The sequence below is a fragment of the Anastrepha obliqua genome, chromosome 6 (genome assembly GCF_027943255.1).
Source record: "Anastrepha obliqua isolate idAnaObli1 chromosome 6, idAnaObli1_1.0, whole genome shotgun sequence".
NCBI classification, from domain to species: Eukaryota; Metazoa; Arthropoda; class Insecta; order Diptera; family Tephritidae; genus Anastrepha; species Anastrepha obliqua.
The window spans coordinates 14,794,945-14,867,033 of NC_072897.1; the positions used below are offsets into that span (position 1 = coordinate 14,794,945).

General features: G+C 38.6%; 2 protein-coding genes across 2 annotated transcripts; one reads left to right on the forward strand and one right to left on the reverse strand.

Moving 5' to 3' along the window:
* Positions 1–9,120: 9,120 nt before the first annotated feature.
* LOC129250149 (uncharacterized) lies at positions 9,121–9,657 on the reverse strand. Its single transcript, XM_054889792.1, has one exon. It carries the CDS (start codon positions 9,655–9,657, stop codon positions 9,121–9,123), a length of 537 nt encoding a protein of 178 aa, XP_054745767.1.
* Positions 9,658–14,210: 4,553 nt separating this feature from the next.
* LOC129250150 (43 kDa receptor-associated protein of the synapse homolog) lies at positions 14,211–59,805 on the forward strand. Its single transcript, XM_054889794.1, has 8 exons — positions 14,211–14,314; positions 57,667–57,749; positions 57,802–57,965; positions 58,027–58,689; positions 58,759–58,857; positions 58,945–59,136; positions 59,227–59,426; positions 59,706–59,805. The coding sequence occupies exons 1-8, from the start codon at positions 14,307–14,309 to the stop codon at positions 59,803–59,805; spliced, it is 1,509 nt and encodes a 502-aa protein (XP_054745769.1). The 5' UTR covers positions 14,211–14,306.
* The last annotated feature ends 12,284 nt before the right edge of the window (positions 59,806–72,089 follow it).

The window sequence follows — 72,089 nt, forward strand, 5'->3', positions numbered from 1 at the left end:
AATCGGTTCACTAGTCTTCGCGAAATCGTTGCCACCGTGTCAAAAAAAGTCGTTTCGAGAAAAACGCGTTTGACATAAAGTATCGTATCGTAAGCGCTACGGGGCCGAACCGACGGGCACTCACTAAGGTGCACATAGAATCGGGAATAAAGCGAATTTCGCTTTAAAATTTTTATCACCTTTTCTTGAGTAGTTATACTAACAATGTATGCAAAAATAAATCGATTTTTTTGAATTTTCACAGTGGCGTTCCCCTTTAATATATTTCTTTTTCAGCTCTAGGCGTTACCACTTCGAGAATGTAATAATAAGTATCAACGCCTATACGCAAAAAGTATTTGTAATTTCAAAAATCCGAAGATTCAAAAAGATTTATTGGTTTTACATGGTATCTTTCTTCTAAAGCGTTTTCCAGTAAGAGCGCTTCAACTTTTTTTTTGAATAAAACACAAACGGTTTGACTTTTTTAACTAATTTTTTTTTTTATTATCGAGTTTGAACATATACATTTAAGTAATATATAAAATTCGATTTCTTTTGCATGACCACCGCGTGCACGTTTTACGAAGTCCAATCGTTTAAATCGGCCGAAATTCCAGCAATTTCGCGTTCAATATTGGCTCTGAGCTCACAAATCGTCGCCGGCTTGTTACTGTAGACCAATGACTTCACATAACCTCAAAGAAAATAGTCTAGAGGCGTCAAATCACACGAGCGCGGCGGCCATTCGAGCGGCCCATTTCTGGAAATAATGCGCTCATCGAACTTACTCTTCAACAAATCAATTGTAGCGTGTGCTGTGTGGCTTGTGGCCCCGTCCTGTTGAAACCACATGTCGTCTAAGTCCATACCATGCAATTGCGGCCAAAAATAATCGTTTATCATGTCGCGGTATCGATTTCCATTCACAGTAACGTGGCGATCGTTCTCGTCAACGAAAAAATATGGGCCAATTACGCCGCCGGCATGTAAACCGCACTAAACAGTGATTTTTTCGGGATGCAACGGTGCCTCATGAATCACGTGTGGATTGCTTTCTGCCCAGTAACGCATATTTTGCTTGTTGACAAAGCCATTGAGCCAAAAGTGAGCTTCATCACTGAAGATGATTTTTTGGAAAATTTATAAATTTTCATAAAAAATTTGCACGATTTGCAATCGTTGCTCAAGTGTGTAGCGTTCCATGATAAAATGTATACTAATGAAGTTTACAAATGACAAGCGAAAAATAAAAAATATTGCGTCGTTCGCCCTCCCTATCAGAAAAAAGTTGAAGCGCACCTATTGAAAAACGCTATACTTCTATTAGCTAGTAATTTACCCATACTTTTCTGCGTTTTGCTTCTTTTTTTGCTATCTTTGCTGTTTTCTTTTTAAACAGGCATAAATAACAAATATTGTAATTGCTTCATCCACATCGGCGGTGTGTTTTTCTCCACAGAGTGCGCATTTAATATTATTACACTCTTCATTAATTAAACAGTTCACAGTTTTGTGTGGACCTGCACATTTTACGCAGATTGAAAGTCTGTGGAAGGGACCTTGTTTGACATGGAGGCTCAAATTTACTTTGGTTGGTTGGTTAAAGTTGTGATTCTTCCAGAATCCAACTAGCGCTTCCGCACCATTTTGTTGCCAGATCCTCGTTGCCAACTTGCTTAGTGGTTATTTACAGCATGACTATATTCAGTCTGTGCAGCTTAAGAACCTTATTAGGTTGTTGACGTCTAGACCAGACAGAGATTCTCGAACAGCGGTTGGCTCAGGGTTAACATTCTGTCCTTCCATAGGGCAGGGCATTCACAGAGGAAATGGAAAATTGTTTCCTTTTTCTCCGGTTGTTTACAACTATGACAGTATGTATTGTGAGGGATGCCCATTTTGGCGGCTTGTTCTCCGATAGACCAGAAGCCAGTTATGACTGCCGTTTGTCTCCAGGCGTCCCGTCGTTCCATGTTCATCAATGTCGGCGATTGCTTGAGGTTGTATATTAGGTGGGCCATAACTTCTTGCTAATTTTGCATTTCGTCTGGTCTTTCCATGTGCAATCCGCGATTCGGAGGTATTTTTGGGAAATTATATTCTTGACTGTACCTAATGGTGTGAACACTGATTCTGCAAGATCAATATTCATAGCAGATCCCCCTCTTGCCAGTTCATCTGTTTTTTCGTTACCTACAATGTTCCGATGTCCCGGGACCCAGATTAAGGTAACATTATTCTTTACACTCAAGGTGGTGAGGCTATTCACCACTTTAGAGGTTGTTGTAGCCGAACCCAGTGCCTGGATTGCAGCTTGGCTATCCGAAAGAATAGCGATATTGGCCTTAAAAGAGAAATCTGCGATTAGTAGCCTACAAGCTTCCCCAATTGCCAGTACATCCACCTAAAAGACCCTACTGGTATTGGGGAGACGCACAGATTTCTCAATTTTAAGTCTGCGAGAATATATACCAGCTCCAACACCACAATTAATTTTACTGCCGTCTGTATAGAATGTAGTGTCGAAGTTGTTTAGAAAGAATCCCTTATTCCATTCTTCCTTAGATTTGGTATTATACTCTCTCCCTAGAGCCTTCCACCAAACTAGCGAACCATACGATAAAATAGGTACAACCATAATGTAGGTTGCAGACCCCATCTTCTTCCAAGCATACGTTTACAGGTATATAAAAAAATGTTGTCTCCTTACCCGTTCGTCAACATTTTATTTCCAGCTAAGTTTGGAGTCCAGAATTACTCCTAAGTACTTTCCGCTGGGTAAAAGTGAGGAGTTTGTCCGTAAATATTTGGAAGGGTGAAAGTTGGAACCTTATATCTGGTGGTAAAGAGCATGAGTTCTGTTTTATGCTGGCTTAAACTTAGGCCACATCCTGTGCCCTTTGGAGGATCCCACTGATCGTATTAGGGCATAGTCCTGAGACCATTAGCACCACATCATCAGCATTCGCCACCGCTTTTACCCCACTTCTATTAACATTGTTAACATGTTTTGTTAACATTTTGCTAATAACACATAGCCAAAGAAGTGGAAATAGTACTCCCCGCGTGAAGCTATGTATGTACATATTATGTTTGTATTATCCATATCAGCTTTGATGATCCTGGTTTCCAGCATAGAGATGACCCAATTACTGATGAAATTGTCCACCTCTAAGTCTATCAACGCCCGTTGATGGCATCTGTACTATCATTGTTAAAGGCGCTTTCTATAGCGAAGAATGCCGCTATGGTATAATGTTTGTTCTCTAGAGAACCCTCTATTGTTCGGATTATCTCGTGAAGCGTTGTCTCCGTAGATTTGCCTTTAAGGTAGGTTTGTTGTGCAGTTGATATACCAGAGCCCTCCAAAGAGCTTCTGAGATATATGTCCAAAAGTCATTCAAAGGTTTTCAACAGGAAAGACGAAAGACTGATTGGCCTACAGTCCTTCGCTGATTCATGTCCCTTTCTGCCTATTTTTGGAACGAAGACTACCTTGACTAGTTTCCAACTATCTGAAATATGACCTAAATTTAAACACGTTTTAAAAATTTCCTCCAGCCATGGTAGGATACTGTCCAAGGTTTCCTGTAACAACTTTGGAATGATCCCATCTGGCCCCGGGGATTTATTTCTTTTGCAAGATGTTGTGGACTATGTTGGCTAAGCCTGATATTTCCCCTCCCAATATCGTGGACGCTGCAACCCGCAAAATGCGTGTTCAGCAGAAGTTCTAACTATTCTTCTGTCGTGGCAGTCCACGTGCCATCGGGATTCGTGACCCAAGAAGCCATTGAATGTTCTTTGGATAGGACACGGCTGAGCCTAGCAGAATTCCTGGTGGATTCGATTGACGGACAAAATTCACTCCAGCTTTCTTTCTTGGCGGCCCTAATTGCCTTCTTTTACTGTCTCCGACTCTCTCTGTACAATTCCTAATTTCCTGTCGAGTAGCTGAGGTTAAACGTTGGTCTAGATTTTTCCCTAAGTTTTGAGAGCTCACTGCTCCACCAAGGTGAGTGGGATTTTTCGCCCTACTAAATGCCTTCTCTAGTGTTGTGACCTTACTCTCAAGGTTCTCGGTGAGAGTGATTTGGCGGATGGGGATCTCTCCTATCCTTTTATTTACTATGTTTCTGAACCTCTCGCAGTTGGTTCTTAGTGGATTTCTATACAGTAAGGGCGGATCAACATTAAGGTGCAGGTCGTAGAAGATCCCGCTGTGTTCCGAAAAAGACCTTTTATTAGAGACTCTCCAATTATCTAACCTACTGAGCTGTTTTCAGACAATATAGTAGCATCGATCACTTCCTCCCATCCCCTGAAGTACTCCGTACTTGGAAGAGTGAAAGTGGGAGTGTACCCCTGATACATACCGACAAGTTAGGGTTAATTATGAAATCATAAACTCACCTCGGTCATTTATTTTGGAGCTTCCGTTGCCTCGGATGCCTTGCATTGGCCTCGCAACCGAGAACCACGGTTTTGTTCGGGTTTTCCTGCACTAGTTTACGGGACTCCTCAGGCGGTGCTGGTCTATCATGTGCCATGTATATAGAGACAAGTGTCATTCTGACTCCGTCAGTGGCTTCCACCTCGACAGCGTCACATCCTGTGAACTATGCAATGAAATTAAAAATGTGTTTAAGTGTTTTTTAGCTACAATACATGTTCTGGGATTACCTTCGATTCGTTTGTAGTAGATATTGTAGCTTTTCCAGAGAACCCCTTCACCTCGGTGATCCACACCCAGGGTTCCTGAATTAATGCGATGTCCACGTCCTCCTCCGCCAGGAGAACGGTTAACTTGTTCGTTGCAGTCTGTGAGTGCAGCAGTTTAATATGGACAACCTTTAAACCCATGTTTATTGGTTTCCTTTTTTGGACTCGGTGTCATCTAGCTGCATGCCAGGCAGCAGTTCGTTGGCACCATCGACCTCACCCTGCTCTTCTTCCGGGTTCGCAGAACGGAATATCTTCAGCTGGGCCTTCCGAATGCTGAACTGAAGTTTGTTTCCCACTTGCTCCAGTGGTCCCAGACTCTTTTCTGTAATTAGAAGAAGGAAAGATATGCCGTGCTTTTGCGGAGCCTCCGCTTTGATGATCGACCAATCGGTCATCGGCACCGAGCGATTATGAGTGTGAGAGTAGGGGATTGGTTTTTTTTTTTATTATTTCCCTTTTTAAATTACAATCTGTTAAATTTTAACAATAAGTAATTATTTTTAAAGTAGTATTGGACTTCTTTGTTCTCTAACCAATGCTAGATAAACATTCAATTTTGCTTCAGATTATGCTACATTATATTATATTATTTTCTGTGTTATAATTATTATTATTATTAATTATTATTATTATTATTTATTATTATTATTTATTTTTTTTTTTCTTTATTGTTTTGTTAAATTGTGAGTTCTGTTGGAGTTAATCGTTTTAATCTTCGTTTTCCCGCTTTCTCCGATTGTGGTAGTTTGCGCATTTGTTCATTTTGATGATTTGTTAGTCGTTTTATATGCTTGATGTTGTATTTTCTAATTGTGTCATCTATTGTGTCGATATTGAGGTCGCTGTGGATCACGTCGTTTGGTATATACCAGCCTGCTTTTGTTATTGTTCGAAGTATTTTAGATTGCGTCCTTTGAATTATTTTGATATTAGTTTTTTTTTGCTGTGCCCAGATTTCAATGCCATATTTCCAAATGAATGATAGATTTATATATCACTACTTTGTTGTTAAAGCTTAGTTTTGAATTTTTAGCCAACTGCCAATATAATTGTCTGAACTTGTTTTTGATTTCATTTCGTTTGTTTTGTTTATGTCGTTTCCAATTTAGTTTTTCATCTATAGTTATACCAAGGTACTTTGCACTAGGAGGGATTTTTATTTCATTGTTTTTTATTGTTAATTTATGTTTCTTAAGCTTTCTGCTTGTATATATTACTTGTACCGTTTTATCTTTGTTGACTTCTATTCCCCAATTATCGAACCATGATACGGTGTTATTTATTGTTTGTTGAAGAATGTCAGTCGCGTTTTTTTCTATTTTATCCGATGCCATTAAAACCGTGTCATCCGCGAATGTGGCTATCATGCAATTTTTTGTGGTTGGGATCGGTATATCTGCTGAAAATATCAGGTACAATAGAGGCCCTCGGACACTACCTTGGGGTACACCTGCTGTCATTTGCATCATGCTTGAGCATTCGTCTTCGAACTTTATAAAAAAAATGTCGGTTTTCCAGATAACTTTTGAGAATGGTGAAGTCATTCCGTGGTAATATTTGGCTGAGCTTATGTAGAAGTCCTTTATGCCAAACCCTGTCAAAAGCTTTTGCAATATCCAGGTAGACAGCTATGCATAACCTTTTATTTTCCATATCATTTAATATTTTGTTTATAACTCTGTGGACTTGTTGCACAGTTGAATGCTGTCGTCTAAATCCAAATTGATGGCTTGGTATCATATTTTTTTCTATCAGAATTTTGTCCAATCTGGCAAAGAGTATTTTTTCAAACACTTTTGAAAGAATGGGCAAGAGACTGATAGGGCAATATGATGTCATTTCTGATGCACTTTTACCTGGTTTGGGGATTGCCGTTATTTGTGCAACTTTCCAGAGGCGTGGGAAGCATTGTGTCCTTAATATGCTGTTGAATATTTGTCGTATAGATGTAATTGCTACATCAGGTAGTTCTTTTAGTATTTTACCATTTATTAGATCGAAGCCCGGTGCTTTTTTACTGTTCAGATTTTTCAAATGGTATCTGATTTCTGCTGAGGTTGTCATTTTCATTCTCTTTTCTGGGTTACTCGTATTTACATTTTGTTCAATGTGCTGGTTGTCTTTTTCGTTGGAGAATATTATTTTAAAGTGTTCAGCTAGTGTGTTTGCCTTCTCTTTATTGGTCTTTGCCCAAGTTCCGTGATGTGTTTTGCTGTAGAGAATAATTGTTAACTGCCGTGGCCCCCAAGTTATGTATGTAATTCTCAAGCTTTTTATCCTGGTGTTGTTTTAATAATGTTTTTAATTCAGTTGTTGATTTGTTAAGTTTTGCCTTATCTTCGGGATGTTTAGTAGTTTGCCACTTTTTACGGAGTTTTCTTTTTTGTTGAATTTTTTGTTTGATATGTATTGGAATAGACTCTTTTTGTTGAATTTTTATATTTGGTGTCGAAAGGGTGAGGGCTTTGATGATGGAATCGTTGAAAAAAGCTATTGCTGAGTCAATCTCGTTTTCCGTTTTTAATGAAATATTTATAGTCAATTGTGGTTCCACACTTTGTCGGAAGTAATTCCAGTCTGTTTTATTATTATATAGTCCTCTAAAAGTTTGTTGGTACAGAGATCCAAGAATTATCATTAGAAGTGGTAGATAGCTCCAAACATGACTTAATGGTGATATGGGATTGTGGAATATTTTTAACAATACATAAATCAATTAAATCTGGTTGTTTTCTGATATCTGTAGGCCAGTACGTCGGCTCTCCGGTGCTTATGAAGTGTCCATTATTTTCTCTTATAGCGTCTAGTAATTTTCGGCCTTTCGAAGTTGTTATCCTTGATCCCCAAATAGAATTTTTTGCATTGTAGTCACCTCCAGCGATATATCGACTTCCTAGTCCGTTTAAATATTCCAGGTGTTGATCTTTTGTGTTATTGAATTTTGGCGGACAGTATACTGCTGATATTGTTATTGGTCCATTTGAAGCTATTTATTGAAACTGTCGTTGCTTGTATGTTATTTTTTCTATAACCATCAAGTTCGTGGTATTTAATTGTTTTTTTGATGATTATTGCAGTTCCTTCGTGAGCCTTGTTATCTGGGTGATTTATGTTGTAATTGGGTATATTTACAAAAGTTTTATGAGTTGCATGAGTCTCGAATATTAGCATAATATCAATTGCTTTGTTTAGAATAAAAGTCTTGAGTTCTAGTTCGTGGCGCGTAAGTCCGTTTGCGTTCCAAATTGCTATTTTTATTTTACTTAGTGCGACCATCTAGCTTCGATACCAGTATGGTTACAATGTTCATCATGGTGGCCATTTGTGTTATCAATTGTTTCATCATAGTTTTAAGTTCAGTTAAATCATCTATACTTGATGTGGTACTATTAGGGTTGTTAAATTCGTTTGTTAATGTTTTCGCCTGGTATAAGGGTTTGATTTGTATTAGTGCCGAGATTTTCCTGGTGATGTTCATTATTACCTTGTTCTTGTGCGGCGTGAATTTCTTTTTTGCGTAGTGTCGGATATCTTTGTACTTGGAGTTTTTTGTAGATTTCGCAGCCTCTATAATTAGCTGTATGGTTTTCGCCACAATAAGCACATTTAATTTGGTCTGTTTCCGCTTTGTTCTTAATTTTACACATATTTGTCTTGTGTTTACCAGCACATTTAACGCAGACTGGATCTACCATACAGTAGTTTTTTGTATGTCCGTATCTCTGACAGTTTGTACATTGAGGAATTGTTCTTTTTTGACGTGGTGGCTCAAAACTAGTTTTACAGTGGAGTAGATGAGTTATAATGTATATGTCTTTATTGTTTTCATTTAATTTTAGTTGAATGGAAAATAGTGGCAGAGGTTGTTTTATTCCCGAAGCGTTTTTAATTTGTACGTTGTGAATATTTGTTGTTTCATGACCTAGTTCAAAAAGTTCATTTTTTATGTCTTCGATAGGAGTCGAGTGATGCATCTGTCGTAAAAATACTCTAAGCAACAAGCTCTTGTGGTGTAAATGTATAAAATTTTTTTTTTTTTTTTGTTTTAGTAAGTCTATTATTTTTGTGTAATGTGTTGTTTCTTTCGGTTGGATTTTAATTTAGTTTCGGCTAAGAACTTTTATTTCAAATTTAGTATTTGGCAGGGAATTCAATGCATTTGTTAGGGTACATACATTTTGTACATATATTAGTGGCGGTTTTTGCGCACGCTGCGTACCTGAATCTTATTCTACTGGGTTACTTTCTGGCTCATTGATATTTGGCTCTTTATCTACCTCCAAGAGATCGAACCTATTTGGTAAAGCTGGGTTGCCTAACCAATACTCTTGTAGAGTTGTTTGTGTAGAGCTTTGCATACTGTTCTTTTGTTTTTTGTTATTATTTGAGAGTTCGAGTTTGTTTGGTGATTGCTTATCTCAGTTTCTCTTTAACTGTGATTGCACAAAGTCTTTTTTTTTCGTTTTGCATTTGCATTCTGGTATTGTGCGTTGGTGTTGATGACGATGCGATCAGTGTAGTTGGTGCGTTACATTCAGCACTGCGTGTTGCAGTTTGAAAGAGAGTTGAAGATACATGGATTGGTTTAGCAGAAGTGGATGAAGTTGTTGTTGAGCTTAGAGCTGTTGCAGATGTAGTGATAATGGAGTAGTGAGTACCTGTTGCTGTCGTGCATGATGTAATTGCTCTCTCTTGCGGATAGTTGTAGGGCGCCAAAGTAGTCTTTATTACCGGATTCTCCACGTGATGGTGATTAGCCGTTAACGCTATTGGTGTTTTACATTGATCACTCCACGATAGCGGAATTGTTGATTCTCTTATTTTAACCATCGTTTCTCTTGTTTCTATTTCTGTTTTATCAGAGTAAGTTGAACACTGATTTGTATTTGTTGTGTGCGCGGTAGATAGCGGTATACTCCGTTCACGGGGTGGAGTGCGCCCTACTGGCATTCTAATTTTGTTTATATCGTTGTTTTTATACTCTTTTATATTATATTGTTTATTTCACTTATGTTGCTGTATTTTTGTTTTTAATAACAATACTAAGTTGTGTTTAGCACGTTGAAGCGTCTATTTCGCGAACTAAAGATTTTTTAAATTAAAGATTTACCCCTTTAAGGAGGTTGCACTCGAGAGCGAGGTGTTAACACGTCCGAACATGATAAACATTTATAAGATTAGTTAATTGGCTTCAAACTCCATGTTGAGCACCCAGGTGCGAGCCCTCGGCCTTCATGGAATCTCGCTAGTCGGAATTAGCGTGAGTTTCAAGCCTTCCCAGCTGTTCTGGATTTTACCAATCACATTTGTCAGAAAATGCAGTGAGAATTGGTCGTCGCATTTAATGATACGGTAACCGCGAACTACCCCTACCAAGTCGAAACCTGGTGTTTGACCCTCCGGGTTCGCCATGACATGGTCGACGACTATACGAGACAACCGTGCCTCTATCTCTGACCACTTGTCAAGCACTGGTTTTCCGCGGTTAGATGTTTCATCTACCAATGCCATTTGAAGATGGTCCCGTGCCCCTCACTAAATCGCTTGGTTTCGTTTTTTGGCATCTTTCTTATTGGCAGCTTGGAGTGCCAAATATTCGTCAACCACCTTTTGACATCTTGCTTTTTCGGTCTCATCTTTGGGATGACTTTTACCTTCAGTCTCGTTTTTTCGAATCCTGCCAAGGATAGCGAGAGACCTCTGGTAGAGTTTATACCTCGAGGGACCTTTATTACCACGCCATGGCTTTAGCGGATGTTGTTGGTTGATTTATAGTTGTTGGCGTGCTGTGGCCCACAGCTTTTCCCTCAACTGTTTCTTGGCTGGAGGCCAAGAGCTTATCCTCTGAGGATGACCCAGTCATCCTCAGTTCGTCATTGCTCGTACGTCTTGCCCATTTGTCCGACTGTTTGTTAAGTGCGTCTGTCCCTTTTTCCCGTCTATCTGTTTCCTTGTCCTGTGATTTTGTCCGCGTGTTCATTTGTATATCAGTCCGAGCTGCCAATGCCTCCGTATGTTTTCCAGTCGTGTTGTCCGTTTGTTTCATGGTTTTTTTCTGTCATCCGAATTTTGATTTTTTGATTTAAGCATTACATCTGGTTCGTACGGTCACCTGCCCCGCCAAGGGATCTGCGCATGTCGCCGTACGTGGTGACCAAAGAGGATAAAGGGGAAATATCCGGTCGACCATAGCAGCGCCCCATACCATGGCAGGGCCACCGTTACAACCTAAGGCGGCCTGATATCAGGAGGGCTCCGTTAGAAGACAGCCTTGTTTAGTCCCTCGGCTGCCAAATCCACCTAATAGGCGCGGGTCACATCCCACCTTGGATTCAGCGAGTTCATATCTCATATAATTTACATCTGTAGAATGATACATATTGCGCAAAATTACTTTAAACCCTTTTTTTCTTTGGCCTGAAAGCTACGAAATGGTGCGCGAATGCTGCTGCATAGTTAGACAGTTGTGAAAAGTTGTAAGTTTTACATAAATTGAATTTAGCAATATTGCAATTTGAATTAAAAAAACAATTTGTAGCTTCGCACGTTTGTATTCACCACATTCGTAAACAAACCAATGGTATGAGCATTGGCTGTGATGATTTTTATCCTATATCATTACAACAAGCTAAATTTTGTAAAACACAGGCCAAATGACGTCGGCATATCTGTCAAACTGGCTCAGAGCCTCAGAGCACAGAAAAATCTTTTCACCATGACTTCATTAGCACTCATATTCACGCACGAAAGCCCACACTTGATCGGACCACAAGCGGTTGATTACACAGTCCTGCGAGGTACAGTTTCTAAAACGGCTATGGGTGTTTCTTGAAGGCTTTTTTGTGCTGAAAACGAATATGACCTTGAAAATGCTCCAGCACGTCAGGATCTTTGACAATTTGAGGTTAAATAGTCAAAAAATGCAGATTTTGGCCATTTTTAAAATTTTTTTTTCAGCAAGGTAAAGTTTTTTTTTTTAAGTTTTTTTTTTAATTTTCCACAACGGCATCGCAAAGTAGTACTCCTTAGCTTAAAGGTCCATTTTTTAAAATATTTTTGCGATTAATATAAAAAAAGTTATACTGTTTTACCTTGCTCATTTTTTGACTATTTAACCTCAAATTGCCCAAAATCCCGACGTGCTGGAGCATTTTCAAGGTCATATTCGTTTTCAGCAAAAAAAAACCTTCAGGAAACACCCATAGCGGTTTTAGAAACTCTAAAAAAACGAGATTATGCAGGCCTGTGTTATTTATTAAAATCTAAGTTACACCGAGTGTATTTCTGCCATGAAAGATCCTCATATTGTAAAAAAATAGCTGCCGTTCGGAATCGGCTTAAAACTGTAGGTCTCTCCATTTGTGGGACAACAACAAGACACACGCAACAAATAGGAGGAGGAGCTCGGCCAAACACCCAAAAAAGGATGTACCTACCAATTAAATAAAAAAATAATAAGTTACGCTGTTAGAGCGCCATATAATGAGACATATGCAAATATGTATGCACTCGATTTTTTATAATAGGATCGCCCATACGTCGAAATTTCGACGTTATTCGACGTTATATAAATACGGAGAGCAAAATTTAGTCATACCTTTTTTTAGTATTTATAGTCACAGAAAAAAGTTGAAACATATATAAATGGATAGCTTATGTTGAAACCTGGAAAGATGTAGTAAAATTAAATGTGAAAAATATTCCATTTTACCTGTATTAAGCGATCCTATATTTGTGTATTTCAAATATCATAATTTTTTTTTATTCATTAATTGGAAACATTTAATTTCATGTATTACGGGAAAAAAAATTAATTTTTTTTTGAGCAACCATAAAAAAACAATCATTAATTTATCCATGACCATCATAATTTCTGAATCAAATTTTATTCTTTTATTACGAAAAAATATTTATTTTGTTTGAAAAAGCATAATAAAAAATAATCATTAATTAATCCATGGCCATCAAAATTTCTGAACCAAACTTATAATAGATTGATTCTTAATATATAAGTTTCCAGTGGTTTCATCAACTTTTATATCATGATACATATTATAGCATGATATATCATAATACAGGTAAAATGGTGTGATTAATTTTATCTGCACCTATTCACTTATGTATATATAATATATTAATACATTGTGCAAACCGTATCCACATATGCTATCCATTGGTATACATATGTTTCAACTTTTTCCTCTGACTATAAATACCAAACAAAGGTACGACAAAATTTTGCTCTCCGTATTAATATAGGGTTTTTCAGTAAGAGCGCTTCAACTTTTGAACTTTTTTGAATAAAACACAAACGGTTTGACTTTTTCAACTAATTTTTTTTTATTATCGAGCTTGAACATATACATTTAAGTATGAAATTCGATTTCTTTTGCATGACCACCGCGTGCACGTTTTACAAAGTCCAATCGTTGAACTTAAAACAAAACTGCATCATTACATTTCTTTTAGATGCTTTAGATCGGGAGAAATTAAGAAAAAAAGGTCATACGGAGAGTTTTGTCCGCAACTGTATATTACAAACTTTTGTTTTCAAAAGTGCAGGATATTTCACCGAGTTTGGGTAGCTACTTTGCAGAGGGATCTATAAACACGTCCGCTAACTGTACAATTGTACAAGAAAAAGAGGTTAAAAAATAATATACCCTTCATTCATTATTTACTCAATCAAATTTACTACCACCCCACAGTCGATATTCCAAATAGTGTACTTATTAAAACAATTAGCGCAGAAGAATGCGCTCAGCATTCTTAAATGTTCTTTAGTGGAAAGAAACCATTTCATTCGTAAATTCAAGCGCATATTTCTGAAAGCAAGGCTCGTTCATTTATAAAACGAGCTCACCACATCTTCCCTCACGTGCCTGAACCCTCAATTTTTGTCGCGACAAGTGCCCGTATCTTCGGAAATGCATACACATATATGTCATAATGTATGTGAATATGTTTTATAAGTGTCCGACAGAATGGCGACAGTCGTAGCTAATGGTGATTGTTATAGCTGCTCTGTATAAGTGCGCGCAGAATCAGATACTAATGATGTTAACAAAAGCTGCCATTAGCTGAAAATAAGGTTATGTCTTCGACATTTCGTACTATACAAATTTCAGTTCATTCCTTGTTGTTCTCTCATTGTAGATAAATACTTGATTAAAGTATGTAAGTATTACTGAAAAGTATTGTTGAAATGCTTCATTTTAGACTAAATTTTATCGAATATATAAAACCTATGAAAACCCCAAAAAAAAAAACCCAAATATCAAGGTTTCAGCTAACTAAGGAAAAAAATGTTTAGCAAAATTCATATTTGCCCATTTTTCCCACTGTTCATATGGACTACTGTTTATGGTGTATACGAGCAAAGCCATCATTATTTTCTGCTGTGAAATAGAGTTCTATTTGATTTTGGTTTATTGTTATGGTTTTCGCTTACCCATAATTTAAAGGTGCTGAACCTTTTTCCATTTTCAGGGATTTAAGCAGGTAGGCGAGTGATAATACAACACCGCAGGGTTAAAACTTTTGAAGACGCAGGCTAGTGACACACAGAAAAATCTTAAAGAAGTACTCGGTTTTTACGAATGATGAGGTAATTGTGTAAACATTATATATGAAAATTGTTTGGGTTTTATGTTGTCGCAGCAGTAAATAATGAGCTACATACTGAAGATGACATGAACATGATGACTGAAAAAGTTGTTTAATATTTTTAAGTATTTCGATCCTCTTGATGACATCTACATATGTACATATGTACGTGCTTTCAATACCCCGTCTATTAACTACTTTGTGATCATCCGACGGCATCATTCCCAGTAGACTCTTGAACAATTTCAATTGATCGCAATCATGTAAAAGTTTTTGCAGTTGTCTAATGACCTCACATTTTTATAACGCTACATCAACGCTGACTGGCGGCAAAATTGGGATAGTGAATTTGTCCTTGAGTCTGTGAAATTAAAAAAATATGTTTATTATTCTATGCATGTTTCTCCTAGCTACGCACAATTTTATAACTTTCATTTGGTGGTAAAATGATGACGAGTGTTGGATTCGAAGAAAAATTTACGTTGAAAGTTAGATTACAACCTCTTGATTCTGTAGGGTGTTGTTTAAAGAGCTGGAGAACTTAGAATGATAACACAAACAGAAATATTGTTGGAATTATTTTTCCTGTTCGCTTTTTCATTATAGTTATCTAATATCATCAGCGGTTGGGATTGCACAAATTGCAGCCGTTAGTATATGCACACTCGCACATACATAACTCCATAATCAACAACATACTAGTTGCATTGGCTGCGCTCTTGCTGATAATATACCACTACAATCAGCGACGCTTTTCTTACCACCTTATAATATTCTTTTCGCTTTTCATTCTTTCATTGTTATTATTGCAATGGGTACCAGAAATGTTCTTAGTGATAAGCGAAAATTATTTTTTCTCAACTGTATTAGATGTGTATTGGATGTATTAGATGTGTATCTGGAGGATGGTTCTATGTGTAGAAGTCCACGCAAGTGGGGAAAGTTACTGATCGCCATCCACTTGGAGTGGCCAGGACGATTCTTCTGCATATGGTTCAAGCAGCTCATAACGTCCGGGATTAGCCCACGTATCCTCTGGGTAGCTCCCGAATACCCGTACGGGAGTGAGTTAACGTGAGAAGGCGAAGCATTCCAGCATAGCTGGTTGTGCGCTGGGTTTGGGAACCGCCACTTAAAAATTCCCCCCAATGAAAAGAATTACAAAGCCTTACAAAGCCACCTGGAATGTCCGGTCCCTTAATGGGGAAGGTGCCACTGCCCGGCTGGTTGATGTCCTCCCGAGAGTAAAGGCTGACATCACTGCCATCCAAGAGATGCGATGGACGGGGCAAGGTAAGAAAACCATAGGCCCTTGGGACGTCTACTACAGCTGTCATGTAAAGGAATGCAAATTCGGTGTCGGATTTGTTGTGGGAGAGAGACTTCGTCGCCAAGTACTGTCGTTCACTCCGGTGGACGAGCGTCTCGCAATAATCCGCATCAAAGCCCGTTTTTTAACATATCGCTAATTTGCGCCCACGCCCCGACGGAAGAGAAGGACGATGTGACCAAAGATTCCTTCTATGAGCGCTTGGAACGTTCCTATGAGCGCTGCCCCCGCCACCACATAAAAATCGTGCTTGGCGACTTCAACACCAGGGTGGGCAAGGAGGGAATTTTTGGTCCCACAGTCGGAAAATTCATCCGGTAACGGACAGAGGCTGATCGCCTTCGCCGGGGCCCGAAACATGGTAATCTGCAGCACCAGACTGCAGCATAAAAAAATCCACCAAGCTACCTGTCCCCTGATCGAAAAACGAGAAACCAGATCGATCATGTTGTGATGGATGGAAGACACGCATCTAGTGTATTAGATGCACGTACGATCCGAGGACACAACATTGACTCGGATCACTACCTTGTTGCAGCAAAACTGCGCACACGCCTCTGTGCAGCGAAAAATGTACATCTACCTACGTAAAAAATGTTCGACATCAAAAAGCTGTAATCACAGCAGACAGGCAGAAGATTCGCCACTCGACTCTCACTGCTACTCTCAGAGAGCAACAGTTCTCGTTCTCTACGTACCACCGCCGAAGAAGAAATCAGATTCCGGCAAGCACGAAAAAACAATTGGTACGACGAGGAGTATCATGCTGCCGCAGAAAGAAATGATGCCGCCTATAGAGCCACACTGCGATCGGGCGCAACGCGAGCCATTTGGGATCGCTACGGAGAGTTAAAAAAGGAAGAGAGACGTATTATCCGACTGAAGAAACGAGAGGCTGAAATACATGAGTGCGATGAGCTTGAGATGCTGGCCAACAGGAACAACACCCGAAAATTCTATGAGAAAGTTCGGCGGCTGACAGAAGGTTTTATGACCGGGGCGTTTTCCTATAAGAACAAAGACGGCGAACTGGTGACTGACATCCAGAGCAGTCTTAAATTATGGAGGGAACACTTCTCGAACCTGTTAAACAGTGACAGCTGCGCCTGCCACAGAGAATTTGAAGATCCCGATACCCCAATCGACGACGACGAAATTAACGTTCCGCTGCCCGTCTATGACGAGGTAAGAATAGCGATAACGCGGCTAAAGAACAACAAAGCCGCAGGCGCCGACGGACTACCGGCTGAGCTATTCAAACATGGCGGCGAGGAGCTGGTAAGGTGCATGCATCAGCTCCTATGCAAAATATGGTCGAATGAAAGCATGCTTGCCGATTGGAATTTAAGTGTGCTCTGCCCAATCCATAAGAAGGGGGATCCGGCAATCTGTGCCAATTACCGCGGGATTAGTCTTCTAAATATCGCCCATAAGATTCTAGCGAGCGTATTGTGTGAAAGGCTGAAGCCCACCGTTAACCAGGTGATTGGACCCTATCAGTGTGGCTTTAGACCTGGAAAGTCTACCATGGACCAAATATATACAATACGCCAAATCTTAGAAAAGATCCACGAAAGGAGATTCGACACGAACCATCTTTTCGTCGATTTCAAAGCTGCATTCGACAGTACGAAAAGGAGTTATCTGTATGCCGCGATGTCTGAATTTGGTATCCCCATAAAACAAATGACGTTGCTCAACACCAGCAGCGCCGTCAGAATTGGGAAGGACCTCTCCGAGCCGTTTGATACCAAACGAGGTTTCAGACAAGGTGACTCGCTGTCTTGTGTCTTCTTTAACCTGATGTTGGTGAGCATCGTACGAGCCGTAGAACTTAATCGCTCAAGCACAATTTTTTATAAGAGCGTACAATTGCTGGAGGCTACGTTGGCTGGGTCATGTCGTCCGAATGGATACAAACGCTCCGGCTTTGAAAGTATTCGATGCTGTACCAGCTGGTGGTAGCAGAGGAAGAGGGGGGCCTCCTCTGTGTTAGAAAGATCAGGTGAAGAAGGACTTGGCTTCACATGGTGCGTCCAATTGGCGCCGGTTAGCACGAGAAAGAAACGACTGGCGCGTTTTGTTAAACTCGGCCAAAATCGCGTAAGTGGTTATCGCGCCAATTAAGAAGAAGAGATTAGATGTGTATTAGTCTATGTAAAATCTGTGTATTAGTATATGTAAAATCTGAATTATAACATGTAAATTTCTAGACCAACGCACAGCGGCGCATATCATAGCAAATAGGTTTATAAGAGCATACCAAACTATGTATGACACAATCCACTAAATACTTGTGCATACCATGCGCTATCAATAAATTTACAAGTTTAAATATTCGTGTTTTTATTTTTGCTTCGTAGTGGAAACACCCACTCTGCTCTGTCACCATACCAATTAGAGGCGAATCTACAACTTGTGGAGCACCATTTTTACACATTTGAGGATCTGCAGACATAGCTCGAATCGCTAGACGAATCTCAGCTGGAAATCAGTCACCGCATGGCACTCGAAGACTCCTTTTGTGAAGTAAAGAGTGTCATCATTGAACACATGTCAAACGGGTGGTGACACCATCAACTACGTCCGCTAGAGTGCCCCGCCATAGCTTACCAAAACCGCAACTAACCAAATTTAGTAGCAGCTACATAGAGTAGCAGCTGTTGTACACAATAACGCTCAGTTATAGAACTTAGAGAAATTCCAATATTTACGCTCGTACCTCACTCACGATGTCTTTCGTGTGGTTCAATCGCTAGAAAGTACTAGCGACAACTATAAACGTGCCATCGAGTTGCTTGTAACCAGATACGATAACAAAAGATACATTTTTCAATTGCATCTGCAAGCAATATTGAACAGCAACACGTAGCAGTAACGTGTCGACAGTGAGGGAATTCATTGACTCCATCAATACACATCTCCGCGCAATGCACTCCTTTGCCTCGTCAAACCGAATTGCGGATGGCATACTGCACCAATTAGTAGTCGAAAAATTGGAGCGAGACATTCAAGAAAAATGGGAGGAAGATATAGCTTTCAACTATGACGAACCAAGCTCCTCTAGTCTCCAGGTGCCATCAAGGAATGATCTCGGCAGTTTCATCGAGCGCCGATGCCAACAGTGAACATCATCGATGCCAACAAGGACTCACTAGACAAGGGTAGATCAACTGCAACAAAAACAAAATCTCGAAGGTCAAAATCAAAAACCAGAGAGTTTTGCTGTGCAACGAAACCAACAGGCATCTTGCCTTCAAATGCAGCAAATTTACGGTGCTAAATACGACGCAGTGCTAAATACAACACATTCTAGTTAAGAATGACCGCCTATGCTTCAATTGCCTCACGCAGCATCAAGTTGCCCATCAACCAATCAATGTCAGGAAAGCAACGAACCTCATCACACACTTCTTCATTAAGACTCACAGCCACCTGTTAGTTGGTCAAATAAGGATTAGAAAATGCCAACCAGCATTGTACAAAACTGGACTGGGTTAGATAGTGGCTGAAGCAACTAACACACGTTCAGCGCCATCATCTTTATTATTATCAGCAGCAGTGTCCTTGCTAGAATCCGCCAACCATCCATAGACGCGTGTTTAGAACGGTTCTGGAGATTTTAAGATAAAAGCCATCATCAAGCGCACCTCATCTGACGAAGAATGCGATGCCAGCACCATACAATTCGTAAACATACAACTAGCCTTCCGCTCACGAAGAAATTCGTCGTTCGTCTACCATTTGCCGAAAACCCATCGCACCCACAGTGCGCTCTAGCCTGAGTACACCGAAATCTTGCAGGAATATATAGAGCTTAAGCATATGATACGAGTGGATCCACATGAATTCTCTGGCAAAGTGGGTACATACATTTCCAACCATTGTATCAGAAAATATGACAGCTCTACTACCAAACTGCGAGTGGTGTTCGATGCCTTTATAGCATCTCCAACGAAATCGCTCTCAAGAGCATCCTTCCTGTTGGGCTGACTTTACAAGATGACATCAAGGCAACTATGGTACAAGATGATAATCGAAAGCAAAAATGTATAGGCAAGTAAATGTCGGTCCAATCGATACCAAGTGGCAGTGCATCCTGTGGCGGAATACACCAGTCTTGGCAGTTCTATATCTATAACAAGTAGTTCATGAAAACATGTCAGTCTATCCTATTGGAGCACCTTTCACTATACGCGATAACCGAACGCCTAGTGGAGCTACAATCGATGAAGTCAACACCATAAAAACAGAAATAATAAGTTTGTTAAACGCCAGACAGTTTCCACTTCAGAAATTTACATCTAACTCTAATGACATTATTGCCGATGTAGCACCAGCAGATAGAAAGCAAATCAAAAATGTTGATGAAAAGGCGTACATCAAGGCTATAGGCCTAAAATGGCCCCCGATAGAATACTGTTTCGTGTTTTCATACACTCCACTAAATCATCAATCAACAAAAATCACTAAGCACACGATCCTGCCACAAATATCCAGCAGGTTTGATCCGCTTAGCTTGCTACGTCCTATTAACGTAAAATGCAAAATACTAATGCAGCAACTGCGACTATTGCGTCTTTCGTGGGATGAAAGTTTTCCGCAATCAATTGACACAGAATGGAAAAACTTTTGCCATCAGCTATCATTCATCGAGCGTATTCAGCTCCTACCGTTTATGGTCTACGACGCAGAAACTACCATTCACGCCTTCGCGGATGCACGCTGCAAGGCTTATGCAGGCGCCTTCATATATGCTGTGTCTCCAGCAATTAATGGCAAATCCTCAACCTTCTTCTTCTTGATTGGTGCGATAACTGCTTACGCCGAGTTAAACAAAGCGCGCCAGTCGTTTCTTTCTCGTGCTTACCGGTAGCAGTTGAGAACACCAAGTGAAACTAAGTCCTCCTCCAATTGATCTTTCCAACGCAGAAGAGGCCTTCCCCCTCTTCTGCTGCCGCCAGCTGGTATGGCATCGAATACTTTCAGAGCCGGGGCGCTTATATCCATTTGGACGACATGACCCAGCCAACGTCTATGTCGCGCGATGTCTATGTCGTCGTAAAGCTTATTCAGCTCGATGCTCCATCGCATGCGAAATTCACCGCTATGGACGGACAAAGCTCCAAAAATCCTGCTCTCGAACACTTCAAGTGACGCCTCAGCAGATATTGTCATCGTCCACGCTTCTGCGCCATACATTAAAGAGAACCTTGAGTGTTAGTTTTGTTCGTCGAGAGGAGACTTTACTACGCAGATGCCTACTTAGTCCAAAGTATCACTTGTTGGTAAAAAGATCTCTCAAGAATCTCTCTTATATTTCAAGGCTGCCATTATTATCTGTGTTAATGCTGGTTCCTAGATAAACGAAGTCTCTTACAACCTCGAAATCATAGCTGTCAACAGTGACGTTGGTGCGAATACGCGAGTGCACCGACTGTTTGTTGGTCCTAGTTCACCACCAGACTCATTCGCTTTGCTTCTTACACTCATCTGCGTGAAACCACGCGTAGCTCCAATGAAGGTAATCACCCTGCCAAGGCTGAAGCTTTGCGTTGCCACGTTGCATGCAGAACTGTTACATTCAGTCATTACATGGTCTCATAAGATGTCTCCAAGCAACGTGCTCGGTTGGTCTGACTCAACCATCACCGTATCATGGCTGCAATGCGAGGCATATCACTGCACTACATTCGTGTCAAATAGAGTGGGATGTGTCAATCTCAGCAGTCAACTGGGGCTTCATGTGGCATCACGTTCCATCAGAAGAATATCCGGCGGACTTGGTTTCACGAGGAGCAACTGTAAAGAGCATTACTGCCAACAGTTTTTGGTTTCTCGGTCTTAAATTCCTACTCAAAGGTAGTTGTCAGTGGCTTAGCAATCCAACATTTACCGATGACATCCTACTAGAGCGCAGAAAACATGGCAATTATCTCATAACATCACCACAGAGGGACATCATTGCTAACACAAATATGTGAACAACTACAACAAATTTCTACGAAATTTTGCACACATCAATCATTCATTTCATCATTGCGAAATCTGCTACGGGAGACCGTAGTAAAATGCACCAAATATTATCTCCATCGTGCTCTCGGCTCGCATCTACTCAACTTGGATGACACACTTGGACTGCACACAGTTTGCTGCCAAGCAAAAGCACTGATGAACAGTCGCCCTCTAACACCACTTTCATCTAACACTAATGATCTTCGTGCGCTCACCCCTGTTCATTTCTTAGTGGACAGAGCCCTCGCCGCCATCACAGAGTCGACAATATCACATGTCAAGGTTGGGCTGCTTAATCTTTTTCAAACCGCTCAGGCGATTCAGCAAAATATTTGGGATCGGTGGCAAGCTGAATATATCAGGGAATTTCAGCAGCGATCGAAATGGACCACACCCCGTACTAACCACCAACGCATCGATCAAGTATTGATCAAGGAAGACAACGTACCATGAAATGGTAGTGTCGTAAGAAATATTGTTGTTAGGACAGTAGATGGAGTACATAAACTAGGAAAAGTAAGTTGCCCATCGAATTACAACAATTTTTCATGACTGACTCACAGCGTATTAAAAGCTCCCGCGACTATTCGATCAGTCCAATAAATCGCTGTATATCAAATTGCGCCATCTTTTTGGAATCAAATGCCGATGTTCAGCTGATTATTTTTTGTCAGTTCAGTCTACATGTCTCGTTAGGGATCGCCATTCACCGTAACAGCAGCTCCTTCCTCATTTCGAAAGAAATAAAAACCGATGATGCCGCTAGTACTCTATAAACTTCGCGAACAGATTTAATTATTTTTTTCAAAGTAAATTTCTACAATTTGAAAGCGTTGTTTTGGCGTTAAACGATTAATGATGACCATTCTCAGCTATGTTTGATAGCTTGATATCGATAGTTCTCATGCAACTACGATACAAAAACACCTTCGGTCGAGGACCATTTTGACCATTTCGCCCTTTCAACATAATCCTAGAGTTTCGTGGCGAAACCTCAAAGTATTACAATACTAGCAAAGAATGCTCATTGTTCCGATGCCGACCAATATATTCGATATATGTATGAAATCACAGAGGTCACCAAATTCGGAAAGAAGTTCAAAATTGAACTGAACAATAAGTGAAACTGGAGTAGTCCTGCATTTGGCCAGTTTTCCAAGCGGAGATATATGTTATTTGTCTATGTACAGAGACAAACTTAGACAGAAATTTCCCAAATGAGCGAATTGCCGTTCCGAGTAACAGTGAGGCGGCACTCAGGTCCTACCGACCTGTGAGATCAAATCCCCTCTGGTCCTTGAGAGTATCGAAAAACTGAATCTACTAGAAATACACATTTGCTTCCTGCTAATTCGGGTCCCAGGACACAGTAGTATAACTGGGAATGAAATAGTGGTCGCATTGGCGAGAGAGGCTGCAGCCTAGCCATTAATAAGACCCGAGTCCTTCCTTGACATGGGACAACACACAGTCAAGGAGAAGATCAGGAGTGAAGAGCTAGAGAGTTTTGCTGGCACCAAACCATGAGGCTACGCCAGGCGAAATCCTTAGTGGGAGGGTACAACCAAAAGAGACGCATAACCTTCCCCAAGGATAAACTGACAATGCTTACGGGCATTCTCACAGGCCACTGAAGACTGCGAAGTCATCTGCACATAATCGGGATTTGGTTTACGGACTATTGTCGTTTCAGCGACCAATCTCAGCAGACACCAGTGCACTTTCTCTCGGAATGCAGCGCTATAGCGCGGGTAAGGTTGATACATCTTGGCCAATTGCTGCCAGGAAAAGGGGCATACGTTCAATCTAACCCAGCTCTATTTTGAGTTTAATAAGGGAACTGGGTCTAGATAAAGTTTTGTGATAAATAGAGGGGACAAAAGACCATGAGGTCGAAGTGCAAACCTCATAAAGAATTTAATCTAATTTAATGCTCGAGTTCGCCATCCACTGGGGTCACAAACCACCAAATTGATAGATAAAGTTTTTCCTCCAAGTGCATTTCTGCCATAGCAAAGCTTCTCAAAAAAACCATCTGCGATTCGGAGGTGGCGTAAAACCGTAGTTCTCCCCATTCGTTGAACAACATAAAGATGTACACTACAATTTGGAGGAGGAGCCCGGCCTAACACCAAACACAAGATATAAGGGAAAATTCGTTTATAAATAAAAGTCATTTGCTCTTTCAAAACTGACGCCTAGATGTCGATAGTGAATAATTCTTAGCGGTACATTTTTTATGTCATCTTTGGCAATTGTCAAGTAGAGAGATGTAGAATTTTCAATATCGGTATTTCTTCCCTAAAGACACCTTTGAAAAGTGACCTTGGGGGGCTCTCCTCATTTTTAGAAGTGTTGTTTCTCACTAAGTCATTATCCTGCATCATCAATGTTTCATTCTCGTCTAGAGTTCTTATTGACCATTGGAAATTGGGTTTAATTACAACGTTTTTTAAATCTGGTATCAAAAATTATGTTAGGAATTACCGCCCAGTATCTAAATTAACTACCTTTTCAGATTTTTTCGTAAAAGTGATTAAAGAAAAATTCTTCTTTGCAACGTGGTTTTGTCTGTGGTGGCATACCAACCTGACAGTTTTCTTCGAATATTTTATCTCGGAATTTAAGAGCGGATATCAGGTAGACACCATTTATATTGATTTTTCGAAAGCGTTTGATTCAGTCTCACATAATATTCTACGGCACAAGTTTGCATGCATGGAATTCCACTCAATGTTTCTAATGCGGCTGCGATGTTATCTCACCAACAGAGTTTTCTTTGTAGAAATTGAAATTAATATGTTAAATTACCTCTTTGTGGCCTCGACTGGTGTGCCTCAAGGTAAATTCTTGGGCCGCTCTTGTTTGGCCTCTTTAGTAATAACATTCGAAGTTGTTTTAAAGATTATATACCTATTTATACCTTGCGCCAATGACTTCAAACTTTGTTGTAGCATTACATGCTTGTCAGATGTTCTTTTAATACAAAGGAACTTAAATAATCTCTATAAGTAGAGTATAAAAAATTTGTATGTATATGATTGGCGCGTACACCCTTTCTGGGTGTTTGGCCGAGCTCCTCCTCCTATTTGTCGTGTGCGTCTTGATGTTGTTCCACAAATGGAGCGACCTACAGTTTCAAGCCATCTCCGAACGGCCGATATTCTTATGAGGAACTTTTTCATGGTAGAAATACACTCACAGAGGTTTGCCATTGTCTGCCGAGGGGCGACCGCTATTAGAAAAATGTTTTCTTAATTTTGGTGTTTCACCGAAATTCGAACCTACGTCCTCACTGTGAATTCCGAATGGTAGTCACGCACCAACCCATTCGGCTACTGCAGCCGCAAAAATGAGTTATAGGTTAATATAAAAAAAATATATGGGGTATTCTTCGCCAACCGGACACCCCCATCTGCCCAGAACAGTTTTTATAAAAAAAATGTTTCCCTATGCCGAAATAAAAGCTTATGTCATGTACTTTAATTTGTCATGTGGCAATTTTTAAATATTCAAGATGGACCTACTTTTCTAAAGGGATTAATGCATCGATCTCTTCTCGATTTTCCCGACATTTTTTAGGCGATAATAGTTCTGAAAAGAACTGTTTGACAGGTATTAGATATTAATTTATTCTTTCAGAATTTTTTATAATAATCTCCAGACAGTTTAACGATTAAGACATATACAGAACTTGTGCTGTCAATAAAACTGTTAAACAATGTTTTACGAAGTTTAGCGATATCGACAACAGATGCGATAATAGTTCTAAAAAGAACTGTTTGACAGATTTATTTTTAATAGTTTATTCGTTTAGACTTTTCTATAATTTGTTCAAATTATTTCTGTACCGTTTGACATGTGAAATACATCAAGAACTAGTGCTGTTAATGAAACAGTCGAACGTTGCACCAGAATCTCTCTCTCTACTTTTCTTAACAAACTAATTACTTCATTTTTTTTGGTGTTTTCCAACATATTTGTCAATATTCGTCGTCCATCTTGAATATTTAAAAAGTGCCACATGACAAATTAAAGTACATGACATAAGCTTTTATTTCGGCATAGGGAAAAATTTTTTTTATAAAAACTGTTCTGGGCAGATGGGGGTGTCCGGTTGGCGAAGAATGCCCCATATATTAGATTATAGATTAGTATAAAAAAATTAGTTATAGATTAATATAATATTAACAAATGTTTTCAAATAACCCCGTTGCAAACTCAAAATCGTATCGACACAAATTATTCTATCCTTAACATTCAACTTTCTATGTACTATTGAAGAATTCTTGGATCTAGGGCTGCTTTTTAATTCAGGTTTTACTTTTGTTATCAACATAAATTGTATTTTTCCTAAGGCTTTTCCTAGATTTGTAGAGGTTTTTTAGAGCGTCATGCGAGAGATTTAAGAATCCTTATACTAGTAAAACGTTGTTTGATTTTCTAGTCCGATCCAAGTTGGACTATACTTCTATTATCTGGAATCTATTTTATGCCTCACACTCTGAGTGAGTACAACGTACTTTCACTCGTTACGCCTTCCAACCGCTTCATTTTGATGAACATTATCCATCTTACAATGTTCGCTGTTTGCTGATAAATCAGAAATCCCGTGCAAGTAAACGAAACCTTCAGCCTTTAATATTTATTTTCGATGTTATTAGTGGTCGAATTAACTTTCCATCATCACTTGAGCAGATACGTTTTAATGTACCAAACAGAATATTATGCAGCTCGGGTTAACTCTTATTATTCATAAGAAACCTTTTTGTATTTAGCCATTAAGAAACTAATATTAATATAAGAACTTTCTGTATATCTAGTCTGTAAGATGTTTGTAATCATAGACTTAAAACGAAATTGATAATTTAACATGAAAAAGTTAAAAATAGGGTCGTTGCAATGTTGAGAACTATCAACTATATTGCAATGTTGAGAACTATCATCTTGTGAAGTCTATAAAGTACTTTTGCAAGTATGGTACGTACCAGTGCTCTAACGGCTATAAGTAAAGTGTCTGTTCCGGGAGGCAATTTGGTGGAATCAGATGTGGTTATGGTTCCTGCCATGGTCCTAGTTTCGGGGACTATTGTTATTCCAAGTTCGCGCTCAGAAAGTACCAGTGTATCAAAGGACACTGAACAGGTGCGAGATAAGAGATAAAAGGAGTAAATCCAAAAGCAGAGAAAGCGACAAAGGCAGAAGAACGCGAAGACGGCGAGAGAAGTGGGAGCTATGGCTACGACAAACGAAGCTACTCCGCCTGCAACTCAAATTGGACCTGCGGCTCTTTTGCTTTCGTCCACCCCTGTAACCGAAACTGTCATGAGGAACATATCTGGTAATGACCCATGGGATCTGGTCAACTGGATAAATGGGGCAACGGGGCGCGCACCGGTTGGAAAAAGGACGAAGAAAACCTGATACCAAGTAATCAACCTTGGACAACAGGTTGCAGTGAGTGCAGGAGGAGCTTCTTGTAGCAATCAAGTACTTGGTATTAGTACCAACAAACCCAGAGAAACGAGTGCTGCGGAAGCTAAGAGCTTAGGAGCGAGAGCAACACCAAGTCCGTCTAGTGATCCAGCCGCGGCTAGCGGTTTGATGGTGGAGATCTGTGGCGATGGGGAAGTCCTCACAAACAATTTTCTCAAAGACAGTCGCACTTTGTGAACAGCCAAATTTAGGAAGCTATAGGGAAGTCAAAAGATGCTCCTAGATTCGAGCGAATGAGAGTCGAGCACGAATGAATCGGTCGAATGCCTGACTAAAACTGTGGCTGCGATGTCAATTTTTGAAGGGTGCAAGTTTGTCATCCAGCAAACGAACAAAATTTATAAACTGGTGAGGGTAAGCAAGCTGATTCCTGGGCCTCCAAGGGATGAGATCATGAGATCATTTCCAAACTCCATATCTTGAGCGAAGGACTGGATATGACATACTGGAGATCAAACCAATATACATACTAAGGCGGGGATGGATCGTAAATATGGAAACGCTTCCCACCTGGTTCCTTATGTGGACCCAGAATCGTTGAGAGTGATACGGTCTAGGTATAGAATGTGAAGAAACCGTCGACTGCACTTTGTTCAGACAATTTTGTTGGCAAGACTTAGTTGCAGTCAAGATAAAGAGGTAGAGACAATCGTTGTTTCGGCCTATTTTCCCTCTGACTCTATTCTTCCTCTCCCTACGGAGGAGGTTATGGATGTCGTAAGATACGCTGAATCCATGGGATTAGGTATTATTGTGGAATGTGATGCAAATTACAGGGCGCACTCTGGGGTAGCATGAAACGTAGCTTCAGGGGGCATTTATTTGACATTACCTAACTACAAAACATCACATCATATCACTGGTTGGAAAGTAAAGATTCTCTGTCGGACCATCGTGTTATAGAGTTTAAGCTTGCGGTCAAGGCAACCTCGACGACAGCAGGCCGAAATCATCGAAAAGCGGATTGGACACGATATGATTATCTCTTTAAAGAGTTTATCCTCGACGTTCCCAAACTCCGGACAATAACTGTGGACACAAAAGTCAAGTACAATTCACCCCACTGTGTTTTTGTGTTATAGGTGTGCCGGAACGTAGGAGAAGAGAGGGTAAGCCAGTCCCTTGGTGGGGTGCTGAATTTTCAAAACTCCGAAAAACTTCCAGGGAACTTCTTAACAAAGCTCTTAAAACTCAGTTGAAAGCGGACTGGACTGCCTACGGTGAACTGAAAGGAATATAAGAAGAAAATTAGATAATCTAATTTGGATTCTTAAAGAACCTTCTGTAGTGAGCTGGGGGATTGGAAGAGTTCACCGAGGTTGTGCAAGGGACAGGATGACTAAACGAGGCTGACTGCTCAAACCTAATTGTACTTATACTGACTCAAAGTCAAAAGTGAAGAATGTTCTCTTTTCACACATTTCCCTAGCTGCAGAAATGTTGTTGGCCAAAGCTATATCGATCAATCTGATCATGTCAGTATAACTATAAGCAGACGTGGTTGGTTCATTGCATCTAGAATAGTTAACAAGAAAACAATGAGGTTCGCCTTCACGTCATTTGTAAACTTTAGTTCCCCAGGAACCGATGGGATTTACCCAATCTTGCTTAAGCGTGGCGGAGAACAACTAATGAAGGTTCTGAAAAGAATCTTTACGGCATGTCTTGCACACACTTATGTGGCGTTTGGTGAAAGTCGTATTTGTCCCGAAGTCAGCCAAAGGCAACTATGATGTACCAAAAAAACTTCAGACCTATAAGCCATACATCGCTTTAGCTTAAAAGTCTGGAACTTATGGTCGAGAAGCACATTGGGACGAGGGTTCTAAGTCGCAACCCCTTCAATGTCAAACAAAACGTTTACCAAAGTGGAAAATCTTATGAATTGGCTAAACACGAGTTCGCCACCATCATCGAAAAAGGGTTGGAAACAAGGGAGTACGCTCTTGGTGTTTTTGTGGACGTTGGAGGAGCTTTTGACAATGCTACCTTTGATTCTTTGAGCTTTTCTATCAGAAGGCATGAGCTTTTCATAGAAGAAATCATTGTCAGATAGATTCACTCTATGCTATCCAAGAAACCGCTCATCACAGATGGAGGAAACGATGAAGGAGTCAATGTTGGGCTTAAGAAGAGCTGCCCACAAGGCGATGTACTCTCTTCCTTCTTTAATGCATTATTGTAGACTCTCTTCTTAACAATCTGGAGGAAATTGGACACGTCCAACTTTATGCAGATGATGTGTGCGTACGAATCTCAGGACTGTAACTAGTATCTAGAGATATGCAATAAAGTTCAGGTAGCCCTAAACATGATAGATCATTGTTGCGAAAAGCATGGTCTTTCGACGAATTCTATATAAAGTACCTTGGTATTTTCCACTTGGAAACGCAATTTGGAAGGATTGTTACTACCCACCTTAATAGAAGTAACACTGCTACTATCACTACACCGAGGTTAAATACGTGGGGGTAACGCTAGACCGTAAGTTGACCTAAAAGATGCACGTCGAGCAGAAGGTCTCTCGAATATTCTGGAAGTGTAAGAGAACCTTTAGTAGGATATGGTCTGTGGTCTGGGGGAAGGCTATTGTGGTTAATTCCGGAGTAAATCCCCTAACCAGAATACAGAGAAGTGTGTGCTTGGGTATCACAGGTGCTATGAGTACGACATCTGGCTATGCCCTCAATGCTATCCCCTAGATCTTCAAATCCGGAAGGCGGCGTACATACTCAAGTGAAACGAAGGCTGCGGAAACGGAGAAAACACTGACCACTGTCAGATTTGCGACCAGCTGTCGGAGCGGTGTACACTTTTCTCGATGCCAACGGACAATCGGGTATCTTACGTTAGCCTCGGTAGGAAGTATGACGTTTTGATCCCAGATATAGATCAATGGTTAAGCCCAGAGAACCTATAAATGGGATTTTAGCCCACTTTTTACACCGACGCATCCCAAACCAGCGAAGGTAGCATATCTGGATGGTACTTAGATAAATATACTAAGTACTTCTACGCTATGGACAGATGGCTACGGTATTCCTCACGAAAGTCTATGCCATCTTGAATGTAGCATACTGACTAATTGAGAAAAGGTGGCGGGGTAGTAGTATCGAAATTAGTCGATGAATGTAAGACAAAACTGAACAGTGTTGCAAAACACAACAAAGTTTCTCTTTTTTGGGTGCCTGGATACTGCGGTATTCCAGGGAACGAGTTGGCTGATAAACTGACTAATGAAGGCTCTGCAAGCACACCACTGTCCCCTGAACCCTTAAAAATAAAATAAATAATTGGCGCGTACACTTCTGTCAGGTGCTTGGCCGAGCTCCTCCTCCTATTTGTGGTGTGCGTCTTGATGTTGTTCCACAAATGGAGGGACCTACAGTTTGAAGCCGACTCCGAACGGCAGATATTTTTATGAGGAGCTTTTTCATGGCAGAAATACATTCGGAGGTTTGCCATTGCCTGCCGAGGGGCGACCGCTATTAGAAAAATGTTTTTATTAATTTTGATTTCACCGAGATTCGAACCAACGACCTCACTGTGAATTCCGAATGGTAATCACGCACCAACCCATTCGGCTACGGCAGCCGCCGCCCTGAACCCTTCCTAGGGGTTAATTCTACAAGGGTTCAACTATGGATTGACGACTTCATAAGGTCTACCCATAAAATACGTTGGTCTGAGTTGGGCTACAGCAGAGTAGCTGAATGCTTTGTGAAAGAACGAAACAGGAAATTAGCACCTTTCTCCTAAACTTAGTAGAAAGGACCTGAGAGTACTGGTAGGCTTAATCATAGGGCACAACGCCTGTGGTCAGCATATGGTTACCATGGGAATCATTAACTACCCAATATAGCTGTCTTATCGTGAAAAAGAGGACACTGTAGAGCATTTTCTCTGTAGCTGTCGGCGTTCTCTAGAATCAGACTTAAGCTGTTAGGGTGCGATTTCCTGAGCATGGATAAAGTTCATTCTCTTCTTCTTCCGGATCTCTTAAGATTCATCAATGAATCAATGGTCTTCCTGACTAAATGTTTGGACTTGTCCATCCCCACAAAAATCTTATCTAATCTAGGTTAAAAAAGAAATGCTATGAAATTTTTTGATATTTTTTAACTCCAATGCCAACGATGAAGTTTCACAATAACCGCTGAGAAGATACATATGTCAGGGGCGGTATGGAGAATCTTTTCATTCCCAATACACGAACGGTATCTCACTTTGGTCTATTTAGCTATACACCTTGAAAATGGAAAACGAGTATAATTTAGGAAAACATACATATAAAAACAGAAAATATTTTAGTAATGCAGTGAAAGCTGGACGACTCCCAGCGAAATTACTGACAAAATTCTTCGAGATATGCGCAAGTGATTCATTTGCAAGAACATTGCTTTACTCAGAGATGCCGAGATATTTTTCTTGGAACGCTTTATCAAACTTATTCAAGTTCTATAAATACCTTTCTATCTGTTTCTACTTGTGCTTAATTTACGCATTCCAACTGCGCAATGGCGAATGTTTTACCTATGTTTGTTATTGGTTCCTACTTGAGGACCAACTTCATTTGAATTTTCGTGGGTTGTGTGCAAAATATCGAGAAGCCAGTCAACGTTTATATTGCACGAACTAAGAATGTTAAACCTGAATCGTCAATTGATTGAAGCATTTAATTGAAAACGACAACACGATGTTCCATTTTCGAATAAGCAGCAAAAAGTCGCGTACGATACAGGGTGGGCCATATAGCGTTTGCTTTTTGAACCACCTTTTTTTTTGAGAATGGTAACACAAATGACATGTCAAATGTGTTCATAATTTACTTAAAGGTTTGACATTTACGAAATGGGACACTATACGCTTGAACATAATTGGGAAATATTGAAAACCTATTTCCAAAATGGTGAATATTCTTCGACTTTTCTGATTTTCACATCGGTGGCTACGTGAATAAGCAAAATTGTCGGATTTGGGGCTCAGAAAATCCACACGTTTCTGTAGAGAAGCAAATGCATCCACAACGAGTCACTGTTTGGTGCGGTTTTTGGTCTGGCGGCATCATCGGGCCATTTTATTCGAAAATGAGCGAGGAGCCGCGCTTACAGTAAATGGAGAGCGTTACCGTGACATGCTCTACGAGTTGTTTCCAAAAATTGAAGAGGATGACATGGACGACATTTGGTCTCTACAGGATGGTGCAACTTGTCACACTGCCAAAGTTACACTCGAACTTTTGGCCACCGTTTTTGAAAACCGAATAATCAGCCGCAATTCCGATATAAATTTGCCGCCTCGGAACTTTGATTTAAGCCCGTTGGAATATTTTTTGTGGGGAGCCGTTAGAGACAAATGCTATGCGAACCATCCAGAGACGATTGATGCTTTAAAACACGAATGTTGCCATTTATGAAATTGGAGCCCAAACAATCGAAAATGTGCTTAAATATTGGGTTGATCGAATGGCCTACTGTAAAGCCAGTGGTGGCAGTCATTTGAACGATATTATTTTTCATTTATAAATGACAATGTCCAATCTTCAAAATAAAAAAAAAAGTTTGAAAAAACATTGGTTAGTTTTTTTTTTATAGCCGATTCAAAAAGCAAATTTTACATGGCCCACCCTATACCCGTGTTTGCCAAACAACTATTACGAGTAGACATCGACAATGGAAAAATTCATTTCGATTCCATCTGGTTTGGTCGATCGATAACAAAAGCGCTTCCGAGTATGTGTGAAAATTAAAGAAATCTTATTTGATTGAGCGAAAAATTCAAAGTCAAATCTGTAGCTAATTTCTTTCATGTAAATAGATCAATTGCATTATTGATCCAGATGTTAAATATCCAACTGTATTAATAAATTCATTGGATTGGCCAGAAACGCATTACACAATTAACAGTTCAAGATAGAGTCGGTGATAATAATTTTGCGCAGCCTGAACTAATCAAAACTGTGCAGCGAAACAAGAATGGCTGTTGAAAAAATAATGAATAACGTGATTGAAACAGCTATACTAGAAGAAAAGGATAAAGGTGAACATGCTTTGATGAGAACATCGATGATTCCAACCGACTTGGCGTTTCAATTTAAACGTGTTCAGTTTCCGGTTCGCCTATCATTCGCAGTGACGATTAATAAGTCGCAGGTCAATCAGTATAAGTGTGGAGTAATCACGGATATAACGATATGATTCTTAATAAGGCCAGAACAGAACTGAGTCCGTATGTGGTTTAATGAATGGCAGCAAGTATTTTTGCAAACACTCCTTCTTATAAATTTCTTGATTTGTAATGTCCGTGGTAATGAACGTTTTACTTTTCATACCACACTGGCAGATGTCTTGACAAACCAAATACTTTTAAGGGCATTTATCCAATATTTTCAGATTAAAGGCACTTGGGACTCCTCCTCGCTTCGTTGTAATATAAAACTTAGCGTCCTGATTCTGTTTAAAGTTTGTCTTGACGTATGTTTCATCATCCCTAACCACTCAGCCATATTTATGAAAATTTTGACAGTACAATTTGTGCGCACGTGTTTTACCACTCTTATTTTGCTGATCATTTCGATTGGGTTTCACAATAATATATTTTTAAGCGATCGTAAACCTTCACTTTTCCACACTTGTTCAACGCATCCTTCCGACATACGGGCCGGTTTTGCAGCATCTCGAAGTGAAAGTTCAGCTTTTTCAAAATATTGACACCATTCTTTAGCTTTGGTTCCGACGCAAATCCTTTTTTTCTTCCACTACCAGGCCTTCGAAGCACCGACATGGTTTCACTAAACATTTTTAGCATATAAGTTACCCTACTTTCGGTCAATTTAAACTTTTTGCTTTGGTATTGTGTGACCAATGACCATTTCCTTGCTTTTATCGCACAATTTTCTTTGACAAAATTCTTAACATTCAACGCCCAAAGTCTTATTGTTTTAAGGGGTTAGGGGTAGTCAGAATTTTCAAAAAATCGATTTTTTTTTTGCATTTTCTTAAAGTATAATGTATTTTTGAAACAAAAAAAAGCTTCGATCAGGCACAAGATTAATATTAATAAAACTAATTTTTCTTGTCCGATTGGTTTTAGATGAATCTGCAAGGACTTGTGATGTTCACCGCAAGGAACTTCTGGAGAAACGGGCTTCACACAAACCGCGATAACTTTTGCAATTATTAATTTTTTTTTTTTGAAATTTTGGTGAAGTCAAGTTAAAGCATGATGTTTTTATGCTATGTTTTTATTTTTGTTAAATAAATTAATTAAGTAGCAAAAAAAAATTCGTTAAAATCATCATTTTTTCGGGCCTCTGACTACCCCTAACCCCTTAAAAGCACACCATAAAAAATCAGTTTTGAAAAATCCCCCAAAGAAACTAGAGTTAACTTTTGCATTATATGTAAAACATTATATTTAGAGCTACTGTTTGAAAATTTTGCAGAAGCACTTTAACGTTAAAAATACATGCTACGAATATAAGCCGTATTATAAGTAAATCGATTTTAGTAGCAGGTGCGAAAGGACTATCCTTTGAATACCTAACCACTACACGATTAATTGATTTAGCAGTCCGTACGCCGTCCACTTGTTTCAGGTTGTGGGATTTATATTTTAACTAGCGTACCCTCGCCCGCTTCGCTAGACGATAAATTCAATGATTTGCTGAAAGAGAATAAAATTAATACGAAACAAAGCAAATTCTTTGATACAATTTCATTCGAACTTTATTGTAACACTTTTTGGTAGACAACGTTTTTGGTTTTTTCATCTTTCGCGTGAATAATGACGATGGTTTGCCAACTCGTGAGCAAGCTACATACAATTGTCCATGAGAAAAAATTGGGTATTCTAAATTAATACCGCACATTTGTAGAGACTGTCCTTGCACCATATTAATTCTCATAGCGAAGGCAAGGCGAATAGGGAACTGCAAACGTTTGAAATCGAATGGTAAATCCGCCGGAATCAGTGGAATTCAGGGTATCAAAATGTCTTCTCCTTTGTACTTCCCTTTCAAAATTGTTGCTCGATAACGTTACCCATTAGCTTCTTCACAGCGAGTCTGGTACCGTTGCAAAGTCGGGGCACATTACTATTGCGCAGCATAATAATCGGTGCTCCAATTTTTAATCGTAAATTATGAGGGGGTAAGCCTGGCAAATCGAGTGAGTTTAAGAATTCAGTTGGATAATTTACGACTTCACCTTGATCAGTAATAGTGTCCATTGACTTATACGCAACTATGTCACCAGGTATTTGATCTAAAATAGCTGAATTTATATCATTGACGTAGTTATTTTTCCCAGCTAAAATTGCTCTTTCGCTGAGTCAATCATGGTTTTTGTAATGTTGAACTATGTTTGGAAATACACTCTGTATCAATGCCTCTTTAGGCTGTGCAAAAGTGCAGAAATTGTTAGGCAATGTTATCATTCCTGTTGTTTTTGAAAAAAGGTTTATTTTTTTTGGTTAAAAAGTGTTTTTTGAAGTTTTGAAAAACACTTCGCTCTAACAAATTTCTTCTCAGTTAATTGCTGAAAATTAAATATTTTGAAAAAACTATTTTTTTTAATTTAACGTTTTTGAGAAAATTTTGTTCTTGAAAAAATTTCATACTTTTGTAAAAGTTTAAATTGATTTGTTAAAAAAGATTTTTTTCCGCTTTGAAAAACACCCCCTCGAAAAAATGTATAAATATGAAATGCTTTGAAAACACCATTTTTTTTTTTAAATTTTGTTTGGTTTTCAGAAAATTTTGTTTTGAAAAATTTCATACCCTTGAAAAAGTTTTATTTTATTTTATTTGTTTAAAATTTTAGAAATTTTTTTTTTTATAATTTTAGAAAAACACCTCTTCGAAGAAATTTCTTTTATCTTTTTGAGGAAAATTTGGTTTTGAAAAAATTTCATGCTTTCGAAATTTTTTTATTTTACTTTATTTCTTCAAAATTTTTTAAAACAATTTTTTTTATAATTTTCGAAAAACACCCCTTTGAAAAAATGTTTTCTATGTGTCATAGTGGTATTCCATTAACTTTTAGGATTATAGTCAAATACTGACAAATATCTACGCTTTCAAAAATAGCAACAATAAACAAATTTCCTCAAAACCAAAAAATTTACTTTTTTTCTAAAAAAATTCTAAACAAACAACGTAATAAATTTAGAATTTTGTGTTCACGAAAAAACAGTATTGTTTTTATTGTATTAACTGAAAACCAAAATGTTGCAAAAAATCAAAACAAAACTAAATTATTTTTTTGTGTTCATTTGGTCCATATGACCATTAAAAGTTGATATGGTAAATAATATGCAGGGTCTGATACACGCAAATTTCCATTGACCATTATAGTGACAAAATTATCGATCACCAATTCCAACAGGATTTCAAAATCAGAGTTGGAATGAGTTGTTGTGTGGTGTACTTCTGAAAAAAAATGAGAAATAAACAAAATAAATCTAAAAATTCGAATTCTAACTTTATCTTGTGTATGTTCTTATTACCTTTGAATTTTTCCAATGAAGCACCATTCATTTTAAATTTTCCAAGAATTTTTTTTATCATTTCGCGTTTCTTTCCTTTTTCATTCGATTCCAACATTTGTTCATAGCCGAAAACATCGTTTGCAAACGCATTCATTTCCATATAGAATTGGTCAAAGAAAGCATTGCTCAATTGAATTGAAACATTATTTTCATAAATACTTAGGACCTTAACTAATGCACCTTGGTACATACCTAACGCAGATATTCATCGCGACCTTGACATCGATACTATTGATGAAACAATACAAAGCGCTAGCAGAAGACACATAAATAGACTATTAAGGCATACAAATCCTATGATGAGAAGACTACCAAATAAAGAAAAATCTACCCAAAGTCGGCTTAACCGTCAAACACCAACAGATCTTGCAAAATCCTTGTAATCAATTGTCAACTAATCGTATATATCATTGTTTGTTAACCACTTGTTTTTAAATAATATGTATATATTTCTTCTAAATGAGCTTGGGGGCATTGACCCTTCAATATCACTCTCATTCCATCTTTTTGTAAATCAAATTACTTATTGTCTAACGACAGGTGTAATATTTTATGGAAGAAATAAAAAAAAAAAAAAAAGTTTTCATTCGAATCATTTGAAATTTCTGTATACAATACATTTCTGTATCACAATACAAATACAAAAAATTCAAAAAAAGTTGTACACATAAAATTACACATAAAATGAATGTCGATTCGAAACTTACTTTAATCTAACAATCGAGCAAGTTTTGTTTTGGACAATATTTTGATTTTTTCTTTTTTTTATATGAAGAAAATATTTAAAAGAAATTTTTTTTTGCTAAAAACCTTCCCCTAGTGGATCCCTATAATATGAAAAAAGAACGAATAAAATTGGCCCCGTATCGGCCCAAAAAAATGCGGACAAACGAACATCATTTCATTTTTATATATATAATATAGATGTGTTACAAATCATTGCTGGTGAACAGCCCACAATATGTTCAACTTCTTTCTAAGTTTCCCCTTTCGAAATTATTATTTTTTCATAAGGTTGCGCTGTTCAGCGGTGCAGAGCTTACCTCGTCCCAGAGCTGAAAATCTTTCAATCAGATTTTCATAAAATGATATGGAAATACATCAAAAAATGCAGTACTTGCCATTTTGTAAGTTTTTAACACAACTAAATATTTTATATGAATTTTTTGGCAGCTGACTCCTTGCACTACTATTATTTTGACTGACTCCATAGCCAATCCCCTCAAAAATAAATGAAATTACAACATCAGGTGCTAACGTATACAGTTATAACGGCACTTTTTTTATTTCACTCTGCCTATACAACATCATCTTAAGGAGAATCTACTATTATTTTGAGCGCAACTGTATGCACAATTATTTTTGGTATTAAAAAACATTTTTTTCTCCAATTGAATAAAAAGTTTTTTAATTTTTAATTGTGTAGTTCATAAAAATATCACAGCCAATTTGGTTTCACATTGACTTCACAAGTAAAGGGTGATTTTTTAAAAGCTATAGGAAAGTTTTTCAAAAAACACACGTGAAATTCAGAGAAATTTTTATTTAAATCGATAGTACAGTCCATATAATTTAATGTTTGATATAAATGCTTTAAAGTTGTCTTCCAATGCGTTAATTGAAGCATGTCTGAATAGACATGAGATTCAACATAGCCTTACATAAAATAATCTAAAGGCGTTATATCGCACGATCTGGGTGGCCAATTGACAGATTGACAGGTCCCGAACTTAAAATAAAATGTTCACCGAACTCGCCTCTCAACAAATCTATTTTTACGCGTACTGTGTGGCATGTGGCACCGTCTTGCTGAAACCACATGTCATGCAAGTCAAGCTCTTGCATTTTGGACAAAAAAAAGTTGGATATCATTTCACGGTAGCGCTCACCATTCACAGTTACGTTAAGATTCGCAGCATCTTTGAAGAAGTACGGTCCAATTATCCAGCCCATAAACCACACCAAACTGTGACCTTTTCTGGATACATTGGTAGCTCTTGCAATTCTTTTGGCTGATCTTCACTGCAAAATCAACAATTCTGCTTATTTATATTACGTACCCATTGATCCAAAAATGAGCTTACACCAGTTGAAGCACAGCGCGGTCAACATTTGAATGAAATAATCTTCAAACATTAAATTATATGGACTGTACTATAGATTTCAAGCATTTTTCTGAATTTTACGTGTGATTTTTTGAAAAACTTTCCCATAGCTCTTAAAAAATCACCCTTTACATATATATATATATATCTATATATATATATATAATTGGCGCGTACACCCTTTTTGGGTGTTTGGCCGAGCTCCTCCTCCTATTTGTGGTGTGCGTCTTGAGCAGATATTTTTATGAGCTTTTTCATGGCAGAAATACACATTTGGAGGTTTGCCATTGCCTGCCGAGGGGCGACCGCTATTAGAAAAATGTTTTTTTTAATTTTGGTGTATCACCGAGATTCGAACCGACGTTCTCTCTGTGAATTGCGAATGGTAGTCACGCACCAACCTATTCGGCTACGGCGGCCGCCATACTAATTTTATACTCTGTTTAAATATAGAATTAATAAATAATAACTCTTGTTCATCCTTCACAATCTTACGTGTTATGTATCACTGCTCCTTCAACGAAAATTAATTCCGACCGGTACGACACCCATTTCCAAATTTAATACGACCGCAAACGGTTAAAACAAACTCACATACATATACCAACATTTAAATAATTTAATACTTAATATATATACAAAGGTATTAAAATGTAATTCAATTTTGTATTTGAAAACTATCCCAGTGTTTTTTTTGTTTTGTTTTTTTTTTTTTCTATTTATTAATTATTTTTTTATTTACCAAAATATCATGTAAAACATTTATTTTGTAAATATTTTTATTGTTTATACGCTCAAAACATTTTTACTACTACTTGAGTTGTGTTTGTCTTATCCACACGCACTCACACACCTACGCGCATTATATACGTATTAAGCCCCAGCAAAACCTGCGTGACCGAAGCTCTAACACAATTACACTTTTTTATATGTTACAAACACATATGCACTCGTATTTCTTTGGAAATCGACTTTTTTTTTATGCTCCGTCCCCTTTGGAAAAGGTGTAAGCAGTAAGCAAACTTCATTCATATATTTTTTCTCATTTTTGCATCACTAGAAAAAAAAAACAAAAAAAACGGCAAGTGGCTGTCAAAGCCATAAGTCAAAAAGATATCTTTTCTCTCTTTTTGATATCAAAGTAGGCCGAGAATCAAATTGTCAACCTTTGGCAAATATGTAAGCAGTAAGCAAATTTCATTCATATATTTTTCCTCATTTTTAAATCAGTCAAAGTAAACAAACGCCGTAGCCGAGTGGGTTGGTGCGTGACTGCTATTCAGAATTCACAGAGAAAACGTCAGTTCGAATCTCGGTGAAAGCAAAATTAATAAAAATATTTTTTAATAGCGGTCGCCCATCAGCAGGCAATGGCAAAACACCGAGTGTATTTCTACCATGAAAAAAATCTGCTCATAAACATATCATAAAACAAAATGAAATAAATGTATAAAAAAAAAAAATTTTTTTTGTGATTCGAACCAAGGATTTCGGATCGGAAGCCCACATTGCTAGCCGCTGGGCTATCGCGCTGTGCTGTCGCCGCTGGCCTAAAAGTTATTTTGTTCGTCGCTACGTTTATATGAAACTGGCACTGGCAAACGAATCCATATGTATGAAAGGGATAAAAAATCACACGTACACAAAAAATTTGGCACAATTTTCCCAACGCTTTTAACAAAGTGATTGTAAAGGGGCGGGGCTAGTGACAGTTTAACGACCACGCGTGGCGGTCATGTGCAGGGTAACCTGACCACCACTCTTCTTGCTGGGGCATATTCAATAAAGCATACATTTATATTTAAGTACCTAATGGCGAATAAAGAGATGAATCGAAAGTTGATGCAAATTTAATTACAATAGCAATTTGCATTGCTGATAAAACTCGACTGGTTTAATTGTGAAATGGAACCGATTTCTAATAATTTCTAGTGTTATGAGTAAAATTTTGCGAATAAAAAATATATTTGAACAAAATGTAATTTTTTTATTCAAAAATGGCGAGTTGGCTGACACTGAAACCTGATATTTGAGAAAGGCGAGCCAAGAAGCACCAAAAGATTTGGCAGCTCTCAAAACACTCAGGTTAAAAAGGCCATTGTATTTGAAGCTCTGGAAGTAAAAGGATTGATAGTCAATGAGGAAAGGAGACATGTGACAGAAAGAAACAGGTAGGATAGAATAGAGAGAGAGAGATAGGATAGGATAGGTAGCTAATCTTGTGAGAATTTTCCAGATTCTTGGCAAATCTGAAAATATCTTCTAGTTTTAGAGAACGAATTTCACTCATTCTCATGGAATCCATTTGTGTACCAACACCCAAAACGAATACCACAAATAGGAGCTCCTCGGCCAAACACCTAATAGGAGTATTCGCGCCAATTATTTATTTATAGGGTTTTCCAATAACAGGTGTTATTTTGAGTAGAATTGCACTATCGAGAGATGATTAACGATTTTTTATGGCCGGAATTGGTTGCTATTTAAAAGTGGATTAGCAAAATCGACCAAATCTGGCCATAAATACCATTTTTAATATAAACCCGACTCTCACGCCACCTAGCGACCAAGTAGTTTGCATATGTATTTCTCTTCATTCTATAAATACATATCTCGAATATGAATTTGGACCATACAAACGATTTTTAGTAATAACTCCACTCCAGCATCACTTGACGAAAATTTGTTTTCTTATGAACTTTATTTTTGCAACCATAAATTCAACAACAAAAAATGAGCCAAATCGGTGAACCCGTTCTTTAGGTTTTAAGGTTACATACATCCATGAACCAAATGATGAATGAAGAAAATTGATATACGAGGTGTGTTCAAAAAGTATCGCGAATTTTGTGTTTTTTTTCATAAATTATTTATTTATTCATTAATATATATTTTGTCCCTTTCAAAGTAATCCCCATGAGATATTATGCACTTGTGCCAACGTTTGTTCCAATCTTCGTGGCACTTCAAAAAATATTTTGTTTTATCTTGTTCTACTTCTCCTTCGATGCCGTCTTTATCTCATCAATCGTAACGTAGCGTCGTCCTTTCATGTGCCTCTTCAGTTTCGGGAATAAGAAAAAGGCACAGGGGGCCAGATCTGGGGAATACAGAGGCTGTAGCAACATTAGCGTGACGTTTTTGGCCAAAAAGTCGCGCACAAGCAACGATGTGTGAGCAGGGGCGTTGTCGTAATGCAAGAGCTAAGTTTTATTCTTCCACAAATCCGGGCGTTTCTTGAGGATTGCTTCGCGCAAATTGCGCATAACTTGCAGGTAATAATCCTTATTGACCGTTTTAGCCTGTGGCAAGAACTCATGATGCACAACGCACCTGCCGCTGCAATCGAAGAAAGGCGATGAAAATTAGATCTATTATGATAACCCTAAGTGTCGAAAAAGTTGGAGCCTGCCAAGTGAACGAGGCCCATCGACAGTGAAAAAAATATTCATGCTTCAACGGTTATGTTGTGTATCTGGTGGAATCAGAAGAGTGTCATCTATTATGAACTCCTCAAATCGTCTGAAACCATCACAGGCGCTCGTTACCGACTGCAGCTAATGCGTTTGAATCGAACTCTCAAAGAAAAACGGCCGGGATGGGACGGTAGACATGACAAACTGATTTTGCTGTATGACAACGTCAAGCCACACGTTGCTAAATGGGACCACAAATATTTAGGGGAACTGAATGGGGAAATTTCGGCCCACCCGCCGAATTCCCCAGACATTGCACCTTGGAATTACCGTTTGTTCCGATCAATGCAGCCAGCCCTTATTGGAGAGTGGTTCACTTCTTACGAGAACATCGCAAGCTGACCCAATGAATAAATCAAGCCAAAAGAACTCAAAAATTTTGTCAGAAAATCCCGTATGCTGCCTGAAAGGTGGAGGAAAGTTGTAGCTTCCAATGGCAAATACTTTATATATTATTATTTTTTTTTGTCGGGACAACTAGCAAGTGCAGCACTCAGACATTAGTTAATTCCTTTCACTACATGGCTTCCCTTTTAATTTTCTTTAAATCTACCCGATCTCCGAAGAAATCTGAGTAGATCTTGTAGTGCCAAGGAGCCAAGGTGGTCGCTTCTTAACACATCAGTGCAAAATACCTCAAACCTGATTCGAGCGAAGGCGGGGCAGACGCACAGGAAGTGGCCCGCCGTCTCATCCTCCTCTTCACAAGCTGGTCAGAGTACACTGTCTGAGATGCCTGCCTTTTCCATGTGCTTCGCCCACAGAAAGTGGCCCGTCAGCAGTTCAATCTGCTGTCTTCACTCCCTTCTGCTTAATGACAGGAGGATTTGCGACAGTCGATCGGACATGACAGGTAACATCAGTTTAGTCCATCTGCAGCCACTCTCAGCCTGCCAAACTCGCTCATGGGTTGTAAAAATTAAAGAAGTTTGCCTCAGAGCCCTTCCTAGCTAAGGAGTCAGAGGTCTCGTTACCCACGACACCCACGTGTCCCGGGAGCCATGTTAGCATCAGGCTATTATATCTACCGACATAGTTCAGCCTGGATTTACAGGAATCGTCTACCCTGATATGGTTGGGAAGCCTCTGGCACTCTACACTGTATCTTTTTTCAAGTACGACTGTTGATGTCATTGAGTCAAGGGACATGGAGAGAATCGTTGGATCGAAGTCCATGCTATCTCTATTTTCATATGCCGGACAGAAGCCGTACCAGTTTCCATTGTGTTTCAGCCTGAAGATGGCCTTCACGGCCTCTCCTTGGATGAAAGCATCAAGTGGTGGCAAACCAATCAGAGCATCTTATGCCGGGCCTGAAGTAGTCGGAAAAGCTCTGGTCCAACAGATGGCCACGGTGCGTTTTAGTCTCGATAAGGTCCTCCTGACTCCAACGGGAGAGAGTCTACTCATCCAGACCACTGATGCATAGGTGATAATAGGTCTTATCATAGCCATGTAGATCCATAGGACCTTGCTAGGAGAAAGACCCCTCGTTTTCCCAAAGACACCTTTGCACTGCCAGAAGGCTGTTAGTGGTTGGGATGCTTTTGTTTAAACGTGTGACTTATTTGATTTCTTTGGATGGCTGGATTGTGACTCCTTTTAGCTTAGGCAGAACGAGTCCATCAAATTTCCTCATTCTGGTAAGGAGGACAATACCAGTTTTGGTGGGGTTTGCCGATAGCCCATTCGCACAGCACCAAGTGTCACTCATATCCAGAATTTTCTGTACTGTTCTACAGATGCTTGTGTGTAGACTCCAGCACCATTTAAGTTGGTGAGTAGGGGATCGATCACCATGCACCAGAGCAGTGGAGACAACACACCACCTTAGGGGCAGCCTCTATTAACTCCGGACGACACTAGCAGATCCTCCTCCGCCCGCACCGTGACGATTCTTTGGGCTAGCATTAAACGAATCCAATTCACCACCACCCGGTCTACACCATGTCTTCTGGCAGAGCCGCACATACTGTCCAAAGTGGCATTATCAAAAGCCCCCTCTATATCCAAAAAATGCCCATAACGTAGTCCCTCCCTCCCTCCCTTATCAAAAGTCCCCTCTATATCCAAAAAATGCCCATAACGTAGTAGTCCTCGATGGCCTGCTCTATCATAGCAACAAGATTTCGCAGTGCCGACTCGCAAGATTTTCCGCTTTGATAAGCATGCTGAAAAGGAGAGAGTGGATGAACCTTCAGCAAGGCGGGATAAATGCCATCTGGTCCGGGGGGCTTGTAGCCGCCAAAAGATTCGATGGCAAATCGAATAACGGCTTTATTCACCACAGATCTGGCAACGTACCTGTCACGCCGAGAAGGTGTAGCAGCACTGACAGCGGTCTCTTTAGTTAAGGGCTGTTGCCGGCCAATGCTAACCTGATTACCAGGAAAGTGAGAGTCCGTCAGCAAGCTGAATGTCTCACTTGGCTTCTCCGTGAAGGAGCCATCAGATTTCCTGAGTGACCTCAGCTTTGCGGTTGGATCCCTTTTCAGGATCCTAACCAATTTTGCCGTGTCACTCAGAGATTCAATACCGCCGCTGAATTCCCTAAAAGAAACCCCTTTCGACTCGCGAATTAGCTTCTTGCAGTTCCTCTGAATATGACGGTATCGCTCCCAGTCCTTAGTAAGATTAGTCTTGAGGGCCCGGTTTAGAAATTTTCTGGACTCACGCCTCAATGTTTGGAGCTCTCGGTTCCACCACGGAACGGGAGTCCGATCAAGGAGAGGTCGAATTGGACAGGCTGGCTAAAAACATTCAACTAAGGCGGCGCTGAGTTTCTCAATTACCACTTCAATCCCCTGTTCTTTCCAAAGTATTGATTGTGTCCCGTCAAAGCCCCGCAACGCCTCCCTAAACTTCTGCAAGTCTGTTTTTCTGCGGTTTCTGGGGAGCAATGGCGTTTGTGCCTCCTCGCCACACTGAAATTCAATATTCTTGTGGTCTGAGCACGAATCTTCGGCAAGGATTCTCCAGTTCCTGATTGACTACCCAAATTTTGAATTTGATAATGTGAGATCAGGAGGTGCTACCTTCTAGCAGTAATAAACGTAGGCTGTCTGCCCTTGTTGTATATGTTTAGGCAAGAGGAAGCGATAAACTCGAACAGCCGAGAGTCCCGCTCATTGCATATGGTGCTTCCCCAGATTGTATGCTGGGCATTAGCATCGCAGCAGAGAACGAGGCCCAGACTGCGCCGCTCACAGAACCGAACGAGACTGGTGGCCTTCCCAGGTGTTGGCCCTTCCAGGGCATCGTAAGGAAAATAAGCAGATGCAATCACAAATCTCAGCCATCCGCTTCTACCCTTATGACACACCTCAGCAGCTACCAGGTCTTGACAACAGAATTGCTCAAGACTCGTCACAGTGAGATGGGATGATACTATAAGACCGGTACTAGGTCTACTCGAACTCATGTCACATAAAAACGTAACCCCTTTCAACGCGCTAAGCCATCTACTTAAGAGTGCAGTAGTGGCTGTGGAATGCTGCAAGTTAATCTGGGGACGGTATCGACAGGAACCACAGTCTGAGCCATTCATTTGAGATAGACATGGAAGGTGACAGTCCCAAAGAAAGACTAAGACGGTTCCTGTACCGAGAGCCCATGACATCAACACTGGCCTCATCCACTCGCACCACCACCTCGCTGTAGACCTCGAAGCGAGTGGTCCCCGTTAGGGGTACGTTATTAATAGCGGTCCTGCTCCACTCGAAGTTGGCCAAAGATGCGCACGTCACCCTTATGATGCAGTCCTTTGTCTCATAGCTGTTCGCGTTGGCTGCAGGACCGGAGGCTTTTGCAGTATTTATTTTCTGCACCAGTCAGCTGATGGTCAGGCCCCAGTTTTCCGATCACAGCCACAGATCGTGGGCCAGCAGCCTTCTCGCTATAAGATGTCTTAGGCACACCCTTGGATGTGCTCGGGCGAAGATCCAGCTCACCATCCTCCACTGACGAAATTTTCGCCGGGCAGACAGCTGAGTTGGATTTGTTGTGGAAGCAGTGGTTAGCCCGCGTCTCAGCAGAATCATCGCCCGCCACATTGACTGGTGCCGATATCACGCTCGTACCTTGGGTGGTCGTGGGGCGGATATCAGCACCAGCTTCAGGGCAGAGAGGTGTGCTGCTTTCAGCCACCGTCTTCCTTTACTTACGTCGAGAGCGAGACAATTTGGGAGCGCCCGTGCCCACCGAGGAACCTGCGGCTTCTGTGTGTGGCACTTCCGCCGATCGAGGCCTTTTGGAAGACACAGACGTAGAAGGGCCAACAGAGCCGCATGAGGATTTCTCCCGGAAGAGCCTTCCCGCCGCTTTCTTCTTTCCCTCCTTGCCACGCTCTTCGATTTCCCGGCTTCTTTGGGAGGTCGTGCCGCCACCGAAGCAGCGTCACAACTCAGGCTCTCCCAAACCGGGAAGCCGTCTCTGAAGAAGAGGAGATTGCTCATAGAGCTGTGAGACTTGGATAATGGTTGGGGCCTCCAGAATCCATGCCCCAGCCATCGAAGCGGGTGGATTGGCACTTGTGTGGGTCCCACGTGGAGTAATTAATCCATCGTTTTCTATTACCTTTTCAATTTTTTTCGGGACTATAACTTGGTTAGCGGATGGCACCCTGATTCTTTGCCAATTTTGAGTCATCGCACGAGTGTTGGAACCCAACCCAGCTGGGAAGGCCACTATTATGATGCCAGGGCATACACCACCTGAGACGCGCCCGATGGGAGATCAGGCAACTCCATACATATTATACTTCATATAATATCATATACTGTTTAATTGTTTAAATAATTCGTTACTTTGGCTAAGAAAATACGAAAACTTATACCATACTATAAATTAAACAAACTAATGAAACCGACGGGCCGCCACCGTAGCCGAATTTGTTGGTGCGTGACTACCATTCGAAATTCAGAGAGAACGTTCGTGCGAATCTCGGTGAAACACCAAAGTAAAGAAAAGTTTTTTTCTAATAGCGGTCGCCCCTCGGCAGGCAATGGAAAATCTCTGAGTGCATTTCCGCCACAAAAAACCTCCTTATAAAAAATATGTGCCGTTCGGAATCGGCTGAAACTGTAGAACCCTCCATTTTGTGGAACAACATCAAGACACACGCCACATATAGGAGGAGGAGCTCGACGAAACACCCAAAAAGGTGTACGCTAGGGCGGGTCGATTTAAAAATCGCTCATTGCTCTGTGAAAATCGTATTCTAGGGATCAAAATAAGAAACTTTGCCGAAGGAACCATACCTCTAAAACGAATTCTGATGTCTCCCAATTTCAAAATATCACCTTTTTGGCCTTTACATGAAAAAATCAGCTAAATTTCTATGTTTTTTCTTTATTTTTATTTATTTATAATAATATTTATTATTTATTTATAATAATATCTATTTTTTCTCTTAAGAAATTTATTTAGTCAGAACATATGTAAATGAAAATATTAATTTAAGTGAGTTATAGAAAAGAAAGTAAAAAGTTCCTCCCAAATTGGGGGACATCAGAATTCGTTTTAGAGGTATGGTTCCTTCGGCAAAGTTTCTTATTTTGATCCATAGAATATGATTTTCACAGAGCAATGGGCGATTTTTTTGCCTCCCCACAAATCGACCCGGGCTAGTGTACGCACTAATTATAAATAAAAATAATGAAAACGAAGTGCCGCCTGTTAAATTGTGAAGACACGAATACTAAAAATACCTCCAAATGAAGTGTTTCTGCTTTTGTATATGGATGACGCCGTACCAAGAAACTGTGAGTGTGTATAATTTCTTGTGTTTAAAAACATGAAACACAAACTGGAAATTGCGCAGCGCTATAAAGTTTTTGGAATATACGAGTTATCAGGAGGTAATAGGAAATGCATTTCAATTGAGTCTGGCCCAATCCCTTGTTTCGGTAATTCTGAAGAAAGTGTTTGAAATCTAAACTGTGTTGGGTTAACGTAGTTATGACTGAAGAAGAAAAGCAATATGATCCTTAGTGTGCGCAATTTGCGCCAAACGCCTACGAAAGTGATCACGATTATCATTATTTGTTATGGTTTGCCCAATATTTGTAAAAAAGTTAAGGCAAATGATCCTGAAAATATTTAAATTGTCATTGACGCAGGAACATCTTTGGAACTATTGAATGAGAACCCAATTGGCACAACAGGCGAACCATTCTACGGCGTAGATAGTAAATACATTGATTTGAAATAAAATGCCTCTTTGTTTCGCCAAGTGTCAGCAAGTGGCGAATATAAGAAGCGATTAGTATGAATAAACATATCTTGGTAGTGCTGGAAAAGATCTGCCAAAAACTACATTTGTTTATGAAAACTTTGAGTTATACCACTTTTATTAGGTATAGTCGTACTCGCCAGAGGCGAATCTTGCTCGATAACTAACAAATCAGCAGAGCCAGGAGATAGCGAACAGAGAAGTGGCGAACCGAAGGCGCATAAAATGCATCACAACAAGAATGTATAACCAAATCATCATATATAGATTGTATTAATTATTATCGTTAATTTAATTAAGAAACACCTTTTATGAAATAGCACAAGGCATAAATAAATTAGAAAAACATTTATAACGGACTTTATTCCATGCAGGCCACTTAGTATCGGAATACCTTAAATATCCACCCAAGCAATTGCAAATTCGCAAAGCAAACGGCGAAAAGGGATGATACCTAAAATTCGTTTTCGCCGCTCATTCGGGGCATTTTGGCGCCTGCATGATTAATAAACAGATACTTATGATAGTAAACAGTAAATTCATGTAAAGATTCATCAGCTTCGCAACTCATAATACCACCCTCTATAATTTGTAGGCTATATTTTCCCGTAGCACCACATACACGCATAAAAAGCAATAAAATTGAAATTCCATCGCGAGCAGTAGTGGTTGCGGTAGCACACAGTAGTAGCCCTACAAGACAGCTGACTATCATATAAGCACTCATCTTATCATCATCATAATTCTCATCCAACTACACATTTTTGTTCTAGCCATGGGAAAGTTCTGATAGCTTCCCCTTGTCGGTGTGGTATTCTATCTCTCTTTCACCAATAGCAATTTCTTATAACTGAAAAATATATCTACTATGCTCTAAAGGCAAGGCAACTAATCATTTTTATTCTTACAATGTAATAACTGCTGATAACTAAACTCTTCATTGTTGTCAAATGGGTTAAACTACTCATTGTTGTCATCATAAACTCATCAGCACAAATGGCCTAAACTTTTCATTGTTGTCATCACAAACTCATCAGCACAGATTCATCAATATTGAGGGGTTTACCCATGCCTGAAAAGCATCCAATGGGTCCAATGAAAGGGTCCTCTTTAGGAAAACCAACAACAGAACCTAAAATTGGCCATAATTTCCGATTCGAACTTTTAAATACTTTCAGGCCATTAATTCCAACGACTATATAAACTTTATCTAAATCTTTCAAATATTCAAAATCTTTTGACTTAAAAAAAGACTGAATTCCGAAAAAAAGTAACTCACCTCCTGCTATTGTTACAATATCTACTGTTTCTCGACTAGTACCTAAAAGAGTTTTAGCGGATAAAGGTAAGTCAGTCAATGCACTTTGACTTATATTATTTCCAACAGCCCATGCTTTTAGCTCAATATTTCGGTCATAAGTTGGAATTGTATTTTCTAATCTATCATCTAATTCTCCAAAGTCAAATAAAAAACCCTCGTCATCACTACTTCTATCTGAAAAGTTTGCGTTTGATACAGAAATATTTTGAAGACGGGCGGCTCTACTATTACTATTACTGCTATTGGTATCAACTTCCATTTGATGAGCAAGTTCGTTCAGTTTTCTATGTTTTGCAACTGGCGCTTTAAACAGTGTATTCTCCTTGATCATCAAGTTGGCAAGAGTCTTTTTATTTATACTCGTAATTTTAACTAAAATATTGTACTCTAAATTTGAGTTAGTATTTAACTATGATACTTAAGTTAATGTTACTAATTTACAATACCTTATTTAGAATTCAACTTATATTTTGATTGTAGGCAAATTGCCGCTTTTATTTCGTGTATGATCTTCTGAAAAAAAAAATTTGTTAGTTAGTATTTAACTACTTAAGTTTATGTTATTTATTTACAATACCTTATTTAGAGTTCAACTTATATTTTGATTGATGGCAAATTGCCGCTTTTATTTCATGTATAATCTTCTGAAAGAAAGAAATTTTTTTTATTTCTATATTATTATTTAATTATTATTATTATTTTTATATTATTATATTTCTTATTTTTACTTTTTATGAAAATATTATTTTATCGCAATTTTCACTATTTTGAACAAAATATCACAATTTCTTCAGAGCAGCCACAAAACTGCAACTTCACACGTTGTTGTTGTTTTTGTTGTAGCAGCATAAGCATTCTCCATACATATACGGGAAATACTGCTGAAGTGAAAGTCCTTGGCTTGGATATAAATCCGGTAACGTAGAACCGACTGTCGTAGGAACACCACTTCACACTTAATTAGGTTTGCTTATATTGTCACAAATGTAGCCGATATATGTATCAGCCTTTTGATTTCTAGTACTTTTTATAAATTACAATTAAGAATTAATAAAAATATTTTACGTTAAAAATGCTTATTTTACCTAAACACAAACACCGAAAGGAAATATTATTCACTTATAAGCATTCTTTATGGATTGAACATTTTACTGAAACCACGAAAAAATCACATTTGGTTAGAATTTGAATAAACATACATACCAGATTCACATACGATGTATTCACAATTCAATTTCGCTTATCTCACTGCGGCAATATTTTAAATAATGATACAGAAAGCACAACCGCCTTTCAGGAAAATATTTAAAATCGTGGATAACTAGATGCGCTTTTTGTTTGAAAGCGCGCTTAGAAATTTCTTTCAATACTTCTCAGCATTGCCAATTCCTGGGAACAGCTGATAGTCGAAATGGCGTGCTGCCAGAAATAGAGCACCAAAAATAACTAACAAAAACAGTTCGTTTTTACGTTAAAGGAAAAATTTCTCGATTTAAATATAATATGTACATACAATTAATTATTTTAACTCTTTCCGTCTCGGTGGTTAGCGTTGCTAACCACCTATTTGTTATTTTTTTTACGACGGTTGGGGACATTTATGTTTTTAATTTTGCACGAATATTGATTATTGCTTCCTTTTAAGTGAAGAGGACGCTAATAGCTAGAAATACACCCACCACGTGTTGAGAAAATTTAAAGTAAAAATCCGTGGCCGCGCGTTTTTGTGAAAGCTAGAAGTAAAAATTCATAATAAATTCAATAACGCAATTTATGGTTTGATTTTTGTTCAAATTTAGTTCTTGTGGTGTGTTTGATACCAGTGGTTGCTTTCTCGCTTAAATTTCGATTATTTTACGAATATTTCTTATAATCAGTGGTGGTTAGCAACAATAACCACCGTGACGTAAGTGTACCTAGAATTTGCTTTTTTATACGGTCACTATGAGTGGGACTTTCTTTGGTATTTACAATATTTTAGGCAATTATTTCAATAATGCAACTATCATTGACGCAAAGGGAAATTGAAGAATGTTTGTGTGAAGATTTACCTTCAGGACCTGATTGTGAAGCCAGTTCCGATGAGGATGAAAATTTAGACACGCCTGAGTGGCCAGTGTCAAAATCGATATTGGATGTGTGTGGGGCAGATGTACAGAATATCCATGAAGAGCTATTCATATCATACCATTATCAAACTTTGTAAGTCAGAATAATAAGGTTAGCTCTACGATCTTGCAGCCTCCTAAATGGAAAGGACCTTCTCTATGGATATACCTGGCGAGTTTGTTGAGAGTGTGGGATTAGCTGATCATATAATCAGCTTGGAAGATGTAACACCATTCCGATTGTTTCGCATGTTTTGAACAGAGGATTTGGTTGAGGTCATAAGCTTTCAAACTAACCTATACGCAACACAAGAAGGTAAACCTTTTTCTCCTACCAGTTCTTCTGAAATACAAACTTTCTTGGCCATAAATATGGTGATAGGTATAAAAAGCTACCGACAAAGATTACTGGTCTTCTGCTCCTGATTTACGTGACTCCTACATTTCCAAATCATAACATAACATAACATAACATAACATTACATAACATAACATTACATTACATTACATAACATATCATATTCCATTCACCAACAGCTATCATTTGATACCCATATTGTACATACACGTCCGAAGGTTACCCGGGTCCACGTTTTGACCTATATCTCGAGCCCTATTTCCAAAATAAAATATAATTCATGTTACTCGTGGAGGATGTAGCTTTCGAATGGTCAAAGAATTTTTAAAATCGGTCCAGTAGTTTTTGAGCCTCTTCAGTACAAACAAACAAAGTTTTCCTCTTTATAATATTAGTATAGACAACATATCTTATAAGGTATATGGTAAATATTAAAATACATTTTTTCCTTCATATATAATAAAAAAATTAATAATAATAACATTAAAACAACAGGTATTATTAACAAACTTGGTTTTATTTTAAATTCTTGAAGTGAATCAAATTAATAATAATCAATAAGAAGGCATATGCAAATACAAATACGTGAATTTATATATGTACATATGCGCATATACATACATATATACGCTCGCTTAAGTAGGAGAGAGCAAGATGTCGAACGTTGCTGTTCGTTTGCTTTGTTTGTTTTGTCGTTCGTTCCGCGCTTTCGCTTGCAGTTCATTCAATGCAATGAGCAAGGTAACGACATATGAGCAAGGTAACACTAATGAGCAAGGTAACACTAATGAGCAAGGCAACGACACATTTTTTCGTGCGTGCAGCCTGTTAAATCGAATTATAAGACGTTATCACGTCAAAATAATTAAAAGTTATCTTCGTTAATCGTTATTTTTATTTTTATACTGCCTTAACATATTCTATGTTTTTTTTTTTGTAATTCACATTTTATGTTATAAATAAAAATTGGAATATTTTATGTATTTCTTTATAATAAGGTTTTTCGTATTCATAACTTTTGTGTGTCCATTTTGAATATTTCATTTAAGTCTGATTTTTGAATTTTTTGCATTTATGTAATGGACTATGAATAAGTTCGTGCGGTTTTACAACAGATGGCGTAACTTGATTATTATTCCATCGATCCACATTTCCAAACATTCATTGGAGAGCTACTGTCGTAAGGCACAAACGTCAGTATAAGTTTTTTATTTGAAGCTTAAACAACAATATTTTTACCACACTTGAAAATGTCGAATTTCGTGCCAAATAATGTGTTTTTGCGGGGAATTTTTTAATATGAAGAAAAAAGCAGCCGAAAGTCATCGTATCTTGGTGGAAGTTTATGGTGAGCATGCTCTAGCTGAGCGAACGTGCCAGAAGTGGTTTGCACGCTTTAAAAGTGGTGATTTTGGCTTGGAAGACGAAGAACGCGAGGGTGCGCCGCCAAAGTTCATGGATACCGAATTGGAGGAATTGCTCGATCAAGATCCAGCTCAAACGCAAGAAGAGGTTGCAAAAACTTTGGGAGTTGATCAATCAACCATTTCCAAACGTTTAAAAGCCATGGGAATGATCCAAAAGGTAGGCCATTGGGTGCCGTATGAATTGAAGCCAAGAGACGTTGAACGCCGTTTTATGGCATGCGAACAACTGCTTCAACGGCACAAAAGAAAGGGTTTTTTGCATCGAATTGTGACTGGCGATGAAAAGTGGGTCCATTACGACAATCCAAAACGTCGGGCAACGTATGGATACCCTGGCCATGCTTCAACATCGACGTCGGCGCAGAATATTCATGGCCTGAAGGTTATGCTGTGTATCTGGTGGGACCAGCTGGGTGTTGTGTATTATGAGCTACTGAAACCGAATGAAACGATTATGGGGGATGTCTACCGACGACAATTGATGCGTTTGAGCCGAGCACTGCGAGAAAAACGGCCGCAATACGCCGATAGACACGACAAAGTTATTTTGCAACATGACAATGCTCGGCCACATGTTGCACAAGTGGTCAAAACATACTTAGAAACGCTCAAATGGGATGTCCTACCCCACCCGCCGTATAGTCCAGACCTTGCGCCATCCGATTACTATCTCTTCTGATCGATGCAACATGGCCTGGCTGACCAGCACTTCCGTAATTACGATGAAGTCAAAAAATGGATCGATTCGTGGATTGCGGCAAAACCGACCGAATTTTTCACAAAGGGAATCCGTGAATTGCCAGAAAGATGGGAAAAAGTAGTAGTAAGCGATGGACAATACTTTGAATATTAAATTTGTAACCATTTTACGTCAATAAAGTTTCAAATTTCGAAAAAAAACCGCACGAACTTATTCATAGTCCTATTATTTTATACTGAGTGTGCTTATTTTATTATACCTACTTATATGTATCCACATTAATGAAAATGTGGAAATTGAAAATTCCCAATTTTTGTTTTACAAATATGCAATCAATATTTCTCCCGTAGTGGCATTACTGACGAATGGTAAAAAAATGAGCATTTCAGCAGCGCTTTCACGAGAAAAGGATTTCACATTTAGTTATCTCTTCTGCTCATTCGACAATATTTTTCGATTGTCAATGCGCATGTATTAGAAACCAATAAAATATTTGTATTTTGTTGGAATTTTTGCCAAAAGTACTCAGCACTGTCTTGTAGCGAGTGATTCAGCCGACTACGTATTCTACGAAATATCGTAGCAATTGCAATAACTGTTATGAGTCAGCCATTTTTTATTTTTATACTGCCTTAACATATTCTATGTTTTTTTTTTTGTAATTCACATTTTATGTTATAAATAAAAATTGGAATATTTTATGTATTTCTTTATAATAAGGTTTTTCGTATTCATAACTTTTGTGTGTCCATTTTGAATATTTCATTTAAGTCTGATTTTTGAATTTTTTGCATTTATGTAATGGACTATGAATAAGTTCGTGCGGTTTTACAACAGATGGCGTAACTTGATTATTATTCCATCGATCCACATTTCAAAACATTCATTGGAGAGCTACTGTCGTAAGGCACAAACGTCAGTATAAGTTTTTTATTTGAAGCTTAAACAACAATATTTTTACCACACTTGAAAATGTCGAATTTCGTGCCAAATAATGTGTTTTTGCGGGGAATTCTTCTTCATTATTTTAATATGAAGAAAAAAGCAGCCGAAAGTCATCGTATCTTGGTGGAAGTTTATGGTGAGCATGCTCTAGCTGAGCGAACGTGCCAGAAGTGGTTTGCACGCTTTAAAAGTGGTGATTTTGGCTTGGAAGACGAAGAACGCGAGGGTGCGCCGCCAAAGTTCATGGATACCGAATTGGAGGAATTGCTCGATCAAGATCCAGCTCAAACGCAAGAAGAGGTTGCAAAAACTTTGGGAGTTGATCAATCAACCATTTCCAAACGTTTAAAAGCCATGGGAATGATCCAAAAGGTAGGCCATTGGGTGCCGTATGAATTGAAGCCAAGAGACGTTGAACGCCGTTTTATGGCATGCGAACAACTGCTTCAACGGCACAAAAGAAAGGGTTTTTTGCATCGAATTGTGACTGGCGATGAAAAGTGGGTCCATTACGACAATCCAAAACGTCGGGCAACGTATGGATACCCTGGCCATGCTTCAACATCGACGTCGGCGCAGAATATTCATGGCCTGAAGGTTATGCTGTGTATCTGGTGGGACCAGCTGGGTGTTGTGTATTATGAGCTACTGAAACCGAATGAAACGATTACGGGGGATGTCTACCGACGACAATTGATGCGTTTGAGCCGAGCACTGCGAGAAAAACGGCCGCAATACGCCGATAGACACGACAAAGTTATTTTGCAACATGACAATGCTCGGCCACATGTTGCACAAGTGGTCAAAACATACTTAGAAACGCTCAAATGGGATGTCCTACCCCACCCGCCGTATAGTCCAGACCTTGCGCCATCCGATTACTATCTCTTCTGATCGATGCAACATGGCCTGGCTGACCAGCACTTCCGTAATTACGATGAAGTCAAAAAATGGATCGATTCGTGGATTGCGGCAAAACCGACCGAATTTTTCACAAAGGGAATCCGTGAATTGCCAGAAAGATGGGAAAAAGTAGTAGTAAGCGATGGACAATACTTTGAATATTAAATTTGTAACCATTTTACGTCAATAAAGTTTCAAATTTCGAAAAAAAACCGCACGAACTTATTCATAGTCCTATTATTTTATACTGAGTGTGCTTATTTTATTATACCTACTTATATGTATCCACATTAATGAAAATGTGGAAATTGAAAATTCCCAATTTTTGTTTTACAAATACGCAATCAATATTTCTCCCGTAGTGGCATTACTGACGAATGGTAAAAAAATGAGCATTTCAGCAGCGCTTTCACGAGAAAAGGATTTCACATTTAGTTATCTCTTCTGCTCATTCGACAATATTTTTCGATTGTCAATGCGCATGTATTAGAAACCAATAAAATATTTGTATTTTGTTGGAATTTTTGCCAAAAGTACTCAGCACTGTCTTGTAGGGAGTGATTCAGCCGACTACGTATTCTACGAAATATCGTAGCAATTGCAATAACTGTTATGAGTCAGCCATTCACTCACAATTTTGCTTCGTATGGCCAAAACTTGCATATTATTATTCTTCAAAATTGAGTTGACACAGAGGAGCAGCATTTCAAAGTGCTTGCTTGGGCAGTGGTAGCCTGATTTTTTTCGTTTATAACCAGCAAGACCAACACAATCTCAGTTTTTGCTCACCTCAGTTGTAAAAAAACCACTGTCATCTCACATATTACGTTGGCAAATCAGTCGATTCCTTCAAATTCGCTAAGAGTCGATTTGTCTTTCGATGAACGACATATTGAATGTAAAGGTGGCGCCCATTTCGGGCCTCTATTCAGCCCTCAGTGAATTCCCGGAATCGCGGTGTGTGTAACGTCATATTTGTGCAATTTATTCGCATGTTTCTTGCGAAGTTTCTTTTCTTTGCTTTTTCACATTTCCCTACATATCTGCGAGAAAAAATTGACACGCGATTGATTAAATTACTGTACTGTAAGATTACAAACATATGTTAAGTACAACATCATCAAGACGCCCTCTACAAATTGTAGGAGAAGCAGGGCCTACGCACTTTTCGTGGATGAACTAAATTTTTGGTTGAATTTAAATTAGATCAAGGCAAGCTATATATTTGCTGGCTCTAATTCAATTAATGTTGTTTTATTTTAATTTTTAACGAAATATTAGAATAGGTTTAAGAAAAAATAGGCTATGTTTTCGGTCATTATTTAAAAATTACCTATTTGCAATACCTATTTCTTTTCGAAAAAATAAAACGTATTTTTTGGGGTCAGTATACCGCATAGCCATAATTTATCAGCAACACATTTGCTGGCCTCCCCGGATGGTTCACGTTACTTACTGGAAAATTCCAATGGTAGGTAATGTCAGTAAATTTTTAATTATTCTTATTCAGTGTAACTTTGTAGATCTGCATCAATTAGATGAAAGCTATTCTCGACTGCCTGGTTGTGGCTCAGGTACTGATGGTACAGCGCTCTGGACGCGACATGGCATATCCAATCATAATTCCATAATAGGATGTTTTTTAATCTGTCAACGCAGTCTAAAAGAGTATATGGCACGACGAAAGGTGAATAGGTTTTTCATGCTTCGAAATTTTAAATAGCCTTTTATCAACAAAACATCCACAGATTGAGCGAGGATTGCGTCTATATGAACAGCATAACCAAAATGCTGCGGTTCGCATTTGGCGGAGCGCTTTAAAAGCGGCCATTCGTCGCGAGGATTGTTTTCAGTTACTTGGCTACCTCTATCAGGCTCATATGGATTGGGGTAAATATCGCGAAGCGATCGAGTTTGGGCATCGGCAGTTAGGCATTTCCGAAGAGTTGGACTCACCTACGATGAGGGCGGAAACTTATCTGAACTTAGCAAGGGCCCATGAACGATTGGGCGGTCTTGAACGAGCACTCAGTTATGCTCGCCACTCATTATATAACGAGTGCGGTTCGCAGTGCCGTACTGGAGGCTTAGTCCACTTGACAGTAGCTCGCGTTTACTTGGAAATGGGTGGGTTTTCACGCGCGCTTGAAAGGTTACAAGGAGCACACAAAATAGCTACGACAATTGAAGACCCATCGCTGGAGTTGCAAGTTTACGTTGCGCTCTCTGAGCTATTTGACCGTTTGCAAGACAATGATAAAAGTGCAACCTATGCATCCAAGGCCTATGATCTATCACGATCATTGCAACTGCGCGATCTTAACTCGTCACATCATCGGGCTGCATTATTGCGCATGGCATCTGCTCTTCGCAAACAAGGTGACCTAGGGGATGCACATGACTATTGTATGGTGTGTATTGAAGATTAAGACATAAATCGATGATTAAATTAATATGGAAATAATATTGTGTTGTTTCAGGAAGCTACACGCCTTTCACTGATCTCGGGGGATCAAGCGACATATACTCGTAGTTTGCGGGTGATGGGAGATATCTACCGCAAGAAAGTGGACATGGATGTGAGTTAAGTTCGGATTTATTGTATATCTATACCTTTTTCAATTAGTAAATTGTATGCGTTGCAAATATGTGTACGAATTTTTCAGCGTGCCTTTCGACAATACGAACAAGCTATGGGTACTTCAGCTACACTTGGAGATCGTATGGCTCAAATGGAGGCGATGGATGGGGCAGCACGCTGTTTAGAAGATTTGCGATTACAGCAGAAGATTTGCAATTGTCGTCCACTTGAGTTCAACACGCGCCTGCTAGAGGTCGCAAGCACCATTGGCGCTAAGGTACAGTGTTGCAGTGTGATTTCGGCTACACAAATTTTTTCAGCCACTCAATAATTTTCTCTTTTATTTACTAATTAAGTTTTTTTTTAGCTCCTTGTGCGTAAAATACGTAGTCGTCTAGCTCTTATCTACCGTGCTCTCGGAGATGAGGAACAATACAATACACATTCACGCTTAGCCAGCCAAACAGATGCAGCGTTGGGGCTATTTTGTGGTGCATGTAATGAAACCTTTGGCTTAGAACCGGACTCAATTGAAGCATTGCCTTGTGCTCATATCCTGCATGCCCGGTAAGAATCTACAAGCAATGGAATAATTAATTACAATTCAATGTATGGTTTCAGTTAGCTATGCACGAACAATTTTTAGAACTTTTAAACTTTTTTTTTAAGTTATTACTTTTTACATTATGGACAAATTGCATCGAAAATCACACTAATCGTTATGAATTTGTAAGGCTACAATAACTATTGGCTTCTTTGTGTAGACCATTTGCTTCAAACAGCCTCACAGAAATATGTAATTTCGGAAATCAGTTTCCACACTCTGAACACTTTTTAAATTAACAGCCATAATGCCAGAGGCCGACGTAACCTAGTGCGCGACTACCGTTCGGTTAGTCCTGTGTACGATCTCGACTGCGAACATAAAATATCACACAAGGGATAGTTTTTGGGCAAATCCACTTCAATCAGCTGGAGCTACCAATTCTCGGCGAAATCAGCGTAAATCACTAAATGATCAGATCTCAATCTACATAATTTTTCTTGTTCCGGATGACTTTTTGTTGAGGATTTTTGAAGCGTAAATGAGGAATCGCTTTCATTACGCACTAAACTAGATTCTTTCAAATATAATTTCATGGTCTTGGTTGTTGCTATCTAACTATTGTCTTTTAGCCGAAGTCGAATGGGTACCATTTGGGAGTACACGGGTTCAAAATAAGTTGTGGTCACAAAACAACAAAATGCTAGACATTTTTTTTTCTAATATCGGTCGTTGCTCGGCGGGCAATGGCCAACCTCAGAAAGAATTTCTGCCATGACACAACCATCTGCCGAGTGGAGGAGGTATCAACTGCAGGTCACTCCACATGTGGAACAACATTAAGATGCACACGAACAATTGGAGGCGGAGCCCAGCCAAGAAGGGATGTACGCGCCAGTTGTACACATATGTGAAACAACGCACAGTAGAGCCGGTTAAGAGTGATATTTTTAAGGTTTCTCAACTTAAGCCAGGGTATCTACCGAACTACGACCACACATAATTTTATGAATGCGTTTTAAAAAGCTTAGTACTTAGTCATTTAATTTATCTTACAGGAAGATTTTCAATCAGTTTTTTTTATCAGCAGACGAACTTAATCGTTTCCAAAAACAGGTAGGGAATTCTACTAATATAAAACATAAACTATAAATCCGTTTGTTTATTATTCATCATAAGCATAGGTTTTTCTTTTTGGAACTCTGAAACAGTTTCAAGTTTCACTCTACTAAAATATTTTTCCTGCATATTTCCAATTCTCGCCTATCTTTATACGATTTTCCAAAATAAATAAATGTACTTATATATAAAATTCTGTATATTACTAACAATTATTGATATTCGCCAATAACTGTAATAACTAACGAAATTTTTTTGCAACCTTTAAAATTCACTGGAGTACGGTATTCATACAGCAAAAAAAGAAAAAACTCAATACTCACTTTCACCAGAGAATGTTAATGGAATGAGAAGGCGCAAATGTTAAACAACATATTTTAGAGTACTAATTTGGGGACTCGGTGTAAGGGATTTCAGATTTTTACTTACCACGCTTGCAGAGGATTTCTGAATTTTACCACACTAGTAGAGGATTTCAGATTGTTTGCTGTTTTTACCAAACTAGTAGAGGATTTCAGATTTTTTGCTGTTCTTACCACACTCTTAGAGGATTTCAACGAGAATTCAGATTCAACACATGTTCACAGCGGATCGAATAAATGAGCGATTTATAAAGGTCTATTACAAATAGGCGTTAGCACAAGCATGAAAGACAAATCATTGTTTTATTTTTTGTATTTAGTTTATTTAGAATTGATTTAAAATAGTGTATTCAGGTTTTTCTAATACCTGATATTTAGAAATTTATTTTCTATATAAAATAATTCATACTGCTTTTGGACTGATTTATATGTAAAACATACATATGCATATGTAGATATGTAAGTATATGCATTCCTATATTTAATCTCTTTAGTCAAATCTGAACTACTTACATACATATTTATTTATTTTATTTATTTATAATGAGGAAAAACAATAAATTAATTATTTTTACACGAAATAAAGAGCACTGGATGCCAGGGCCTTGGGCTCGCTGATGCGAATATAGAGGAAAAATAAACTTAATTAGGTCTTCCCTAAAAGTGTGTGAATGACGAAATAAGCTATTAAGATGTAGTTGTCCATATCAAATTAAGGGTTTTAAGCCTGTTCGTAATAAGTATTCTGATATTTTTAATAGGTTTTCTGTAGAAGTAGTATTTAATATCGAAGAAGGAGTTTGGCTATAGAAGATATTTTTCTTTATTGCTTGTGTGGGCATTTGTCGAGTAGGTGGTTGACGGTTAAGGCCAATCTTGCGCAGTGCAAGCAAAGAGGTGGGCTGGAACGGCGTAGTAGATACGAGTGTGCGGCGATTGTATGGCCTAGGCGTAAGCGGACGAATGCTTTGACGTCATTGCAACAACAATTTGCTGAATAGTTTAGTGTTGTCTTATACGGATTATACATATGTGGTATATTGGTGCATGCTGGAACTCCATGACGCCATTGGTGTGTTATATTGGAGATGCGATATAAAGTTGTATATGTATTTTCTGATATATTCAAAGGTTATAAGAGGTTGCTTTCAGGCAGACTTTGCTCTTTCGTTCGCCAGTTCATTTACTTTGATGCCCGTATGTCCTGGGACCCACATAAGTTTCACACGATTGCCGTTAACGATCAGTTTGCCTCGAATGCAGGAGATTAGGTAAGATTTGTTCTTTCTGTTCATTATGGAGTGTAGGGTTGAATTACTATTGGTGCAAATTACGGCTTTTGAATTGTTACTTTCTGCGAAGAAGATTGCGTGTAGACGGAAACACAGCTGGGCGAAGGGAAGGATAAAGGATACCGAGTTCTCTGGCGTATTCGATGCAAATTGAAATTGCCGACTTGCGTGTGGAAGGTTTTTTCGGATGCAGTTCGGATAGTACATTTTCATAAAGTTTACAGTAATGTCAAAGAAAAAGCTTAGCCTCTTTACGTTAAGTTCATATCGTTTCTCGATCGTGGGTAGGCCACTCGATCCACTAGTAGGTATATACATATTTTATTGGTGATGTGGGGAAAGCGAGAATGCTTTGTCTTACAGCCATGTGGTATGGGGAGTAAAGCAGTTTGATGGTACTTTTAGCGCAGTTACCATAGATGGGGAGTCCATAATCTATCTTGGATAGCACTAGTGATTTCGTTGTATTAACTAACGTAGAACAGTTGATTAAACAATGTTTGGATGATAGATATTTAATAATGTTTAATCTGACAGTCAGTTGTTTTCTTATATATGAACAGTGTTCTCTAAAAGTTAATTTTTGAAGTGAAAACTTCTTTAGAATTGTTGGGAGTGATTTGAGACTCGATGAGACGAAAAAGCGACACTACGAAGCGTTATATGTTGATATACGTGTATGTGTGTGGCTGCGATATACGTATATGTATGTATACTACACTGCCTCTTACTTGCTTTGGTGTTTAGTTCAAGCGTCATACGTATGTATGTTTGTATGTATGCTAGTACGTATGTGTGTGCGCCTGCGTATTACGGAGCCACGGTGAGCGAGAAGGCATTATGTATACCTATACTATACTACCTAATACTTGCTTAGACCAAGCGTCCTACGAATGTTTGTGTGTATGTTAGTACGTCTGTGTAATATACGCGTTACGACGCTCATAATAGCAACCGCGTGTGCTGTATTGCGTCCGTATTTTTATATTCGTAAATATTTTCATTTTTAAATATTTACCGCAATTGCAGGCGGTGTTGCAGTATACCACAATCAAAATGACGGTGCTCGTATTGTAACTCCACAGATAGATCTGAATGCACAGCAACTAGAATCACTGTCTGTTCAGCTCTCTAAAGTGGGAGAAATATATGCATGCGAGACCAGATTGAGCAATGGAAAAACAGTTTTAATTGTGGCAATTTATATTTCACCGAATCAATCAATAAATAGCATCACGGAATTCATTCACGAAAGTTTAATAAAGTATACACCAGAAGTATCGCGGATACTTAGAAAAGATTACGATAAAGTTGCAATGATTTTAAGTGGCGATTTTAACGTAAATTTTGCATTGGACACAGCGGTTCCTTTAATTGACTTTCTCAATACAACATTCAATTTAAAAATGTGTAACAATCGCACTGAATCGATAACACGATCAAAAACAACAATTTCGCGGTATTTCAAAGATATGTTGACAACATCGAAACCAAAGCATTTGTATAATATTTTAGCTATCATAAGCCACTCGTATCATTTGTTGAAATTGAAAACATTGAGGATGAATAATAATAAAATGAAGAAAATAAAATATGAACTTTATAGCAATATTATAATGAACCTATAAATATCCCGCTCCTAATGCTGCTTTCGTCTCATTCTCTCTCAGTTTGTTTTACGGAAGGTTTCACTTCTATCGCGTCTAACCGTTAGACTGATATTTTTTTTATCGAGAATTACCCAATTACCCAAAAACTTTAGGCTATCTGTATTTAATATTTGAGTATTATTGTAAACTAGTGTGAAGTAGTTACATTTGTGTTTACGGCAAATATGATATGAAATTTTGGAAGACAACAATAGATAATCTGCGTAGTATATATACGAAACATTACTATACTTATCAATGATGTAGCTAATTTCATTAAAAGCAGCTATGAACAAAATCAGAGAAAGTTGGGTTCTGCACTGAAGGATACAATTGTAAAGGGGTTTTCAGTAAGAGCGCTTCAACTTTTGAACTTTTTTGAATAAAACACAAACGGTTAGACTTTTTTAACTAATTTTATTTTTTATTATCGAGTTTGAACATATACATTTAAGTATGAAATTCGATTTCTTTTGCATGACCACCGCGTGCACGTTTTACGAAGTCCAATCGTTGAACCCAATTTTCGACCACTCCTTTGCATAAATCGGCCGAAATTCCAGCAATTTCGCGTTCAATATTGGCTCTGAGCTCACAAATCGTCGCCGGCTTGTTACAGTAGACCAATGATTTCACATAACCCCAAAACGGGACGGCTTGTTAAATGGACCGTAAAATGGCCGTAATGCTCTTGAAGTAGCAGCAACAGAACGATTATTTTCATAAAAAATTTGCACGATTTGCAATCGCTGCTCAAGTGTGTAGCGTTCTATGATGAAATGTATACTAATGAAGTTTACAAATGACAAGCGAAAAATAAAAAATATTGCCTCGTTCGCCCTCCCTATCGGAAAAAAGTTGAAGCGCACCTATTGAATAACCCTATATAAAGAAAAGCATGTGTTGTTTACTTTAGAAAAAAATCTACGATTGGTGAGAAAAGCATGTACTATTTTAAATATTTGACAACCAGGATTCCATTGCTCCAATTGACGTAAGACGACGTGAGTCCTGAAACGGTTGAAAGCTCTCTCAAAATAAAGTAAAGTGATTTCTGCTAGAGAGAGCAGTGGAGGCGTGGTGTTCAAGAAGGAGTAGTGCGTCAATTGTGTTATTTGGATGAGTTGTTGAGGACTTATGAAATCGTTGTTTGATATAAGTCGCGAGATGCGTTGCGCTATTATTTTTTCAAAACGTTACCTAAACAGTTGTGTAGACAAATCAGTCTGAAGTCTGAGACTTCTATGGCTGGGTTACTGGTTTTTGGAATAGCGATAATGACGGTGTTTTTCCAGGTTTGTGGATAGATGCCTCGGTGTAAAATATTACTGTAGATGTCAATTAATCTGATCTTTAGGCACAGCGGTAGGTGTTCCTGCATGGAGTTGGATATTCTGTCGGCCCCCAGGGTTTTGCCAGATAGGGAGGACAGTATAAATCCTAACTCATCTAACTCTATCTTGTAATCTGTGACGTTTGAATACCGACCAGGATCGTTAAAGTTGTAGTTCAGGTAGATGTTTTATCTGAAATGAAGGTGGTGTGGAAATCTGAATCCTGCGAGTATTCAGCCAGGCTATGGTTAGCCAAGGCTTTTGGGCTTATGATCAGTCCAAAGTGGCTGCTTAAGGAGATTGTTGGCATTGGGGGTAGATACCAGACTTTTTTTTTAATTTCAGTCCATGCTTTTTTGAGGTTTGTCCTATGAATAATTGACTCAGAGTAATTATTTAGGCTATTCCTTTTAGCTTGTTTCAATTTTTTACGGAACAAACCGTTAGCTTTTTTGAATATAATTAAATTGGTGCTGGATCTTGTGCGTTTATATTCCGTTCAGTAAGAGCATTTTTCCGCGCTGTTAAGAGAGACTTGGCTTCACTTCGTGTGCCCAACTGGCGCCGGTTAGCACAAGAAAGAAACGACTGGCGCGCTTTGTTAAACTCGGCCAAAATCGCGTAAGCGGTTATCAAGCCAATTAAGAAGAAGAAAAAGAGCATTTTTCATTTCTTAATTGGGATAACTCTGTAGACCAGTACGACACGGAAATCTTATAAGATTTGCGGCCAGATTGTGGAATGAAAAAGTGTGCGGAAGTACGAATTGTTTTTGTTATTATGGTGGTTTCTTTAGTTATGTTTTCAGAACAAGCGTGTTTGGAACAGACCTTACTAGCAACAGTTTGAAACTTTTTCCAATCGGCTTTCTCAGATAGAAATTTAGGGTGGGTGTGGTGTTTTGGGTTGCAATAAAAGAAAAGGAAGTGGGTATAGTGGTCGTTGCGTAGAGGTGCGGTAGGGTATTGGTGTTTAATTTGGAGGCAATATTGGATTATGAGATCTACATTGGTGAAAGTTTTGTGAGTTGAGAAATGAGTTGGCTTGTTATGGATTAGCAAGGTGAGATTTTCTGATAGTATGAGACCTTCTATTATAGCGCCTCTGCTATTGGGGTGAGCTGAGCTCCAAAGAGGTCTCAAGGCGTTAAAATCTCCAACAACAATTAGTAGTGTAAGGTGTTTCTGAGTTCACCGCAACTAAAGTTTTGTATAGGTGGGATATAAAGAGAAACAATAGTGAATGTAAAGGAGAGTGATATTTCTATTGCAATTGTGGCTTTGTTTGAATTTATGGGAATTTGTCTGTGGGGTACAGATTTTTTTATTAGGACTGCAATACCTTGTTTATTAGTTTTGTTGTGAGGTAAATTGTAGAAGTAACTTTGGTACTGATTAGGTGAGGTTGCAGACTTATCAGTGGCAATGTTTATCTCTTGCAGAGAATTGACACTTTGTGAATATTCTTTTATCAGAAGTTCTAATTGTGTATAGTTGTTGTAGTACCCGTGAATATTCCACTGTAAAATGTTTAACATAGAAGAGTAGAGAGGGGATCTCAGAAATTAGTTTAGAGTAATGAGTTCTGTGTACTTAATAACTGTTATCGATTTACACGGGCTCCTCGTTTGGGTTGTTTTCGGTATCTTCTGCAGTATTTGGAGTTAAACATAGAAGAGTAGAGAGGGGATGTCAGAAATTAGGTTAGAGTGATGAGTTCTGTGTACTTAATAACTGTTGTCGATTAATATGGGGTCTTCTTTGGTGTCGTTTTCGGTATCTTCTGCAGTGTTTGGAGTTAAACAGAGATTGCTACCTGAGGTAGCAGTTGTCTTTTTCATTTGGGTTTTTTTTTTTTTTTTTTTTTTTTTTTCGGGACAACTAGCAAGTGCAGCACTCAGACATTAATTGAGTCCATTGTACTACACTTGGATTCCCTTTTAATTTTCTTTAAATTTACCCGATCTCCGAAGAAATCTGAGTAGATCTTGTGGTGCCAAGGAGCCAAGATGGTCGCTTCTTAACACATCAGTGCCAAAGACCTCAAACCTGATTCGGGCGAAGGCGGGGCAGACACACAGGAAGTGATCCGCCGTCTCATCCTCCTCTTCACAAGCTGGGCAGAGTACACTGTCTGAGATGCCCAACCTTTCCATGTGCTTTGCCCACAGAAAGTGGCCCGTCATTAGTCCAACCAGCCGTCTGCACTCCCCTCTGCCTAATGACAGAAGGGTTTGCGACAGTCGATCGGACATGACAGGTATCATCAGTTTTGTCCATCTGCAGCCTCTCTCAGCCTGCCAAGCTCGCTTGTGGGTAGTAGTTACCCATTTGCTAACCGTGGCCGTGATGGCCGCAGACGGGAGTGGCAAAGCGGGCTCTGGGCCAAAGAAGTTGGCTTCAGAGCCCATCTTAGCTAAGGAGTCAGAGGTCTCGTTACCCGCGATACCCACGTGTCCCGGGACCCATGTTAGCATCAGGCTGTTATGTCTGCCGACATAGTTCAGCCTGGATTTACAGGACTTCACTACCCCTGATGTGGTCTGAGGGCTGTCTAAGGCCATAAGCGCAGCTTGGCTGTCGCTGCAGACACATATAGATCTGCCTCTCCATCGTTTTTCCACAACAAAGTTCATCGCTTCTTGAACTGCATACACCTCCGCTTGAAACACAGATGCATGCATTCCAAGAGCAAAGTGCAGTTTTGTCCCGCTGGATTCCACGTAGACCCCAGAGCCGGAGCCATGCTCGGTCCTGGAGCCATCCGTAAAAATGGGGTTACTCATTTGGGTTACTTGTTTTATTTTCTTATAAGAGGTAACTTGCGCCGTAATGACCGGGAGGGTGATAAGCGGTAAGTGGTAAGGCAGTAAGCTCAGTACTGGATTGCTGGTTGTTGTGAATTTGAGGGTACAGCAGAGATAATTTGAGGTGAGTTTCTAGATGGAATATCCCATGAAGGATTAATCGGTGATTTATTCATGAGACGATTGGGGATAGAATGGGAGGCTTGGAAATTGGTTGAGTTGACTAGGTTTTTGGTTTTTGTGCTTCTTTGGCTACCTAAACGAAAGGTAGGTTGAGTAATGATGGTGTTTGGGCTTATAGAGATTTAGTGCTTCACGCATGCAGCATTTGTTTTGGTATTTTTTTTTTAATATCTCCTTCATTTGTGTACATTTGGGACTAGTATTGGCAGATGCCGGGTGATCACCTGAGCAGTTTGCACAAAATATGCAAGAGCATAGAGTTGAGTGGCTTAGAAGATTGCATGACTCACATACGGGAGAATTGTTGCTGCGTTTGGCGTATGTGCAAGCCGTTGGTAAACTTTGCACTTGCATTGGGTTGGGGTAATAAGGTTTTACTTTTGCACCTCAACTTTGTCAAGAGTAAGTAATGCAATTCCAGTGAACTGTGATTCTCCTTATTTTTTTTTTTTTTTGCAAATTTGTAAAAACCTTGTTTACTCAGTTTTCGATTCTCTGTCTCGTTAATATTGTTTAAACAGGGAGCGTAAATTGTTCCTTTTACGCTATTGAGGCTTTCACGATATTTTACCTTAATTTCACAAACATCGGGTAACTTTTTGATTGAAATAAATTTTTGGACAATTTGTTGGCTTTTCTTTGCCTGCACGTAATTCGGAAATTGAGAAAATTTCTTTGCTGATGATGTACGACGAAGCAGGAATATTTAGAAATGGGCTTGTTTGTATCGGTGGCACTAATTGTAATAAATTTAGGGTTATCTTTTCTTATATGAGGCGATTCCGAGAAATTAAGTGGGATGTACGAGGCAAGCGAAGGAAACCTATTATTCCCGAGATTTGGTGGCCCCGGGGCCATATTAAAACACTTATTTCACTGAATTCACTGTTTTCAAAAACTTTAAGTAAAAAGAACAAAACAGTAACTCGATTTATCTAGGAAATACTTGCACGAATGTCGTGTGGGAAAATCGAAAGAACACCACAAAAAACACGTGCACATAGATAAGAAAATATCAGTCTAATGCTGCAAACAGTGACCGACGTAAGCCCAGTCCCCAGTCAACGATGAAACTAATGCGAACACCATGTAAATGAAAAATTACTTCCCTTTCGTATCGTAGTATCGTAGATTTTGTAGCAGGATTTTTGAAAATTCCTTTCAGGATTGCTCTCTCACCACACAGTATTGCCAAACAGTACATTTCGAAATAATTTACAAAATAAACTTCGAACAATTTTAATTTTTGCTAATATAACTTAAAAACAATGTTGAATAATGTTAATTATAGATTAATGAACTGTCTGCATTTTTTGGTTTATTAAACAATGAAAAATTGTAACTGACAACGCGGATGTGTAAAAAAGTGTGTAAGCAAAAATATCAATGGCAACACTGTGGAGATACAACCAAACATATAAATATGTGTACAAAGTACCACCACTTCTAACAAACACAGAACACAAGTTTCTGCGCAAACTTGACACAAGGCATATAAAAAACAACAACCATTCGCTGACAGTGACAGCGTACTCCTTACCTCCATACGTATGAATATGTACAACACATATGCATCCATATATATAGAGCCGCGACCACTCGACATAACAAAAATTCAAGATTTATCAAATATTGGCAAATAATTCTACAAGAAATATTCCAATATTGACTATTTTCGAATGGTCGAAAATTGACATATGGGCGGTTCGTTTTATGAATGAAAGTGCTTTGTTTTTAGAAATATTATATAAGCATAAAGTTATGAATGAATTTATATTTTTGGTCATGTACAATATTTGAGACTGTTCAGCGCGTCGCGACTAAAATAATTCGCTGCGACTACTTCTACGAATGTCTTTTGTTTTTGTAGCCACTAGGCTTTTGCTGAAAACAGTGAACGACGTACGCAGTCCCTTACCGCAGCCCCTAACGAGCATAAAAACTCATCCCGTGAGAACAACTGCGTTCTTTTAATTACATATTTACTCAATACATCGGTTTGTGTGTGTATGTGTTTGGTTGTATCTACACAATGTTGCTATTGATATTTTTGCTTAAACACTTTTTCACACATGCGCGTTATCAGTTACAATTTTTCATTGTTTAATAAACCAAAGCCAAAAACCAACAAATGCTGACAGTTCATTAATCTATAATTAACATTATTCAGCATTGTTTTTAAGTTATATTAGCAAAAATTAAAATTGTTCGAAGCTTATTTTGTAAATGATTTCGATTTATCTTAGACCATTATTTTTTTAGTGAATGCAAATACTTCCTATTGGCATGTACATATTGCATATTATATTGTCATATACCATCATATACATATATACATACATATGTGTATAGTATGTACGTTCATTTACGTATGTATGTATTTCCCTTAATTTATTTTTAATGTAATCGGGGAAAAAATTGTGAAAATACTAAAAAATTTAATTTAATTTAATGTTGAGGTGAAAGATGTGTGGTGTTTTCAATTTTTGTGTGGGCAAAACTCAGTGTGGTGTCTATAAACTCGGTGTTCTAAAATCCCTTACTACAAACCTTTTCAATTGTACTAAAAATTCTTAACAGTAACATTTGCGTCTTCTCATTCCATTAACATTCTCTGCTTTCACTACTAGCCGGAAGCTATGATCAATGTTATTGTTATTGTAAAATTATTATCACTGCTGTATGTACTTGCTTATACTAATGCACATGATATAAAAGAATGCATGTTTTCCAAAACGCCTGAAGCTTTGTGTTCGAACAAAGTATCATGTTCTAAACGCAACCTTGAAATCTTTGACGATGTATCGTTCTCATAAAAGTATTGTTGATTTTCTCGATACGCAACAAAAGGCAACCAAGGCACAGAGAACGTTAATGTATAGAGAAATTTCACGGGCTACGAATAGTGGGAATTGTCAAAAATGAAGTCTTACCACCGCCGGGGTTTGGTGAAACTTTTAACAGAGCTGATTACAGCGAATTCTCTCCTTAATATATTGGCTCTGCACAGTTGTTGGCTTCTGTAGGAAATCAAATTGACGATTAGCCAACGGTATTTTGCAAAGAATTTGCTTGTGCATTTTTATGTTCCCTTGACAAACGTAATTTTATTCAATTTATATTTTCAAACAAACTTAAATATACAATCCAATGTACATATATTTGAATTATATGCGCCAACATTTAAATTCAAAGTAACTTTAATGTTTGTTGATTTAATTTAAAACGAAGAATTTAAACGAAATACATTATAAAACGACCTCACATTTTGGTGTGTGCCTTTTAGTCAATTTAAAACTTTATATAATATAAACTTGAAGAAAATGTTTACTAATTTTTTAGTCGAAATAAATTTTAGACGAGAATTCATAGGGCATACAAGTGTTTTGGTATATTCATATACATATATGTATATTATATATACAGTTTGTCAAAAATATCTTTGCATAGTGAAGAAAAATTTAAAATTTTAGCTTTGATCGAGAATTCCAACAACAAATAAAAAAGCAGATAAAAAATGTGTTCCATTACTGTACTTGTCTATGACTATTATGCACCAACAGTTATTAAATAAACACACACATTACAAAAACAACAACAAAAAAAGATGTTTACTCTATTTAAAAAGTGTCAAAAAAATCTTTGCATAACTGATGAAAACAACAAAAAATGCAGTCTTTTGGGATTAATATTTTGTATGTCCTCCTTGGGCATATTTAGTGGGTATTTTCTCCACTCTTCTCTGATGAATCTTATTAATTCAGTTTTATTAGTTGGAGATCTTTTTCTTACTTTTCGTTTTAAATGAAACCACAAATTTTCGATTAGGTTAATGGCGGGAGTGTCAATAACTTTGGTGCAGTTGTAGAGTAACCAGGACCTGCATAAATAAGATTTATGTTTGAGATAATTATCGTGTATTTGTATTTAAATTTGTTCGA

Excerpts from the sequence above, each read along its gene's own strand:
- LOC129250149 (XM_054889792.1), bottom strand. The coding sequence starts at position 9,657 with ATGCCAGTAGGGCGCACTCCACCCCGTGAACGGAGTATACCGCTATCT.
- LOC129250150 (XM_054889794.1), top strand. Across the intron at positions 57,750-57,801 it reads CTTACTGGAAAATTCCAATG|ATCTGCATCAATTAGATGAA; the intron begins GTAGGTAATGTC and ends GTAACTTTGTAG. Across the intron at positions 57,966-58,026 it reads AGTATATGGCACGACGAAAG|ATTGAGCGAGGATTGCGTCT; the intron begins GTGAATAGGTTT and ends AAACATCCACAG.